The sequence below is a fragment of the Nicotiana sylvestris genome, chromosome 1 (genome assembly GCF_000393655.2).
Source record: "Nicotiana sylvestris chromosome 1, ASM39365v2, whole genome shotgun sequence".
Taxonomy (NCBI): domain Eukaryota; kingdom Viridiplantae; phylum Streptophyta; class Magnoliopsida; order Solanales; family Solanaceae; genus Nicotiana; species Nicotiana sylvestris.
The window spans coordinates 90,776,423-90,848,511 of NC_091057.1; the positions used below are offsets into that span (position 1 = coordinate 90,776,423).

At 35.3% G+C, this 72,089-nt stretch overlaps 2 protein-coding genes and 2 long non-coding RNA genes across 7 annotated transcripts in view; 2 read left to right on the plus strand and 2 right to left on the minus strand.

Moving 5' to 3' along the window:
- Positions 1-15,686: 15,686 nt before the first annotated feature.
- Positions 15,687-40,810, minus strand: LOC104240551 (callose synthase 2). Of its 2 annotated transcripts, none has more exons than XM_009795413.2 (44): positions 40,578-40,810; positions 40,207-40,290; positions 39,746-39,982; positions 39,018-39,118; positions 38,301-38,422; positions 38,109-38,202; positions 37,802-37,912; positions 37,602-37,718; positions 37,408-37,500; positions 37,228-37,319; positions 36,581-36,707; positions 35,679-35,816; positions 35,519-35,595; positions 35,361-35,445; positions 28,195-28,317; positions 27,971-28,088; positions 26,624-26,958; positions 26,449-26,501; positions 26,287-26,347; positions 25,029-25,110; positions 24,875-24,924; positions 24,699-24,785; positions 24,179-24,313; positions 24,006-24,100; positions 23,732-23,816; positions 23,476-23,636; positions 23,244-23,367; positions 23,063-23,160; positions 22,861-22,984; positions 21,536-21,687; positions 20,663-20,772; positions 20,433-20,558; positions 20,267-20,335; positions 19,994-20,183; positions 19,753-19,906; positions 19,178-19,297; positions 18,982-19,097; positions 18,753-18,836; positions 18,267-18,379; positions 17,959-18,188; positions 17,066-17,863; positions 16,930-16,980; positions 16,276-16,461; positions 15,687-16,195 (listed from the first exon to the last, which is right to left on the minus strand). In XM_009795413.2, the coding sequence occupies exons 3-44, from the start codon at positions 39,930-39,932 to the stop codon at positions 15,947-15,949; spliced, it is 5,823 nt and encodes a 1,940-aa protein (XP_009793715.1). In that variant the 5' UTR covers positions 39,933-39,982; positions 40,207-40,290; positions 40,578-40,810; the 3' UTR covers positions 15,687-15,946. The 2 variants fall into 2 exon arrangements, with proteins under 2 accessions (XP_009793715.1, XP_009793716.1); XM_009795414.2 differs by lacking the exon at positions 40,578-40,810 and adding an exon at positions 40,411-40,568.
- A 13,879-nt stretch (positions 40,811-54,689) lies between these two features.
- On the plus strand, positions 54,690-56,740 carry LOC104240550 (uncharacterized). The gene is made up of 2 exons (XR_714452.2): positions 54,690-54,796; positions 56,413-56,740. It is a non-coding gene; the product is annotated as an uncharacterized lncRNA (long non-coding RNA).
- Positions 56,741-58,912: 2,172 nt separating this feature from the next.
- Positions 58,913-67,685, minus strand: LOC104240548 (citrate synthase, mitochondrial). 3 transcript variants are annotated; one of them, XM_009795409.2, is made up of 20 exons: positions 67,493-67,685; positions 67,097-67,171; positions 66,938-67,000; positions 65,418-65,459; positions 65,010-65,075; positions 64,859-64,924; positions 64,633-64,746; positions 64,183-64,246; positions 63,898-63,980; positions 63,179-63,228; positions 63,025-63,102; positions 62,699-62,827; positions 62,519-62,561; positions 62,241-62,327; positions 60,864-60,965; positions 60,187-60,294; positions 60,037-60,087; positions 59,479-59,552; positions 59,340-59,391; positions 58,913-59,237 (listed from the first exon to the last, which is right to left on the minus strand). In XM_009795409.2, the coding sequence occupies exons 2-20, from the start codon at positions 67,145-67,147 to the stop codon at positions 59,148-59,150; spliced, it is 1,413 nt and encodes a 470-aa protein (XP_009793711.1). In that variant the 5' UTR covers positions 67,148-67,171; positions 67,493-67,685; the 3' UTR covers positions 58,913-59,147. The 3 variants fall into 3 exon arrangements, with proteins under 3 accessions (XP_009793711.1, XP_009793713.1, XP_070019159.1); XM_009795411.2 differs by having other exon boundaries at positions 67,500-67,595; XM_070163058.1 differs by lacking the exon at positions 67,493-67,685 and adding an exon at positions 67,386-67,474.
- Positions 67,686-70,882: 3,197 nt separating this feature from the next.
- Positions 70,883-72,089, plus strand: part of LOC104240549 (uncharacterized) — a 1,790-nt gene continuing 583 nt past the window's right edge. The window contains exons 1-2 of the long non-coding RNA XR_714450.2: positions 70,883-71,114; positions 71,522-71,583. This is a non-coding gene — a long non-coding RNA (uncharacterized lncRNA). The remainder of the gene's footprint in view (positions 71,115-71,521; positions 71,584-72,089) is intronic.

Genomic DNA, 72,089 nt, shown 5'->3' on the forward strand with positions numbered 1-72,089 from the left:
GAACCAAACTTTGGAAATCCTTAGAGATCTCCTGAATTTTGGGTAAAGCGGGTGTTCTTGTATTTCGATGATTTCTCTGGAACTTATTCCCCTTCTTTAATGGACCCAATCTCTCAAATACAGAAGTTCTCACTGTTGATTTTTCAAGCCGATCAAAGACAGAAGGCCTATTAGAAGCGGCAGATTCATCTTCTACAGTGATATAATTGCTACTTGCCTTTCTTATTGAGATGCGCACTGGTGACGGTTGCTTGTATCCCAGACCTTCACGAGGTTGCCTCGTTGCACCTTCTGATGGGAGCTTCCCTAACTTTGACGGCTCGTTAGGATTGTATCCAGCTTTTGCAAATAGCTTGTAAGCGTTAGGATCGAAACCTTCATCTGTTCGTTTTGTAGGGAGTGCCACATTCTGCAAACGATTTTGGGCTACAAACCCTGCAAGCGGCTTTGAGGACAACTTTACTGCCTCAATTCGTTTTACCGGAAGAGTTAACTCCCTTAGCATCTTGGTTTGGAGATTATGTGATCCGCCCTCGTCTTTCTTCCTTTTAGGGACATATTGGAGCGCGGGACATACTTTCTTTCTATAAGATGCAATACCCCCTTTATGAGATTCACTCACGTTGGCGGGTACCTCCTCAGTAACAGTTTTGGCTTTATCAATAGTCACATCAGCTCTTTTAGTTATGGGTTCGTCATTCTTGCTTTTCGTACCATCATCAACTTTCAGCTCCTTCACAATGCGGTTCTTCAAGTAGAACTTTGCATCGGCAAAGTATGACTCAGCCTCAATGAATGGCTCATCATCGGCAACTACTGTCTTCTCGACTTCACCCTCGTAGTATTTTAAACATTGATGTTAGGTAGATGGAACAACTTTATTCTCATGTATCCAAGGCCTCCCAAGCAAAACATTGTATGAAGTCTTCGCGTCGATCACATGCAGCCATGTACTTGATTGCATATCTTCAATAGTGATTCCCAGCCTGATCGCGCCTATGGCTATTTGCCCCCTTGGTTAAATCCTTGGATCATCACACGACTTTCTGAGAGTTCGTTCATAGGAATACCAAGTTCTTTCACAGTATGGATTGGCAAAATGTTCACTGAGGATCCTCCATCAACCAAAATCCGATTTACCCTTTCATCGTGCATATAGCCAACCAGGTACAATGGGCGGTTATGAGGAGTGTCACCTAGCAAAAGATCATCATTTGTGAACATGACCTTTTCCTCACAAGCATTAAATTCTTGAGAAGTGGACTCGATGGGCTTTTCCGAAGATGGTGCGAACGGTAGGTCATCACTCTTTTCTTCCCCTTTGTCAACATGGCAACAAGAGGCATCAATGCCCTCATGGGAAATCTTCGTGTGAAACCAACTTGGTAAAAACTCCTCCAAGGATTTCATGGCTTTTGAGGGTGGTGCATCTCCACTTTTGCTTTCTTCAAATGCCTAACTGGATTCTTTTTTATTGTTTTTTTACCATCATCTTCCTTGTTGGTTGTTCCACTGATTCTTTTTGTGGCGCCTACAACGAGTCATCAACATCCAACCTTCATCATCATCAGGTTGGTTGACTTCAGCTTTGTCGCTCTCCAGTAATTCTTCATTTTTACTTTCTTTAAAATTACATAATTCATCCGGACTGAATGTGCCAAAGGTGATAGAGACATGGTTTGTGCTTGCTTTCTCATCTTCAAGCACGATCTTCTTTCCGCGAGCCAAGTCCATGACTTTATCCTTGAAGATAAAGCACTTCTCTAGAGGGTGGCTTACAAGTCGGTGATATTTGCAGTAGTTTGGGTCATTTGTTTTCCCAGCTTTATTTGGTCGCTTCATCTCCGGAAGCTTGATGAGATTTAACTCGAGGAGTTCTTCGAAAATGGCTGGCATATCAGAATCCAGGAATGGGTACTCTTTCTCTTGCATTTCTTTTAGAGTCAGTTTCCCACTTGGCTTATCTTGAAACGAAGTGGATTTCATACTCTGCTTCTTGCTCTCCTTCGTCATGAACTTCACAAGTGACGTATTGACATTCATAGCTTCTTTGCTTTCAGACTTGGATACGAACTTGCCCCACTTCCTGACTTCTTGCTTGTCATTCACTTTGCGAGGTTCATAGATGGGTAGCCTTTCATTTCCAGTGGAAGCCATGCTCAATTCCATGTCATGGGCACGAGTTGCAAGTTCTTCAAATGTGCTAGGCTTGATACCTTGCAAGATGTAGTGCAATCCCCAATGCATGCCTTGGATTCACATCTCTATGCCTGAAGCTTCACTAAGCCTGTCTTTGCAGTTGAGGCTTGCATTCCTCCAACGATTGATAAAGTCGATAACTGGTTTCCCCTTTTGTTGACGAGTATTTGTAAGCTCTATCATACTCACCGTGCATCTTGTGCTATAAAAGCAATTAAGGAACTCTTGTTCTAGTTGATCCCAACTGTCGATAGATCCAGCCTCGAGGTCTGTGTACCAGTCAAAAGCATTTCCTTTTAGCGAGCGAACAAACTGCTTGATGAGGTAATCTCCATAAGTCCCAGCATTGTTGCACGTCTCAACGAAGTGCACAATATGTTGCTTTGGGTTACCTTTACCATCAAACTGTTGAAACTTCGGAGGTTGATAGCCAGCAGGCATCTTCAACATATCGACCCTTGCAGTGTACGACTTTGCATATGTAAGGGAGGATTTGGCAGCAACTTCATATTTGTTCTTAATGATTCCTTCGATGAACTCCTTCAGTTGATCGATTGGAATCATCCCCTCAGATGAGACAGGGATAGCCTTAGTGGATGCTGCTTGTCTTGGGGGAGAGTCACTCTCTAGAACTTTCGGGAGCTTGCCAGGTGCATGGGTAGATTCTTCTTCCATCAAGATTCTCACCCTGTCTGTTAGCTTGTCAATTCTAGCCTCTTGATTTTTCATGCATTTGGTCAAGCCAGCGATTGCTTCCGTCAAGTTTGCCAACTGCTCCTCCATGGATGAAGTGTTTGTCACCATGGCTTGCATGATTTTCGTCGATGACAGAGAGTAGCATGGATTTTCACACAGATTGATCCTTGACTGGCTCACGCTATGTGGTGTAAGTGGGGAGGATCCATCGCTTGAAGCATCATCATCTTCCTTCACAGCAAAGTGCTTGGAGCCAGAGAGGTCAAGCAGAGCAAGAGTTTTCTTGATCTTTTCAGCAACATCGCTTCCTCCTTCAGATGCATTTGTGGAAGATCTTGCTCCTTTTGAGGATGACGATCCGAAAACAGGGGTTGATGCGGATGGCACTTGGGGTGCTTGTTGTCCTAAAGAGCTTGCTTTGCTCCTCGTAACTGGTCCGAAGCTTCCAAAGGTGACATCGAGGATGATTTCCACATCAGCATAGAACCTGGAGTTAGCAGCCCTGGTGGATGTTGATTTGGAGTTGATTTTCTTCGAAGCCATTTCAATGTTCTTGAACTTTGGTGATTGAAAAGTTGAGATGAGAGGTAGAGATTGTCCCACTAGGCGTGCCAGAATTTGTAGACAATAAATTTGGGTCAAGAAAATAAAATCAAGACCGAAAAAATATCGCAACAATCGTAGTATTTTATTTCGAATATTTGATTGTTACAATCTCTATGAATCCTCTGATTCTACTTTTCTATAGTAAATAAATTCAAGGGCCTTTGAGCTTGATCTTGAATATGTATTTGTTGCCTCGAACGATGATCTTGTTCTTGAGCTTGAACTTGATTACTTGAACTTGACCTTGATTTGTTCTTCGTTCTTGAACTTGCACTTGATTTTTTGAACTTGAACTTGAAGCCTGAAACTTGTGGAGGAATTTGCAGCGTTTGATCCACGAGCTCTTTCTTGCTTCTTGTTATAACTTCTGGTCCCTTCTCTGAGTTATGAAGACCCCTATTTATAGTTGTGGAAGGGAGGAGTTGTGATAAGAACAAACTTTTTCCGACCAATCAAATTAAATTGTGACATGGCCGCATTTGATTGGCCAGAACATGTCACTTGCACACGTGGCGCGATTTCATTGGCCTTTTAGCGTGACTGGACATGCCTTGTCATTTTGACACATGGCATGGTCCTATTGGCTCTTCCGTTTGACTTGGCGCGCCACGTCATTTGATACGTTGCACCAAACTGGGCCTCTAGGAAGATGACATCTTGGGCTTAATGAAGTGGGCTCATCACTTTAGCCCAATTAAATGGGCTAGCCCAATGGATTAAGACTTATTTATTAAATCCATATATATTGGACTTATATAATTAATTCAATTATATTAGCCCATATATTTATTTGGACCAATATATCTTGAATTTAAAATTTAGTCCAAATTATTTTATGAATTTAATTTTAATAAAATTTATATGCCTACAAGTTCAAATAAGGAAGTACTTAATAAATAAAAATCAATTAATTTAATGTTCTAAATATTAAGAAAATAATTAAATTATAATTACAATTCTATCTAATGTGAAATTAATTTTTAAAGGGCAAAAAGGGCGAACGACATTTCGCTAAGGGTATTCGTGCTTTTAATATTAAATATAGTATAGAAGATTAGGCGTCTTTTGTCTTACTTAACTTTTTCTAGAATAAAGGTTTTATACACACAAGACTTTTGTACAAGAATTATCTTTTAATTCTTTCGTCGAATTTTGAAATAATATAGCATTGGTAGAACATAAAATTATTGGAAGTAATTAAGACATAAGGATGGGGTTTGATGATCATTACGATAGAGTAAATATTTGCATGTTAAAAAGACTAAGTGCTACGAGGTAAGAGTGGAGTAGAATACACATTATGGATAAAAGTTTCTCATTTGGTGTAAAATATTTTTCTTAGGAAAATTTTCAACAAACTTTGCAGCTAAATATGGAAAATAATTATTTCCAAAATCAACAAGGGAAACATATACTTTGAAAGAATATATTATATGATGTCTTACTCCACTAATTTTTTCTCGTGAAAATTAAGAGAACGATAAAATGTTGAATTTGAAAATTTGAAGTGAAAGCTCCAGAGAAAAATAGTGTTTCTTTACTAAAAGAGTTGGACATGAAGAAGAAAAAAAAAAGGTTTTACCAAATACCATGCAGTATGCAGGTTTAAAACTATAATCAAACAAACAATAAATGATATTTGGCATACAATACTGAAATTAAGTAGAATAGATAACAACGCTCACCAGGTAACAAAGACTTAGAAAACTTTATACGAAGCATTCTCTTAATTCACGAGGGAGTAGACAAAAAACTTTTAAAAGAGAAGCAAAAAAAAAATAGAAAGGACTAAAAGTAGCAAGACTATCAACAAGATACCCAGTATAATCCCACAAGTAGAGTCTAGAAAGAATAGTGTGTACGTAGCCTTATCATACCTTGTGTAGGCAGAAAAAATATTTTCAATGTCACATCTCCTTTTTCCCAAAGGGATAGGGAGTTTTTCCAATTAAAGTGACATTAAGCGAAATGAGTTTATTAATTTCAGAGTCGCCACTTGAGATAATTATGGTGTCCCAAGTCACTGGTTTATTTTAAATCCCAAATTGAGAAAATTTGACTCTGTTTTAAAGTCTGCGAAAATCAGAAGACTGGGTAAGGAATTTTGTTAACCCGGGAGAAGGTGTTAGGAATTTTCGAATTCCGTGGTTTTAGCATGGTCGTTCAACTATCAATAATTGGTCTAATTATCTGATTTAATACATATTTAAACCTATTGTGCATTTTTATCTTCTAATTGCTTTTAATTATTCAATTAATCGCTTTTAGTATTTATGAAATTTATTTGAACAAATCGCGATGTCGCGTACTTGTTTGTTTTTGTACATATTGTGAATCGCGTCACGTGAAACGCACTCGTGATCTACAACATGTTGATTTTTATTGTTATTTGAAGTTTTGGCGTCACGTGAAATGCACACTCGAATTGAAGATTACATATCATGACTATGCTACGGAAATCGTACACATAATCACGATATTTTATTATTAATCGCGCCTAAAGCGAGCTACGATGTTCAAAATTATTGTTCTAAACTACTTTGAGATTTGTTGTGAGGCTAAAGTTATGAAATTTTTTTGTGGGAGAGGTGATGTGATTTAATTCGCATTTGATCCCTATAGCAATTAAAGAAATAGACATCTTATGTATTTACAAGAATTGGATAATCTTATGCGTAACTTTAAGTTTTGGTTTAAAACGAGAAATATGTACTCAATTTTCATGACTTCACAATAATGAGACAAACCAAATCAATTAGGAAACGAAGCAAAGAATCGATGTCATAACCATAAAACATTCACAAAAATAGAATAGAGCATGCAACTAAAATAAAAAGCAGTAAATAAGAAAGTGGACCTTTATTTCATGAACAAAGCTGAAAATTTGCAACTCAATTGGAATAACAAAGCAATAATTATTGGATTTAGATATGGGTGTAAGAATTGACATGGGCCATTAGATTGAAGGAGAATAGATGGCTAAGATTAAATCTTGCATTTAAGTGGAGAGTGGGCTAATGAGTTGGGAAGAATGAGCTTTTGTCTTGTTGGGCCATTAAAATCTGAAAATGAGCTCCCAATTGGCCCAAATTCAATTCTTTCTCATTAAACAAAAAATAAAAATAAAAATACTACCAAAATATACTTATTAATCTTAGTTAATAAGAATAAACTATCAAAGTGAACTATATATTAAAATGAAAATATTTTGGTATGTTTTAAATGTTATAAATATTATAAAGTACTAATATATATATATATATATAAGAATATAAACATTATAAAACTATTTTTGTGTTTTTAAACTTATGTTTTAAAATTAAAATTAAAAGTTGACTGAAATCCTATTAAAATGAAAATAAGTAAATATTTTTAAAATACTACATTTAAAAGTTGTGCGGGTTAAAAATTACGTGCCTACAACTGCCCCTCTTTGCTTAGAAACATGAAGAGTTTTTGGAGCAAAGAACAATAAGCAATGTAATTGATTTATGGCCTGACGCTTATTCAAAACGAAATAAAGATGGACAAAAGATTGTACCGAGCCCTGGTATCTAAGTTGCCTACATATCCTTGGCTATAAAGGAATTAGGCCACGTGTAGTTCAGAAGTGAATGAAGTGATGGGTGTGATAAGATGAGGAGAGAGTGGAGTGAGGTACCATTCCATCGAGGTTTCAGTCCGTAGTCCTGTTATTACATCAAAATCAAAATCAAAATCAAAAGAAACTAAATAGGCCTATCAGTTATGAGTTACAAGATTCTTATCTATAAGTCTTCTGAAACTTGATCTTGAGTCTTGATTGGTTCTTCGTGCTGACTATGATATGAACCTTGATGCTTGCTAGCTATAGGTTAGTTCATCTTCTATGGCTTCTTCTGATCGAAACGGTAAATGCAATGCTCGTGACTTCAGTCATGTCTTGAGCAGTCCATATCCTTTTCATCTGCTTCTGTATTTTGGATTCACCTTTTCTTTCTTCATTTTGGATTGAGACTTTTTCTTTTGGTCATTTCGAACCTTGTTTCTCGAGGTAAATACCTGCTCAGACACCAAAACAAGCAAACGAACAAAAATTTTCTACCCCAGTTTTCACTAAGAAAAATTCGTGAGTTATTTGTAGCAAACACTCTAAACTACTTCATTATTGAAAGCCATAAAAAGTCGGAAATGTACCCTGAAAAGATCATGATGAGTTTTTTTTTGTTTTTTTATGGTGTTCCTTTATTGTCAAAAAGATGTCTCAACTAAGGATTGGTGTACTTTATGTTGGGAAAATATGGCCCGGGAATGATATACCATATATTGGCAATGATATCAGGGAGTGGTGTACCATGCATTTAAGATCAGATCAACTAGGGAGTGGATACCCTATGTTGGAAAGGGGACTAGGTATGGATACCCTATGTCTAAAATAAAATCAACTAGGGAGTGGAAACTCTATGTTGGAAAAGGATAAAGAGTGGAGACTCTTTGTCTAACATAAAATCAACTAGGGAATGGAAACCCTATGTTAGAAAATGAGACTAGGAAGTGGAGACCCTACGTCTAAAATAAAATCAACTAGGGAGTGGAGACACTATGTTGGAAAATGCAGCTAGGGAAAGATGTATCCTATGCTAACATACGACTGATTTTTTGATTTTTTATTTTTATTTTTAAAGCAAAAACATTTTTTAAAATAATAAAATAAATTTCCCCAACGCTTATTTTCTGAGGGCATGAACAAATGATTTTTTTTTCAAACCAGACTTCTTCTTCTTCTTTTTTAATTATCCTAAGAAAAAATTCATCAGACTAGGTTTCTTATCTTAGGAGAAAGATTCATCAGACTAAGATGTTTATCCTAGGAGAAAGATTCATCAAACTAGTTTTTTTTTATTATCTTAGGAGAAAGATTCACTAGACTAAAACGTTTATCCTAGGAGAAAATTCATCTGACTAGGGCTTCTTATCTTAGGAGAAAAATTCATCAGACTAAGACTTCTAATCCTAGGAGAAAATTCATCAGACTAGGTTCTTATCTTAGGAGAAAGATTTATCAGACTAAGACGTTTATCCTAGCAGAAGATTCATCAGACTAGATTGTTTTATCTTAGGAGAAAGATTCATTAGACTAAGATTTCTTATCCTAGGAGAAAGTTCATCAGACTAGGTTGTTTATCTTAAGAGAAAGATTCACCAGACTAAGACTTTTTATCTTAGGAGAAAATTCGTCAGACTAAGATTTCTATCCTATGAGAAAATTCACCAGACTAGGTTTTCTAATTTATCATTTTAGGAAAAAGATTCATCAGACTAAGACTTCTATCCTAGGAGAAAATTCATCAGACTAGGTTTTATATATCTTAGGAGAAAGATTTATGAGACTAAGATTTTTATTGTGAGGAAAATCATTAGACTAGAACTTTTTATCCTAGGAGGAAAAATGTGAAGAGCAATCGCAAAATTTTATGCACACTAGAAAGACAGATAAAGGCAAAGATTTGATAAACTTTCCTTTGTCGACCCTTCTCTTCTTTTCATTTATCTCTTTTTTTCTTTTTTTTTCTTTTTTTTAACCACTTTCCTTGCACTGCTTTGTTCCTGTTTCAAACAAAGAAAAATTTGTCAGTTTTGAAAGTAATGGTCGGTTAGTAGTCTTGAGTCTTGGGCAGCTTGGCTTTGTGATCATCCAACTTTTGAAAGACCGACTGCATTGATAATTGATTGCACTATTGGGGAGACTCTGTTGTTGCTTTCAAGGGACCCTTACTTTCTGTATCAACTCTGATTGTTTTGCTCCCAATGCCATTTGTGATTTGTGGCTCAATCAGCCTAATCCCGACTGGAGATCTTTTCTTAGGTGACATTTTCTGATACCTAGAATGACTTCCTGCTTTTGAGCAATTTGTCTGTCAGAGAGAATCACAAGTTATCTTTGCTTATCCTAAGTAGGATGACAAGAGTCTTTTGGGGGGAGCCTTTGCATGAATTCTCAAGGCATGTTGACAGTAACAACTGAGTGTGCTGTCTAAATTTACTTTGTGCAACTAAAAAGCTGGTAACAAATTTCGAAATCTTTTCTTGCTTGTTTTCACAAGGACGGACTCAGAGTGAAGGACACAATGATGCAAAGAAATAATATTAACAAGAAATTCCCTTGACGGAAAGGATAGAAGGAAGAGTTTTTTTTTTCAATAACTAGACTTAATGATCATGACATGCATTTTGGACTCAACAACCTAATATATTTGTCACTACCCAAATTTCATTAAAAGTCGTGATGGCGCCAGACACCACTGTCAGGCAAGCCAACATTAAATAATCAATTTAGTTCTCGTTATAATATTTTTGAAATCATAATTTTTCTTCAATTTAATAGTAAAAGATGGACTCAGAATAAATAGTAATGTTTTTAACAATTTCAATACTGAATAACTCATAATCATCTCAAAATCCGGTGTCACAAGTGCATGAGCGTTTACTAAGGAATAAAATAAAATACAATAACTGTCCGGAATACAATTTGGACAGAAAGGGAAATACCAATACTCTAAAGGAGACTCTGCTGGCTGCGGATCGCACATAAGATGCAGATCGTCTAAGTTCCCGTGTCAACCACGATGTTGCGTCCACAAGGCCACTAAATGTATATATGCATGTACAACAAAATGTACAACAAGTGTAATATAAGTACAAAAATAACGCGTACCCAGTAAGTATCCAGTCTAATCTTGAAGAAGTAGTGACGAGGGGTCGACTTCGGCACTTACTAGTAGTCCAACAATATCAAGTACAGTAAAGAAGTTAATAAATATGAAACCGAGTAAATATATGAAATAAACATGTATATAATACGTGGTATAATTTCCCTCTTTACAATTTTACTCAAGCTCTCAACCAGCAAGTTTCCTCTGTAACCGTAGCTTATATATATATATATATATATATATATATATATATATATATATATATATATATATATATATATATAATGGATTTCACCAAAGAGGTTATCATAATTCAAATCAGGGAAAAACCTCGGATACACTGGCTTCTTGCCAAATATTACGCGCGATTCCATGAGGATAATATATATAGGAAATGCCGAGGCATATGGCCCGATCCAACATAAAAGTAAATTATGCACTGTAGAGGGTCGAACGGCGCAAACCATAGATGCATCTATTAACGTGCCGAGGCGAATGGCCTGCTCCCATGAGAGTGTGGTACATAAATCCTGCCCAGGCGAACGGCCCGATCCCACAAGAGTAGTAGAAGAAAATATCTCGCTCGCGAATTATACGTGCGATGCGGTAAAAAATAAATTTAAGGAATCACCTCGCTCGCGGATCATACTTGCGACGCGGTTAGATATAAATTTAACATTAAAATCATATCTCTTTCTTGATTCTTTTCAAAATAAGGGAAATTCAGCTTGTAGCTTTTTAAGGAAATTACCCCGCTCGCGAAACATACATGCGACGTGGTTACACATAGATTTCTTAAGCTATTTTAATATTCCTTCAATTCTTTTCAAAAATACGAAGTTCAAATGAAAATTTTTAAGATCTCAAATTCCTCAATTTTAACTCTTTTTAAGACATTTACTAAGAAAACTCAATCTCGCTTTTTCTCAAGGCAAACAATAAACATAAATCAACAACAATATCAACAAGACATGGTGTAAACCTAAAACTACCCGAACATAGGCATAGCTAGTAGCTACGTACGGACTCTCGTCGCCTCATGCGTACGTAGCACCCACAAATAGAGGCACATATTAATTTAGTTCACCTATGGGGTTAATTCCCTCTTACAAGGTTAGAAAAGAGACTTACCTCGCTTCGAAATTCCATACCCGGCTCCCAAGCCTTTCAAACAACTCGACTGATGCCCAACGCTCCAAAACTCGCTTTCGCTTTATTAACATTCACAAGCTTTTAATCCTCCTCTGACATCGTCGATGTTGTATTGGAACTGTTTGACAAAAGTCTGAGCCATGTCATCCTAGACATGCCAGTGACAGGTGTCTTGATCCATAAACCATTCAGAGGCTACCCCTGTCAGGTTTTCCCCGAAATAAGCCATTACTAGTTCTTTTTCTTCAGCACCTCTTAGCTGATTGCAATACCTTTTCAAGTGGGCTATGGGGTCGTCGTGTCCATTATACTTTTTAAATTTGGGAGTCTTGAAACCAAGTGGCAAACAAACATCGGGGAACATACATAAATCCTTGAAGGCAATACTCTTCTGACCTGCCAACCCTTTCATGTTTTTCAACTGTTGTTCTAAGCTTTTTATTCTTTGGGTCATTTCTTCATGTGCCACCTCTCAGGCATGCTTCTTAATCTTTGCAGGAAGATCAAATAGGTACGAGTGGTACTCAGGAGAGTGATATTGTTTTTGCTGGGTAGCAAATTTTGACTCATGACTTTTCTTATGTACCATTGTGGGCTATAGGAGGGTGAGGACGGGCATAATAGTAGTGGTTGTCTGATTGGTTGTCAATGGCACACTTTGGGAGAACGCAACAGAAGTTCCAGCTGTAGTCGTACAATTGGGATAATGATTGAACCCAGGTGGATATGATTGATCAGACAATGAGACCAGAATGGTAGTAGTCGAGATGGATGTGAACTCTGGGAAACCATGAATAGAAAAGGGCGGTCCTTGGCCATTGGCCAATGCATGACATATTTCAGTCATTTGTTGTTTCAGTATTCTATTATCCTCAACCACAGTAGCCTCTTGTTGAACCCTCTGACCGTCTCACCTTGCCTAGTTCGGAAAAATCAGGAACGGAGTAAATAAACTAACTCTTTTTTTTGTTTACTTTTTATAAAACTCAGACAATGAAAGCTTTTAGAAAAAGAAAATATATTTTTTTGAATTTCATTTTTTTTTTTGGAATTTTCGAAAGAACGGCTTTAAAAGAAGAAAGAAAATATTTTTTGATTTTTGAATTTTTATTTTGAATTTATGAAAGAAATACTTCTAAATAAAAAAGAAAATATTTTTGAATCTTGAATTTTCTTTTCAATTTTTGAAAGAGGAATGAAAACATTTTGGATTTTCAGAGGAAATTAAAAGAAAATATTTTTATATTTTTAAAATTGGGGTCTAAAAGAAATAATTTCTAAAGAAGGAAGTAAAAGAAAATATTTTTTGGATTTTTTGAAATTGTGGGCCGGAATCGATAAAGTTTGTTTACCTACGTATCTCACATCCGGTGAGAATTAGACGCTCATAGTTTGACCAGTTTTGACGAAACAGGGAAACATGACTTTTTGAAAACATTAACTTATTTTCTTTTCTCTTTTTTTCTAAAAAAATTTTTGGCAGAGTGTCGGATTTTAAATACCTACTTCTCAATCTTGTTTTTATTTTTATTTTCTTTTTCTATTCTAGAAGCCAATCAACATGCAAGCCGAAATAAACAAATATGCAAGTAGAACGTAAGATGCATCAGGATGGTCTTTCTAATTTGGGTATACTTGTTCTAGACGGACCCAACCATTGTGTTGAGTCCCCAAAGTCAAATGCACGTGATGCAAACAAACGTACCTACTAGGGATCCGGCATGAGGCTATGTCATTCTAAGTTTAAAACCTGAGTGTATTGTTCTAGACCTGGCTTACCCGAGCGGACAACTCGAGCCAAGGGGGGCATCGTGCCGGGAATATAGAAGTTTCACCGACTTTATAACTTGTCAGAACCTCGTTCTAAATTAGGGTATGATTCTAACAGAAAAGAGGTCACGTGAAGCACACGCTTCCTAAAAGATTTAGAAGACTCAGAGAGAAGAGGGTTTCGTAACAATTTTATAAACAGTTCAAACAATATCAAAGCGGTAAAAAGCAATATTTAGCACATTAGGCTCAAACACGTAAAAAAACAGATAATAAACAAAAGCCAAGTACAACAGTTATTCTAAGCTCGAATTCTAAACCCCGAACCAGAAGTTCTAGGTTCTGTTCCCCAGCAGAGTCACCAGAGTTGTCACACCTCCTTTTTCCCGAAGGGATAGGGAGTTTTTCCACTTAAAGTAACATTAATCGAAATGGGATTATTTATTCAATTTCAAAGTCACCACTTGAGATAATTATGGTGTCCCAAGTCACCGCTTTATTTTAAATCCCCAAATCGAGAAAATTTGACTCTGTTTAAAGTGTGCAAAAATCAAAAGCCCGGGTAAGGAATTCTATTAACTCGGGAGAAAGTGTTAGGCATTTCCCGATTCTGTGGTTTTAGCACTGTCACTCAACTATCAATAATTGGCTTAATTATCTGATTCAATACATATTTAAACCTATTGTGCATTTTTATCTTCTAACCGCTTTTAATTATTCAATTAACCGCTTTTAGTATTTATGAAATTTATTTGAACAAATCGCGATGTCGCGCACTTATTTGTTTTTGTACATATTGTGAATCGCGTCACGTGAAACGCACCCGCAATATACAACTTATTATTATTTGAAGTTTTGATCGAGTCACGTGAAACACACACTCGAATTGGGGATTACGTATTATGATTATGTCACGGGAACCGTACCCATAGTCACGATGCTTTATTATAAATCGCACTTAAAGCGAGCTACGATGTTCAAAATTATTTTTCTAAACTACTTTGAGATTTGGTGTGAGGCTAAAGTTATGGAAAATTATTGTGGGAGGGGTGATATAATTTAATTGACATTTGATCACTATAGCAATTAAAGAAATGGACATCTTATGTATTTACAAGAATTGGATAATCTTATTCGTAACTTTAAGTTTTGATTTAAAACGAGAAACATATACTCAATTTCCATGACTTCACAATAACGAGACAAACCAAATCAATTAGGAAACGAATCACAGAATTGATGTCATAGCCATAAAACATTTACAAAAATAGAATAGAGCATCCAACTAATATAAAAACCAGTAAATAAGAAAGTGGACCTTTATTTAATGAACAAAGTTAGAAAATTTGCTAACTCAATCATCAATCAGAATAACAAAGCAACAATTATTGGACTGAAATGCTGAAATCGCAAATCGGAACCTCCTATATATTTTTCAAATAAAATCTGAAATATTGCCCGCCAAATCCTTAGCCACGAACAGGGACCTAGAATTGAACCTCGACGGACGGAACTATAGAATCTGATCCTTTTTGAGACTTGGTGGTAGGGAATAGTCCACAGTTTGTTGGACTTTTGTTATGTCGTTCCTTTCCTCTCTATCACGCCCCCCCCCCCACCCACCCACCCCCCAAAAAAAAAAAAACGTAATTCGAATTTGCAAGGGACATATATCACCTAGGATTTAGCCGAGGAAATAGATGGAGGGAAAATTAGTGGTGCCTAAAATCTGACAAGCAAGTATATGTGGGGGAAAATGAGAAGAAGATGACAAATGAAAAATGATACTAATAATTTTGGTGAAGAAGTATTCAGATGCCAAACGTGTTACTTTTTCTCGTTCCCCCCTCTTTGCCGTTCCTCTTTCTCTTTTTGTGCAGGTTGTGGTTGAGATTTTTTAAGAATCAGCAGATTTCGTTAAGGCGGAGAGGCGGCTCAGAGGGTTGTTCGGCAGCAATGAAGGGAGATGGAGAAGAAAGGCTGGCCATTTTTAGCTTTTGGGGTGAGCTCTAAAATTAAAAGGTAGGTTAAGGTTGGGTTATAATTGGGTTTAAATATGGGCGACATGGGTCATTAGATTGGAGGAGAATATATGGTTAAGATTAAATCTTGCATTGAGACGAAGAGTGGCCTAATGAATTGGTAAGAATTGACCTTTGTCTTGTTGGGTCATTAAAATCTCAAAATGAACTCTCAATTGGCCCAAATTCAATTATTTCTTATTAAACAAAATATAAAAAATAAAAATACTACTAAAATATACTAATTAATCTTAGCTAATAAGACTAAACTATCAAAGTGAACTATATATTAAAATGAAAATATTTTAAATATTTTTTAAATGTTATAAATATTATAAAATACTAATAAGTTAATATATATAAATAAGAAAAGAAACATTATAAAACTATATTTGTGTTTTTAAACTTATGTTTTAAAATTAAAACTAAAAGTTGACTGAAATCCTATTAAAATGAAAATAAGTAAATATTTTTAAAATACTACTTTTAAAAGTTGTGCGGATCAAAAATTACATGCTTACATTCGATATACCCGGTTCAAAGCAAGAAATGAAAGTCTACAACTAAGTTCCATAAACTAGCTTCAACATATCATGTACAAGTCTACAACTCATTTGTAGGAACTATATACACACAAGCTAACTGAAACTTTATACATAAACTAAGTTCCTTATATATTTACAATAAGATATACATTAACTAAGTTACTTATGTTATTTACAAGATATTCTTCTGTCCATATATCATCCCATAGCCTCAAGATGTCCAACGATCTCAGCGGTCTGGAAATGAGTATTATAGCAGTGAGAACTACTCCTTGTTGCTAGAGGAACGATCCTTCTTCGGTCCACCAAGAATACGAGAAATCTGCAGACCTCTACTGAATGCTTGGTTGAACAACATTCGAGTTTGGAATTCCGAAACAAATGGAAACCAAGCCAAGAATGCAACTGGTGTGAACAAGAGCAAACCCATAATAATTTCATAACCACGAGCAAGTGTCCGAACTGATGCCCAGATGCCAGCACGTTTAACCCAAGGCCTCAAAGCTTGAGCAATCTGAAAGAAGCAGAATAAAGAATCAAAACTCCGGAAGAACAAAAGAAAGACCAAAAGGCAACAAACAAATGAGCACTCACCAAAAGCATTCCCCATCCGGTAGGCATGAAAGCAAGAATGCAAACAATAATGTCGCGAAATTTCAGGTGTAGAATAGCAATCAAAGAAATGAGGAGGGCAACAAATGAGAGGAAAATGAAGCCTTCGATCAAACGAAATGCGAGCTGAAAATCAGCACTGAATTTCCTCCTTCCGACAGACACAACCTGCAAAGAATGAAGAAAAGCAAGACGAAAGATTAATCAGCATATGCACTCAAAGCGCAACTAGCAAATTTGGATCAACTGGGACAGGAAAAGCAGGTATACTCATTTTACATGTTGGGTCAACGGAATGAGTCAAGAACAAAGATTCACCTACTTTTTCTTTTTTTATAGAATTATTATCTTAAATAGGAAAGCACTTTTCTTTGTTAGGAAGTGTTTTTATCCGAAATTAAAAGACACAATGTTCAAGGCAATCATTTAAATGATCTATAAAGGAAGAAACTCCACTGATGCAAACAGAAACTAACAAATGCCGGAAAAACGTGAATTGTCAGAATATCTTAATCCTGTAAAAAACTTTAGTGGTAACTACAATTTCGTGAGATAAGATTTTGTATCTGTAAAACTTGTGAGATTTGGGAACTTAACAATGAATATAGAAAGCAACTGAAACTTCTGGGAACTCACCTTCATCACTGCTAATATCAAGAAAATGACGATCCATGAGACACCATAAACCTGATTATGCAGCAAGAAACAAACAGGAGTTACTTGATTACTTCAGCAGAATTTCTGCAAATAGCTATGCAAACTAAGGACATACCAGAAAACTTGTTTCATTGTTCAAAATTGTGAGGTGATATACAAGTCCATACTGATATATAAAAAAGCGCATTGATAACAATATCTCGACTACAGTGCCAAGAATTCCTGTATGATAAAGATGTTCTTGTTCTTTTTCCCACCAAGATTCCCAACTTTTTTCTGGAGATACACCAATACCACCACGATTGCTTATCCATTTATTCCAATCTGTCCAGTCATCCACAATCTTTTGCCACTCGAATCCAGAGGGATTGAACAGGAAGGGGGCAAAGAGCCATGTAACAACCAGGAACCATATAGATACAGTTATAAGAACATATGCCACAACATCTCTGTATGATCTACCAAATATATGGTAGACAAGAAGTAGAATCATCAGTTCAATTCCCTTCACAAAATGGCTTCGGGAGTACAAACGATAGTTTTCAGCAAATTTGGCATGAAATACAACAAAGCCACGACCAGTGCCTCTGTATTGAGCACCCCCATGAAGCAATGTTCTCCCATAATAGTGGGTCCTTGTTCCAAGAGAAAATGTGAAGAAAACAGGAGCAAGTTGTAGTTGCATCAGCACAAAATCAGTTAAGGCATTGCGGAAGCCCCTCTCAAGGCCTATTTCCATCATCATCGGCAACGCCATCAATAGGCCAATTTGCACAAAAGACTGAGAGGCAAGAGCAACTTGAAGAGGCTTATTATTTCGAATAGCAGGGTGCGAACTCAATCCTTCTTCAATCCCACTGACGACAAGATACAGCCGACCATAAAGAAATACATATACAATAATGACGGTTATCTGCCAAAGCAGACATTCATTTAGATAGGACTTTAAAGAGAATAAACCCGGTTAGGATCATGAAAGACTAAACTGGAGAAGCAGTTGGGAAATACCAAGGTAGTAAAGTAGAACCCTATAGTGGTGAAGAAGCATGATAGCATACGGAAGAAATCAAATCGATGTCCAAGCCTGTAAACATCACGACTCATTGTCTGCTCACCATTTCCATTAGCTATTTTTGCCTCAAACAAAGAAATTTGGTTAAGGCCAACATCCCTTCCTTTACCAACTTGGATGTACTCATGGTGAGTAACATTGCCCCCACGTAGGGTAGAATTAAAACCTGAGAGATGCATCAAATTTTGCAAGAGTAAGAAAAGCTACAGGATTTACATGTTAAAGTTTATGGATTTTTACATACCAGCAAATATGTCTTCACTTAGGTTGATGATTTTGGAAGCCTTGCTCACACCACCTCTTGTTAAATGAAACAATCTATCGAATACATCAGGATGACCATAGTGGAAACGTACCCTGAGATAAAGTATCGAAAATAGACGAAGCTTCATATCAGTAAAACCTTTTTGACCTTTTTGGCCTAGGCAGCCAGGCCTAGACATGAAAAGGAGTTCAAGTGCTGAATAACAGACATTCAGCCTCTAGCTACACAAGGGAGGATGGACGGAACTTGGTTAGAGTGAGGAGAAATGAAGATTAACTGGGACGTGCGGAAGAGATTTCAGTGCATTAGCGAAGAAACTCCTGTCATAGATAGGCTACTTACAGAACAAAAAACAAAAAAGAAGATGGAGAAGGGGGGAATAATAGCATATAACAGTTCCAGTTGGCACTCAAAATGAAAGACTCGGAACTTCATGTCCTATACAAAATATTCTTGGCTACTTACTTCAATGGATTGGCCAACAATCTTTGCCCAATTGTGACAAAGCTGGTTTCCTGATTTGACATAAACCATGCTAGTGAAGAAACACTGCACAGAGAAAACACAATGACGACTGATAAGGAAACGTACATTTTACTGCAAGATAAAATTTGCATGCACAAGTAAAGTCTTTTCTCCAACACCGTCGTAGCAACAAAAGTTATTGGTTCTATAGAAGAGGCCATCTCGATACCTGCCAGTGAAAATATGCTCCCGTAGTCCCAGAATAGTCGGATTTCTCACTCCATTCTTTTTCAAAAATTCTTGCAACAAATTCCTCAGTTTGAGGGCTTCTTCCATGTAGTTATCCTTATAGTTGAAAAGGTAACAATGTGTCAAACCAAACGTACCAACTTTTTCTCATAGCAAATGAGAATCTTATCAGATACCTGGTTCATATCTATTGTTTGCAATCCTTCCCCACGAGTAAATATTATTGCGTGGTTTTGATTCTCTGGCTTTCCTTCTCCCAATATAGCAGGTCCAGGAAGTTTTATTCGATAAATAACCTAGACAAAAATTCAGAAGTTAATTGCAGACGACTAAAAAGTAATATGGACCAGCAGATGCAGATGTATCTCCAACGTAAAAGCTGGTTCGTAACTGATGAATAAAGTTTGAGAATGCTCCTACTTTTTGTAACAGAGAACAGATATATCATTATAACTTCCACAAACAATTGAGTGGATTTTCAAGTATCCAAGCACAAACTCTATTGTGTCAATTGACCAAATAATTTGCAGAGATGCAATCCAGCCAGCAGAACTAAATTATAAAAGGGAGGGCACAAACCAGGACCATAAATCCAAGGACCAAAATAAAACTAAAGATAAACTCTTGTTATGACACTCTAAAAAAAAGCCAATGCCACAGAAAAAAGAAAATGAAAACTAGAACAGGAGAAAGTGCTTATTTTAGCTGCTAGGTGATCATAATGTTCTAATTCAACACCTGCAATGGGTACCTGATCTAACTTCTGATCTGGCTCTGCTGAGTCCACAGACCTTGGTACAGCCTTCACAAGGGCTGAATAATAGACCTTATCACCAGTCCTTTTTGATTTATCTTTGCTAGTTTCTTCAATCTCATCAATGTAAGCTACTCGAAGAGAAGGGTACCTTCCAAAGAACAAAAGGAACAAACTTTAGAAATAAAAAGGTAGACACTTAAACACAAGATCACGAGTTGTGGCTTCTGAATCATACTTTGTCATTAGTCTCAAAATGTCTTGAGCACGATGATCAGCAGACCTTTTCTGAATGCCATATTGCTGGCATGACACAACATAGGTAAATTTCATGTCTGCAACTGCCTGACATTGTGCCATCAAGGACCTCTCATTTTTTAGCTGTTCGTCGGTATTAGATTCAGCAGCCTTGTAGCCTTTCATTAACTCTGCAAAAATGTAGAAACTGCACTTCATGAAAGATTCTACTCTTCAAAATGACGGGAAGAAGAACAGTAATTCTCGTAAGCACCTTCATCTTTTGCCATATCAAGAAAAGCCTGAAGTTCCAAAGCTTGCCGATAGTACATCATACCTCGTACTGATTTTTATAGTTGATCAATCGCATGAAAATTAAGAAAATTGTCAAGACAATATGCTGCTGCTAAAGGTCAAAATAAGCATAAAGATAACCATACCAGTTTTGGTCAACGTTTGGCCTCTATATGAAGCCCATAGACGAAGCTCTTCCTCCAATTTAATGTTGCCCTTAAGATCCTCTTCACTGCTACAGCTAACCCTCTCAAGGAAGTTCTCCCATTCATCTTTAAAGGTTTTTCATATTGATATAAAAACATGAAGAATGATATCGAATCATAATATGTCAAGGTAAGTCCATCATGCCTAAGTTTACTATTAGAATACTAACCTGGGTATATCTTTTGCAAATAAAATAGTATAGAAACACCATCTTCATTTGGCCTTTCCAGGGAATTTATTGAGAAAAGAACCTCCTCGTTGTAGTAAGGTGTCAAAATACTAAAAAAGAAAAAAAGACATCACCTAAAATAGTTATAGAAAAATAAATTATAAATAACTGACTTTTATAAAATGCACACAGATAAAAGATGTACATCGAAACCATACCACGGTACTCTGGAGTGAACTAGGTACTGATGATTGCAAGTTCATGGAGAATAACATACTATCTTTTTTTGACAAGTAAATAATTTATTATCCCAAGTCTATCAGATAAACAGGATCATGATCTTCAAAACTTCTTATCCTAAATGAGTACGATCCTCATAACAGCTCACTCTACTTCCTTCAGGAATGGGACAACCTCATAATCTAAGATGATACAGATGTGAAAGCCCAAGAGCATTGACAAGAGTTGTATCATAATGATAGATAAGGACAAAGCAAGAATAGTCTACCCATTTAAGAGACAATTTAGATGAGAGTTAGCTGCTTGTATGAAACTGTTCGCCAAGGTAATGAAACCAAAACCAAAGTTTATCCAAAGATATTACAGGTTATGGTGTAATATCCACAAAGTGCAAGTGCCTTTAACTATCATTATTGACCTTGATTCCATCTAGTTAAAGTCTTGAAAATATTTCTATGATTGTGATGTTTTAATTTTCTCCAGAATCTCTGATTTTCTTTTCTGCTAGAGTCTCCAATACCGACAAGCTACGCACAAATAAGTTGAGGTCTTAACTAACATCCCTGTGATGGTGTCATGATGCACTGTGATCACATATCAATTAGCAACAGATGGTTTAGTCAGAAAACTTACGAAAAGGAAAGCATATTGCGAACTTTGGGGGCTGAAGGCATGTCCATAAACAATGAATTTGAGAAGAATGAGATGCGCCGTCTAGCTTCCAAGTTGGTTGGCACATCCATAGCAGATTCCTTGACAGTAAGCAACAAGTGAAGCCTTCTGATCTGGAAAGAAGGAGAAGCTTCATATAAGTGTGGCTCAAAGAGGTAACTAATCACCTTCTTTTACCAAATATGTAGTGAAAGGTTATTAAAATGGTTTCAACAAGAAACAAGAACCTGGCACACACACACACACACACTAGTTTAAGATAGTCCTACACACACACATAGTTCATTTCATATCTCGCAGAATGGTTTGATGGCATGGCAAATATATGCATATACGCACACACACACACAAATATATATATACAAACACATATACAGTGGTTTCATTTCAAATCTCACAGGATGGCTTGATGGCAAGGTGAGGAGAATATTATTTTAAGATGGTCCTAATTTAAACTCACTACATTTTGAAACAAGGGGCACACAGAACCAAAAACAGTGTTTAAGTTCTTCCACTTGCTGATTTGAGTCAATCTTTCTCCCATTTCCTATTTTACCATACTAGTCTTTCGCACGCACATTCTACATGTAAATTTTTTGTTAATTATTTCAAAATCAAAGAATATTAAAAAATGAAAAAAAATATACCACATTTTAGAAAAAAATCTTATTTGCTTTCACGGCAGAAGGTAAAGAGTTTTGAAATTTAGAGGAGAAGTCACGGCAGAAATTTTTTATAAAGAAGTAAATATGTTAAACACCAAAAATAAGAAGCTGACATATGAGAAGTTGGTGCAAGAAGTATAGAATGTTTTATGAACACATGAGGTTTGTTGTTTTCTTAAGGTTTCTTCAGTTTTCATGGTGATGTTCTTGTGGTTTTCTAGCCAAAACTGGATTGTATTTATTTCAGCATGATTAAGGGTAGGAAATTCGCAAGATTAGGAATATGAGATCTTCTAATTGGATGTAATTTTCTAAACCAAGTAGGATTTTATTTGAATCTGCCTAATTATGAATAGGACAATTTAATCCAACTTGGAATATTGGTGAACTTCATTTTTCAAGGGTGAAAAACTCGATTAACATTTTGCTTTTGAAGCGTTATTCTAAAACACAATCATATATAGATTATGAGAATTTTGACCCGTCATCTCTTATTTGCTACGGTGTAATTATAGTCCAGTGATTGAATCTACTTTATCAGTCACTTGTCTGAAACTATACCCTGCAACAAAATTAACAGTAAATATGTTATACTCGATTTAGTTGAAGAGATATACTTACTTTTTCCTTCCATGCTTCTGTTTCTGTTACAGGAAAATTAAGAGTGCCAAAAAGCTGAAATTGTGGATTTGGAATCATTCCGCCATGCATTCCATAGGAGCCACCATGAGTGGAGTCTAACAAACTACAACAGAGTTATGAAAATGAGACAATGATAAACAATTAAATAAAGAATAAGGAAACTTGCTCCACTATGATTTACCTAGGAACAGTGTCTTCCATTATGTCGCGGGTCACAACTTCTAACATATCAAGCAAGAGAATAACTACCTGATCCTTGTCCTCTTTTTTGTTTTCTTTCTGCAGAATTTAGAGGCACTTAAGAGAGAACTGTATGACAGGCACAATTTATTAGCTGAAAATTCGTGTATGATAATTTTTACCAGAAAATCAATAAGCCGCACAAATTGTTCGTAGAGGGTAGGTAGAGCACTCATGTTAAACTCCGGAATCAAATTACCCTGATCTATGTGATCATCAACTTTTGAGAAGATTTCTTTTATCACCCTGAAAAATATTGAATCCCAATTAAATAAAAAAGAAACAGCTCAAGGTGTCAAAGCTGTTCTCTGAAAATGTTTGCCAGGTAAGTAAATGTAACTGATTGGAACTTACTGCTGTTCATGTTCACCCAAGACCAAAATTTTTATAATGCTTTTACATGAAGCATAGCACTCACGAATGGCACTCCGCATATAACTGTCCGCATTCAACCTTTTGGTCAGCTCACGATCTCTTCCATTGCTATCTTTAGCCATATCCAATGCAATGGGAAGCTAATAGCAGTCATGTGAGATAAACACCACTTAATAAGATTGTCATTAGATTTCCTTCAAGTTTAGAAAATAAAGAAGCTTATAAGAGCCCAAACCTTGCTAGCTAAGAGAAATGGAGGCCACTGTATAAGGTCCAGATCAGGGTCAGCCCAATATGGCACAAGTAATAAGTTCCTTTCCCTGTAAGGGCAGCAAGTTAGCTGCTGGAAGAATAATATTGCAAGGGAGAAGAGAGGGATAGAAAAAGGGAAGAGAAGGAAAATTGGAAAAGAAACAATAGACAAAACATGAAGCTGGCCAAGGAAGCAAGCAGCCGATCAAAGCTCTCAAGAAAAGGATTGCGTGGCACTACCACCATTACAACGGTACCTATTATTTATCAGATCCTCCTCTCTGAAACTCTCTATTATTTTGTTCCACATTTGTGCAAACCTTGCAGCCTCCTTTCCTCTGCTAGAAGTGACCTGCAAAGACAAGTCAATTAACAAAATTATAACGCTGATATTTGCGAAGTCAACGTAAGGAGATGCCTAGGACTTGACCTCATCAAATTTCTTAGATAATGTGGCTTTGAATCCCTTTTTAGGCTTTTCATCCTTTTCCACTGGGATCAAGCAGGCATTAAATGCACCTGGAAGTGACTGAAACCGCGACCTAAGCATTCCCAAAGTACGAATCTGGAAGCAGAAGGCAGGAAGAGAACTTATCACCCAAAAAAAATGCCAATTCTGGAAAATCAATGGAATTCAAGGTGGAAGGCATAATTTGCGGAAAAAGAAAATCTTACTTAATTACGTCATATGCTAGCTATCTTTGAGCAGAAGTTATCCAAGTCACAAAATATGCACTCAGAAATTCTATCAATAGCAATTACTACATACATACTTTCGGCATATCTATGCAATACCTCAAATGACGCATAGGCTTCTGGTAGATTAAAAAAAATCTAGATCTGGCATTAAGATGATACAAACTAACAAGTATGTAGCGACAATTCCACAAGTCCAAAATGAAGGTTATAAATTGGACTAATGTCAACTAGTGGGTGGAAGCTCTACCAACCTCTCCAAGACGCCGAAATGCGCCATAAATGCCTCCAAATATGGTAGAGAAAATAGCATACCAAATCTGAGTGTCCATGAAATAGACCTGGAATAGTCTTCAATTTAGATGTTGTGCAGAAAAAGTGATAACAGAGAAGCTGCAAGAATGGAAAGCATGCAAATGGATATGCATACAAGAATGACAGGTGACCATAGTGCAATCACAACACCGATATTGCTTTTCGCTGCAACCATAAGAGAACAGTATTAATTTACAAATCTTTACTTTAGTGCATAAGTGTATCCACATGTATATGTTAACACTCAATTTTAATTCTCATTCATATACCTCGAGGGAAGAACTCATGCCATTTATAAACGCTGATGTGAACCTTCATGATTTCTTTTGTTGGATCTACAAGAGGTTTTATCTGCAAAAGTAAAATGCTTCATGTTTTTTATTGTGTATTTTGAGGGCCAATATTTTGACATCTTTGTTAGTCAGAAAGTGACATAAGTAAAATAGCATGAAGATCATTAAGCAGCAGATATTTTCAACATACAAATCTATGCCACCTGTGGAGTATGAACAATGGCCTTGGACTAGATGAAAAGATTAACTAATGGCCTTGGACTAGATGAAAAGATATTCCAGTTAAAACAGTTTTCATGGAAATACAAATAGAAACAATCTACAAGAAGAATGCATGGTTAAAGTCCAGTTTGTACTACAGTTATCTTCTTAAAATTTACCTTCCAGAAAAGAAATTGACAGTTATCAAACTATAGAGATTCTATGACAAATAAAAATATAAGTATCTTCCTGGTCATCAACTTCTACTATTTTAAATAATTAAAATTGTATAAAAGTTGATATTGGCTAAAAAAGTACAAATATCATGAAGATTTCAATTTATTACATTGAAGCAGCAGCAGCAGCAGCCCAACATGACATATAAAAGAGTAAAACTGCCAGCTGTGATGGATTTTTCTTTTCTTCTTTTACTATGACACCATTTGTGTTATGCACACGAAAGTTTTACAGGATTAAAAAATTTATTTCTTGAGTATTGAAAATTATTGATTAAAATTAAAAAACATTTGAATTAATTGAGATAGAACTTTATTTTTTTATATAAAAACACACAAAAAAAAAGAAGAAATATATTTTATCGTAAATTTTTAAAATAAAAAACTAATGTTTAGTACTACATTAAGAGGATCCGTCAATACATAGATGTTTGACATCAATTATGAATTTTATCCACACAAAAAAGGGATAAACATGTGAAATTGTTCAGCCCTTCAAAGGCTAACAAATGGGTCATGTGCATGACTTTTTTCTATCCAAAAGTTTAGCACTGTTAAGATCAGGTCTTATTTCTGCATGTAAATGTTAAGAGTTAGGTATTACCTGAACCACTCCCAAAAAAAAAAAAAAAAAAAAAATACACAACCCCTAGAAAATAAATACTAGAAATTTTTCCATCTCAAATATGTGGTCTCATATAGTATTTTTGCTATCAAAGCAAATAGCAGCACAAACGGGGGTCCCGTTAATAGCAGTCAGACGAACATAATGACGGAATAGAAAGGGAATTAATTACCTCTACATAAAAACTGAATGCCAATTTTGCTGCCAAGAGAAGAACCCAAAACAGTGTGTACCTGGAAAGAACAACATTATGATCAATACTACAATCAATTAGACAGAATAGCAGAACTAAATGAAAGTTGTTTCGATCTAATATTTCAATACAGTAGATTACTTGAAAAGAGAAAATGCATCCTCGTGCATTCCTCTTCCAACATAAAGCCGAGGCTGTAATAAAGAGCATACAGAAAGTATGAGATCAAAGACCACCCAAAAGAAAGAGAATAAATCCAAAGAAGGGAAATAGACAGAATGACAAGCTAAATTAAGAGAGATCGATGTTCGCATACCTGGGACCACCACATTACCAATCTCACAATCTTGTAGTCTGACCTCTCAAGATAACGGCGGATGAAAGGAAACACAAACAGCAATGCAGATAGCATGTTTGGAGACAGATAAAAAAGAACTGCTATGATGAATAAAGAAGGCGAACTTGAACCATTGCCAAACCAATTCTTAATAGTCTGTGCAAACGCTGGAGGATTTTTCCAGCTATATGCATAAGTTACTGGCAACACTACCACCCACGCTGCTGCTGCAACAGCTTTAAGCACATATCTTAGCTTGACATAGAATGACATGCTGTGTCTTGCTTTCCAGTTCATAATTATATCCAGAACCGCTGCATACACAAGGTAGCATTGCCAACAAGATAATCATAGTTATAATGATTTTTCTGGAACATATAAGGATGGATACAGTAAATTATGTGAATAATAGGACTTAGTTCACAATAAAACCCTTAGAGGCTTCTCATCCTTCGCAAAATTTAAAGCATGTCTCTAAGTTCTTCTTCAGACACTTATCCAAGAAAAAAAAAGGGGATATCTTAGACGCTAAGGCAAATCAACTACCAACTACACGTATTCTCCTCATATAGAAGAAAATCACAGATGAGAGAAAAATCAGGACAGATGTAAACATCACTAAAATGTCACTAGTTTATTTAAGTTACTTAGTAGTTAGGAGTAAAAAAGTCCGAGATCAGTTAAACTATATACAGCCTATGTGATCAACAATTACTGTTCATTTTAGCTATTAGCTAAGAGTAAAAGCTCCAACATTACTTGCAGTTACACAAACTAATGTGACAAATAATCGGATTGGACGCTCAACTTCATGCATAGGTTGGTCCCTTTTCATGGTGACATCAACCTTGCTTTATTTCATATGTTCATTATAAGTTTCATTTTTTTTTATCGGCTCATTATAAGTTTCATTCTTCTTATGAGCTCTTTGAAAAGTCATCTCGGGTGCTAGCCTTTGGTCTCAAACAAGGGGGCGTGCTACTAATAGAAGATCCCCCACCGTTGATCAATTGGTTTAAACAAGCAGGTACTTTTTTTAACTAGTACGAAACAGTATAGACATACTGGATGTAACTGATCTTGAGAAACTTTTCGCTTAACAATATTCATCAAGATAGTTAACTGATTAAAAAAAGCTAGTTGAGTATTTCACCACACTATGTGGATGACATTTCATATTGACAGAAAAGTACAATCTTCACTTGAATGCCGTTGAAGTGATTTACTTTGACAATTTCAGAGGTCACATAGTAGGAGAGGAAATGAACTATAACAAAAAGGACAGTGAACTATATCTAGCCTATCTTTGCAAAAAAAAAACTTCACCTTGAGCAAGCTTCAGTATGGCAGCTGTTATGAAAATGCTCAACACTTTCTTGAACACATCACCTTCAAAAATAGAACCTAGTTGGCCAGATCCATTCCATGCAATAATGATCATCGCCTTCAGTAACACAAAGTAAATCAGTAACAGAAGACGCTCAACATGTGGTACAACTAATGAGAAATAAAAGAAAACATCTGGAGATAAAGGAAAAAGATAGACTAACCTGTAAGCACAAAATAAAAAAGCTCCACATCCTATCAAAACTCCTAAAGATGTGCCAATATGAGCGTGTCTCAACAAAATTGATTTTCCCCATCCACTGGTTCCTTTTAGTTGATTCATTTGCCTGAAGATGATCAATATTTAGATTAATCGTGGAACGCTGGTTATAACAGATTGAGTTGTTTCAAATAGCATCTAACAATCAATATTACAAAAGATTGTAATTAAGGGAATTATGCATGAACACTCAACAGTAAAACACTGGAAAAACAAAATAGCAAATGAAAAGTAATGAAGTTCTGTGATCTCTGTTATTCAATCTGTATTACTATAATATATTATGAAACGGTAAATTTTCTGAAACAGAAAAATAGAAACAGAAACTTCAGCAGTAACAGAATGTCAAAATAATCAAATAGAATCTGGAAAATAATTTCGGAATGAAATCGAGCCCACTGAATGCACAGTATGTCCTTAAGGAAATTATTCCCCTCAAGTACCCGAGGTGTTGGAATATTATCCTCACAGGATAGAACGACTTAACTCACTTGGTACCAAAAACTCTGATGAACTGCGAACCACTTAATGGTTGTAAATCACACTGGAATTTATTTGTGCACAAGAAGAAGAAGATCAGAAAATTTCGTAAGGAAAAGTTCTGGGATCAAGGCATATTATAGCCATTTTCTGGCAATCTAGGGAATCTGTGATATTAACCCCTTCACATAGGCCTTGAAAACGTAAATGTTCTAGTCTGCTATGAATATCTAGGAGGTTATGATAGCATGGGACCACTTATTGCCAAGTAAAGCGCTTGGAGTTCTAATTTTTCGTGAAAACAGTGACCTGAAGCCAAACCTCATGTGTAATATTAATCGCTTCAGAGATCATGTCTTTTTAGTGTAGTGCAAACTGAACTTACATTCTCCTTGAATGGCATTAGACCAGAGACCAACTGGTAATGAGGAAAAAACTGATTAAAACTATTAAAAGGGAAGTATTGGTTCGAGAAAATGATGGCTTCCTGCCTGAGAGTAGGCTGTAAAGATAAATCTTCACCTTGAACATAAAAGACGTAGAAGTAAACTAATTTCATGAGGTACAGGTGACCAAATAGCTAGACAATGAACAGGCTATTCATTCAGATACTACATTCAGGAAGGTCTTTCTTGAATGCTGTTTATGGTGATAAACAGAAACCCTTTCAACATCCTTAAGTATATATGCGCGGTAGATTCACTGATAGCAATTCGGTAATTTTATGCATAAGATTAAGGTGTCAAACCCATCATACTGTTGCATGCGATCAAGTAAACTAGATAAACCTATAGAGCATCGATTTTGATCTATCAAACATGAAATCAACTACAAAAAATTTCTCTTAGAGGTGGTGCGTGAACTATAAGGAACTTTAGCTGATAAATATGGATGACCATCTAAACCTCTGTTTGGCAAAAGATATGCTTCTTGATCTTCATGTGTAAGAACATTTGAATAGTGGTCTTCATTTATTGTCTGGGTTATGGCAATAGAAATTTGGCATGAATTCAGGTTTGAGATTGTTGGGATTGAAAGTTTGGTGAAGAATGGGAAATGGAGGGAAGAAATGTGAAGGGAAAGTGAGCTCCCTTATGCTTTGAAAAAAGAAATTGTTCCTCATTGGTGGTGGAAAGAAGAGGGGATGTGCTTATATTGAGAAAGCACTCCCCTTGGTGTTAAATGGGTTGGAAAAAGGTAAGCCTCGCACCGCCGCCGTCGCTCGCTCGGCTTCGACTTCGGATTTGGTCAAAGATTGATTAATCTTTTTGGACAAAATTTCTTTTAATTTGTGAGAAAGCACAGGAAAAAATATTATTGATATTATTATCATATATTAAACATGATACAATGAGCCATATATATATACATAACATGTCCTACTTCTAATACATATGGGATTAGGGTTATTTACTACTATTTACATAACTATTCTAACACTCCCCTTCAAGCTGGTGCATATAAATTATATGTACCGAGCTTGTACATATGTAGTTAATACGAGGACCAGCGAGGGACTTAGTGAAAATATCTGCAAGCTGATCATTCGACTTCACAAACTTTGTAGCGATATCTCCCGAGAGCATCTTTTCTCTGACAAAGTGATCAATCTCAATGTGTTTAGTTCTCTCATGGAACACTGGATTTGACGCAATCCCATCTGACTAATCTCACCAAATTTCAACTCCTTGAGCAACTGTTTGATCCAAATTAGCTCACATGTCGCCATAGTCATTGCTCGATATTCTGCTTCTGTATTAGACCGAGCAACCACATTCTGTTTCTTGCTCTTCCAAGACACCAAATTTCCTCCTACTAAGACACAATATCCAGACGTCTATCAGAAGGTGATCCTGCCCAATCAGCATCTGAGTATCCAACGATCTGCTCATGGCCTCGATCCTCAAACAATAAACCTTTGTCTGGAGCTAATTTTATATATCGAAGAATGCGAACAACTGCATCTCAATGACTATCACACGGAGAATCCATAAACTGACTCACAACACTCACAGGAAAGGAAATGTCAAGTCTTGTCACTGTAAGGTAATTTAATTTACCAACCAACCGCCTATATCTTGCAGGATCACTAAGAGGCTCCCCCTGTCCTGACAGAAGTTTAGAATTCGGATCCATCAGAGTGTCAACAGGTCTACAACCTGTCATTCCTGTCTCCTCAAGAATATCTAAGGCATACTTCCGTTGTGAGATCACAATACCTGAACTAGACTGAGCGACCTCAATACCCAGAAAATACTTTAGTTTGCCCGGGTCCTTAGACTGAAAGTGTTGAGAGAGATGTTGCTTCAATTTAGTAATACCATCCTGATCATTGCTGGTAATAACAATATCATCAACATAAACCACCAGATAAATATAGAGACTCGAAGCAGAGAGCCAATAAAACACAGAGTGATCAGCTTCACTCCGAGTCATGCCAAACTCCTGGATAACTGTGCTGAACTTACCAAACCAGGCTCGAAGAGACTGCTTTAGACCATAAAGTGACCGGCGCAAGCGACATACAAGGCCACGAGACTCCCCCTGAGCAACAAACCCAGGTGGTTGCTCCATATAAACTCCATCCTCAAGGTCACCGTGTAAAAAGGCATTCTTAATGTCCAGCAGATAGAGAGGCCAATGGCGAACAGCAGCCATGGATAGAAAAAGGCGGACTGATGCTACCTTAGCCAAGGGAGAGAAGGTATCACTGTAATCGAGCCCAAATATCTGAGTATATCCCTTGGAAACAAAACGGGCCTTAAGGCGATCAATTTTGCCATCCGGACCAACTTTGACTGCATATACCTAGCGACAACTAACAGTAAATTTACCTGAAAGAAGAGGAACAAGCTCCCAAGTACCACTCGTATGTAAAGCAGACAACTCGTCAGTCATAGCCTGTCGCCATCCTGGATGAGACAATGCTTCACCTGGAGACTTAGGGATGGACAGAGGACAAAGAAGATATAAAAGCATAATAGGGTGATGACAAACGATGATAGCTTAAACCGATAGAATGGGGATTAGGATTAAGGGTGGTCTGTATACCTTTCCGAAGTGCAATCAGCTGGGCCTGATGCTGGGTGCGGACGACGATGATATGTCAAGAGTGGTATTCCTGTGGCCGGGAGTCTAGGAGGAGCCACACTAGACTCCCCAACGGTTGGAATGGGTAAGACTTTTGTGACGGAAGGTGAAGGAGGAGCTATAGTAAACTCCTTAAAGGTCGGTATAGGTAAGACCTCAAATATATCAAGGTGGTCAGAATGGTCAGAAGAGGTAAAGAAAGGTTTAGACTCAAAAAATGTGACACCAGATGACATAAAGTACGTATGAAGATCAGGTGAGTAATAACGATATCCCTTCTGAACACAAGAATAACCAAGGAAGACACACTTGAGAGCACGAGGAGCTAACTTATCTTTCTCAGGGGCTAAGTTATGAATGAAACAAGTGCTCCCAAAAACACGAGGGGGAACAGAGTATAAGGGTGAGTGGGAAACAATACTGCATATGGAATCTGATTCTGGATGGGAGATGAGGGCATCCGATTAACCAAATAACAAGCTGTGAGAACTGCATCGCCCCAAAAACGCAACGGAACATGAGATTCAATGAGAAGTGTGCGAGCAGTCTCAATGATGTGCCTATTCTTTCTCTCTGCAACCCCATTTTGCTGAGGGGTATGCGGTCTGATGAATAATTTCTTGAGAAGTCATAAACTGTTGAAATTGAGAGGATAAATATTCTAAGGCATTATTAAAAAAATCCAAGTACATCTTGAATGATCATCAAAGAAACTAACAAAATAACGAAATCCCAAGGTTGAAGTGACTCTACTAGGACCCCATATATCAGAATGAACTAAAGAAAAAACAGACTCTGCATGACTCTCAATACTACGAGGAAAGGAGGCTCGGGTATGTTTCCCGAGCTGACATGACCCACACTCTAATGTAGATAAACTAGACAAACTAGGCACCATCTTCTGAAGCTTGGATAATTTTGGATGTCCTAAACGTCTCTGAATTAGGTCAGGAGGATCTGTAACTAGATATGCCTTGGAGGAATTGAGTGAGTTAAGGTAGTAAAGGCCTTCGGATTCAAGTCCTGTTCCAATCATCTACGTCCTGCATGATAAAAGAATCATCAATAAAATATATACCACAATGGAGGGCACGAGTCAAACGACTAACAGATGCAAGATTAAAAGGATAGCCAGGGACATAAAGAACGGAATCTAGAGTGACAGAGGGTAGGGGATTCGCTTGTCCAACTCCTTTTGCTTTAGTTTGAGACCCATTGGCTAAAGTAACAGTGGGAAGAGACTGTGAATACGCAATATTTGACAAAAGTGATTTATTACCAGAGATATGATCAGAAGCGGCTGAGTCCACAACCCATTGTCCAAGAGTACTAGACTGGGAAACACAAGCAAAAGAATTACCAGCAACAGAAGTATCAGTCTGAGCAACGGAGGCTACTTGTGGAGATGTGTGCTTACTTGCTCGATACTGAAGGAACTTAGTATACTCCCCTTCAGATAAAGAAAATCTCTGGTTACCTGTAGTCTCGGTTTGAGCAACATAAGCATTTTTGGGTGGGCGACCATGTAAAGAATAGCACACGTCACGAGTGTGTCCAAGTTTATGACAATAAGAGCACTTGGGTCTAGATCTTCCAAAACGACCTCCTCCTCGTCTATTTTCCATAGTATGAGATGCCCGATTGTCCACTGTCTGGGATGCGAAAATAGATGAGTCAAGTGTCTGTGATGAGATCACTGGATGACTTGGTGCTGCAGCAAGGCGAAGTAATCGAGAGAATAATTCATCAACTGTGGGGATAATCGGACTAGCCAAAATCTGATCGCGCGTACTGAGTCAAGATACATTAGGAAGCCCAGCAAGAGTAAGAACTAGAAACATCTTTTGTCGCTGCTCTTGCTGCTTTTCAACACTAGCAGAAACTGGCATCAACTTCTCAAATTCCTCCATGACTGCCTGTACTTGTCCCAAGAAAGTAGACATATTTAATTCATGTTTCTTTAAATTTGTCATCCGCGATATCACATCATAGAAATGAGATATGTCATTAGTGTACAAAGTGCGAGCCTTTTCCCAAACCAAATAACATGTCTGGAATGGACGAAACAAGGGCATCAACTTAGAATCAATAGATCGCCACAGAATACTACATAATTGAGCATCGATCTTCTCCCAATGTGCTTTGGCCTTGTCATCTCCTTCGCTAGACTTCTTGATTAAATGATCTTGAACACCTTGACCTTTACACCACAGCTCGACAGACGAAGCCCAAGCTAAGTAGTTTGAACTTCCCATTAAAGGTTCGGAGGTAATCATAACACCGAAACTGCCAGAACCTGGGTTTTTAGACCCGAAAGCATCAACTCCCAAAGACATCGTTGGATTGAAGAGAGGTCTATAAAATTATCACCAAATAACAGAAAGAATCAATTGAAAACTCGCTGAAACAGACGAAGGAGACACTGATTACTGTATCTGCCGGAAAAAATCAGTGTAGTCGCCGGAATAACTCAATGGTCAGAATTTAAAAATAAAATTATGGGTAGGCTCGACATTTGAGGGCGATCTAACTGCTCTGAAGGAATTTCATCAAAAAGTGCCCGGAAAGTGCTCCACGCGCAGGCACGTGGAGTAGATCTCGCCGGAAAAAAATTTCTCTGATCGGCGCGTGGAGGCGCGTGAGATGTTTGTCGGCAGAGGTGTTTGTTGGGGTTTGGTCGCCGGGGGTTGGGGGACCTTGTGGTGGTGTTGGTTTTTGCACAACACCGATGTAAATTGGTTTGAATAAAAACAGCCCTTAAAAGGTTGCCGAAATTGAAGCACGGCGACTTTTTTTCGGCTGGGTTTTCTTTCCCGGATGTTTTCTCACTGCTGCTCTGATACCATGTGAGAAAGCAAGGGAGAAAATATTATTGATATTATTCTCATATATTAAACATGATACAATGAGCCATATATATATATATATATATATATATATACATAACATGTCCTACTCCTAATACATATAGGATTAGGGTTATTTACATAACTATTCTAACATAATTATTTAATTAATTAACGATCAACCCGGAATAACCCAGGACCCGCGACGCGACCCGATCCGTTTCTTTCCCGGATTATTCTAAATTTATTTTCCCGAAATATTTTAAACGGGAATCGTTCCCGCCTGTTCCAACAACCATGGCTGTTTCTGAAAGGTTGCAAACTTTTCAGAAACAGTGTCAGATGTTACAATGTGCCCCCTTCTTGAGGTTTTAAAATATCAAACATAATATTCATCAGATTCCCCATACTCATCTTGATTAGATTAATTAGCGCATTTCTTTCTCTTGCAATTTCATGTTTTCAACTTTAGCTATACTGAGTAGGTCTTAATATCTGAACATATTTGTCAAAATTATGCTTGTGCTCGGGATTGAGAGGGGTACAATTTAGTAAAAGTGATTCTTTAGGGAAACATTGAGGAAAATCTAATGTAATAGAAAATCAACACAGGGCGAACATGTCGACAATATATGATATTGGTGAAGAGTGTTATATGAGGGATGGCAAAATAATAGTAGGTGATATTACTTACGTCAGCCCGTCGTTGTTCAGCAGAAAGATGGAAGAAATCGGCATCAGCACGCATTGGCCATCCCAGCCGGAAACAATTTACTGACCTATAACGCCATGCTAATCATCAGTATACGTTACACAAGAGAACAGATATTCAGATAAAGTAAGAGAATATACCAAAAGTACTCATTTAAGTCATCGTAGTTTCTCCACTGAGAATGTTTTGACTTTCCTCCTTTGCTCCTTTTAGCTTCCTGTTTGTTCAGGCAGAAAATAAAGTCAAGGTGCATCCCGAAAGAGGAATCTTGCATTTTGGCCAACAGTCCACGTGAAATACCTCTACTATAGTGTTATAGATGGGAGTCACTACTTTTCTCAAGAAAGCCTCCTCTTCACCACCATAAGCAGGTTTTATAGTTTCGCCTGTCATGGGACTAACACTTCCAGCCAGCATACCATAAAGTTCAAATGCCATCTGAATCAAGATTTGCAACTAGTAAATGTACTGGAAAACCTAAAAAATAAAAAAGCACTAGATAGGATAACCAGGTCCCAAACTAAACAACAACAACAACAACAACAACAACAACAACATCCCAGTGTTCTTCTAAGAAACTAAACTGCCTGATATCAGTGTCATGCATAACTGCCTGATATCTTCTTAGAAAGAATGAAAAATACACCAATGAAGAGAAGTCTCCAGACATGAAAGATAAAAATATGATGACTGATTTCTAATCCTATGCTATTTCTAGAGAGCCTCTAGCCAAAACGAGAATACACTAGATATAGGTCTCTCTAAATCCCATTGACATGCCTGACATGGCAAGGTTTTAAATACATATTTGTAAGAAATAAGATAACTTTCAACTAACAAAAATTTTAAAAACAAAAAGTAAGCTGAGTGAACTCACAATTTTTAATTTTTGAACATTCAATGTCAAGTTCAATAACGATACGAGTGTCAGTCCTCAAAATGTTACTTTTCAAACTTAGATGAGTAACCCAATGAGGTCTTTATATTAGACACTTTGCAACCTTAGATATTCTATCGAGGTAGAGTTGATGAATACCTAGATACTTAACAGATGATCCAAAAGAAATTATGGTTCAATGTCTCGGGGAATTAATAAAATGATGTGACAGATAAATCAAGTTCTAGAACCTAACAACAAAATAAAAGAAACCGACACAACGAGGTACAGACACACTTAAAAGATACAAAAAATCACTCCATACATGATGATAAATATAGCACAGGCACTCAGGCATGAATCTTAAATTTGCAGCTTCCCCCCATATAAGAAGATAAAGACCCATGTATAGTAATTTTCGTTGTTGCACTTCTTGCTGGATAGTTGGCAGCCTGCAACCAAAAACTAGTAGAATTAGCGGAACTAATAAATTGGACAAAATTTAGAAGTTATAGGCAGAGCTTTTTTTGAAATGGTTTGTCATAGGCAGAGCTACAGTTTGGAGGATATTTATCATAGCAGTCCTAGTTGAGAGTGGACCGTAAAAAAAAATTCAGATTTCCATAAGAATACTAAGTATGCATTAACGTATACTACCACGTCAACACCCGAGAAATCTAGTACCATAAAAATATTCTTTACAAAATAGTATTGATCTTAATTTCTTCTTTTTCACATCAATTAAACAGCAAAGTTGGCCTTGTCCATTGCCTAGAGTTGACCATCTCCCATTGGTTTTTTCTTACCTTTTCATGTCCTTTTCACATCCTTTTCCTTTTCTCTTGCCATATTGCATTTAGAACTGCCCAGTGGACAATAATACTTATAATTGCATGGCTATCAGTTAACAAAGCTGCTAGTACTAATAAACACCTCAATATCAACTAATTCATAAAAAGAAGATTAACTCACCACAGACTGCTCTTCCGACCAAGATACTTGCACCATTTTTTGTAGTTTTTGAATAGCTTCTTCATAACATCAGTAAGTGCCAGATCATCCAACTAGTATGAGTGATGTACATATCATCGTCAGAGACAAAAACGAAGAGATAGAGAGTGCTATTTCAAATGGAATATCCAAAAAAACAACCTTTGGTTGTTGATCAAGCTTTGGAAATTGTCGGATGTGAACATTCGCCAACAACAGAATCAGATGCTCCCGCTGATTCGCCACATTATCTTTCTGTATGTCAATCCCAATTATAATTAACATTGAGTAACAGAAGCTCATAAGGATTTACATAACTCAGTGATGTATGTACCCAGAATATTGCAGTAGTGTACCTGAAAACCAAACATAGCTTGAAGCCAGTCTAAAATGTCTTCATCAACTTTCTTCTTATGGCTTTTTGGCCATGGAAGACCTCTTGTATTACGAAGTGCAGTAACAGAAGCTTGAATCTATGAAAAGCAAAAGATCGAGCACATATAGAATCTTCATCAAGTTAAAGCCTGTCAAACAAGAAAAGAGACTAGAACTCAACCTCAGGATATCTCATAATTGCTTGATTTGAACTATCAGGGTCAAGTGGAAGTATATTATAAGGGACAAGTATCTCAGTTTTCTCGGCAACCTTTGTATGAGCTTCCAAAATCTACATGTGAAATGCATATAAAATAGAGGATGAGCCAAGATGGTAGATAAAAGCTGAAGCATATACATAAAACATCAGATCCGCAACACATCTACTTCCAACAATAATATCTCATATTGTCAAGAAGTTACTGGGAGCCCTAGATACCGATAACAACTTGAATAGATGGGAAAGACAGATTTTTTTTTTAGTCTACCTCATCAGCCACTTCTACAGCTTCTGTCAGGTTAACAGCTTTCAAGACCTCAAAAAGCACAGCAGCTGTTTGGTATGCTTTTGTAAGGCGTGCACTATAAGAAGGCCCAAAGAGAAACAGCTAAAAAGAATCAGCGTGAAGAAAACCTAACAGCAAAGTAGAGGATGCAGTCTTAGTATGCCTTAGATATACCGATCAGCTTTATCAGCAGCATTCTGCAAAGCTTGAATATATTTCCGATAGTAATGCTGGTAGAAACTCTGCATTTCACGAGCATCACTTTTTGTCCTTCCAGCCAGGGTTGTTTCATTTTCCTGCATAAATGTGATAAACAATAAAGCTCCTCAAGGTACATATTAATGTTTTAAAACCCCTAAATGTGATAAAGGTGCACTAAACTGCAAGCATGCAGCTCTACTTTTTGGCTCTGAGCAAACTGTAGTCTTCATCTTGATGTCAGAGCAGCAGTAATGAACTTCATCATAGCTTTCAAAATCTCTTCTCCCTCATTGTCACCCCTTCTCAATCTTCTCTTCATCTACCTAATCCTCCGACTATACCTAATGTTTAAGGTTTTGTACCTATTGAACTTACCTACATCAAATAACCCACATGGAAAAGGGTATTTGATCATCCGGAAAAGCCAAAAAAGATTCCCCCGTGCCATGCCCACAGGCCACAACCAACAATGCTGAGTGCAAGTTAGGGTTATACTACTATGCTTATGTGCTACTGAAATTGCAAATGGAAACTGCTATCTCCCACTTATTCCCCCCATATAGCAAGAAGAATAAAATTGCTCAGAAATCTAAATCATAGTAATATGATTTGACTAATACCAGCACATAAAAAATGTTACGTTGAAATATCATGACATGCACATCAATAGTGGCGGTATAAACAGTTTACCCTTTCTAACCGTTGAAGAAGGGCAGTTTTGAACTGGCGAACTCCACGTCCACTTGATGTTGGATCTAACCGATGAGCCTTTTCAAAGGCATAAAATCGACCTGATTTTAGTGCAGGAGACAAGCTACGTCAGATAGTTGCACAATCTGCAGGATACCATTTCCTCCACCACTACTAAAGATTAAAAAAGGAGGAAACGTTGGTTGCATTGGAGAGTAAATGTATCATGAAGATGCTCATTATTGTGCAGCAAAGTTATGCTAATTGAACAAAACAGATAACTAAATTGTTGTGTTGACCATTCATTTGATCATGCAGCAAGGAAATCGAGAATCCCAATATTTATCATGATAATTAGCTTCAACTGTAGTAGTTCTCAAATTCAATTTTAAGTCCACGAGAACAATGCTACCTTAATATATCGAAACAATTTGTTCAGCCTAAATGTGACTAGTACCATAGTTCGTCCAGTGGTTCACAAAAGGAGTAGAGTAGAAAGCACCATATATATTGTACAAACACAACACCGAAAACCTCTCAATGATTCAATTTTCCATGATTCACACTGCCATATAAATACTTGCCATGGAGCCCATATATACTTTTCAAACTACATTCTAACATATATAAGCAACTAAACCTTGACAAATAAACTTTTATAAATGATAAATATGAGCAAACATCCAAGTTCGTGTACTCCAGCACAAACTTTGACATGTATCACTTACATAGATAAGCTACCCTCGGATTGCTAGGCTCGACCTCGTTGGCGACGCGGAGAATTGGTGCAATTTCACTCAGAGATGACGGCACTAATTCACTGTCCATCATTGACTCCCCTAGATTACCAGCTGTCTGCGTCCGCAGAATACGCCTCTGTGGTTGCAGATCAGATCCTTTTCTCTGGTATGCCATTTTTCCTTTTGAGCCCTCAAAGCTCAGTTTTGCAGCTTTCTCTAACTTGCCTGTCAAAAAAGATATGCAAAAGACTATGCTGAGCAGCAACCAACCCTACACGCCAGAAAAATACTGACCCCTTAACAGAAAAAACCCTTATCTAATTGAGAAAACAGAGCATGAGAAACAAACACACCTAATTGAGTATACTATTTTTCTTGTCAGGCATTCAATAAATGAGAAAATAGTCAAATTTCAGAAAAACAAAATATCAAGGAACATATAAACCCACCTTAAGCACACTACAGCGCTGGTTCTTGATAAACCAAATTCATAGAGTCACCACCGTTATCCTTTTCAGAGTTTTCCTTGCTCTCTTCATATATCAAAGCAAACCCAAATTTCCAAGAAATCAGCAGAGTAAGAAAAGAAAGACCAAATTCAAGAACCAAAAATACAAAATTCCCTTTTTTCTCCTTGATCATAAAGAATCAACCTTTAAATTTCTCGGACCGTTTGCTAACTTCTCGATAATCATAAAAAGTGGACCTCTTTTGTGATCAAAACAACAAATTACTAAATTTACTATTAGTTCTCACACTTTCTTGAACAATTCTTTTAACACTTTGAAGAAAAGGGTGTGCAAAGAAGATGAAAATTTACCGGATTTTAAGCAGAGTAAACAGGAGAGTGAAATTCTTGAACTTTTTAGTGCTTTAGCATAGCACCAATAGATGACAAAGAAAGTTCTACACGAATAATTACTTTACTTTTTATGTTGTGGTGAGTGTTAAGTTAAAGTAGTAGAAGACAGAGTAAGAGAGTGACAGATTGAATGAAAGGGAGAGAGAGTGGAAGTGGAAGATGATGTTTCGAGCTGCCTAACTGACACTGTATAACATAGGAGAAACAAAAGGAAAAACATCAACGCCGGTTAAAACAAAATAAGACGACATTGATTGATCGTAGTGGCTTACGATTACCTAAATGCCCTTTATTATGATTTCGTGGATTTAACGCAGCTTTCTTTTCTCCTCATCCCCTTCCCTATACTCTCTTTTTTTTTCTTCTCATCCGCTACTTGTATTGGAGTCCGACTATATTCGGATTCGCGCCGCGTAGGGTCCTTTTCCAGGGGAAGCGCTCTCTATCAAAGATTTTTTCATACTCAGAACTCGAACTCGAGACCTCTAGTTAAGGAAAGAACAATCTCATCCACTGCACCACATCCTTCGGTGGTCCCTTCCCTACACTCTCATTTTGGCTATTGTACTAAATTAGCTACTTATTCACTATGTTCTTTAAATATTCTCAAAGGTTTTTTGAATTTTGTCACCGACTAATTAGCTACACTAAGTATGTAATTTCTTTCTCAAAGTAGCATACATAACCTTACAGTAGCTCCTATAGTATTAGGGTTTTTTTAAGGCGAGAAACTAAAAAAATATTATAAGCTCGTTCTTTTCTTTTTACTTTCAAATACTTTTATCGTAATCATTAATATTTCTTAATTAAATTTACAAGCAACGAACTGTGCTATGAAGGCATGCTTTAATTTATAATATAGAGGTTAAGATGGAATATAATAACAATAATATTTATTATTATTTTTAACCGTGGTGTAATTAAATTTTAGAGACTATCATAAGTTATATGAAAAATTAAATTATTCACAAAGGGTAAATTAGTAACTTGAGCTTAGAATGTGATTTTAAAAGCTTACCAACTCACGAGGGGCGGATGAATAGGTAAAATGACGGGCACATGGTTTCTCGGCAAAATTAAATATTTTATGTATATATTTTTTAAAATTAGTATAATATTAACTGATGGCACACATGCTCTAAGAAGGTCGAACGGGGCTCTTAGTTGAAAGTTGCGTTATTATCTAGAGGAATAACAATCAATTCCACTTAATATATTTTTTCTTCCTTTTTTTTAGTTGTGCACCATGTACTAAAAATCCTAGATAACAGAATCCCCACCTGACTCATAAATTTCCTAGGAAGAGTCCGGTCCCAGAATCCCAGTACTCTTTTTAGTACAAAAGGAAATTAGATAATTAGAGACTTTTTAAAAGGGAGTGTATATCTCAAATTTTATTTATTTCCAAATCACTTACAGATGAAAAGGATTAATAAAAAAGCAACAACGATAATTTAACATATATATAATTAATTAAAGACAGAGATGGAACGATGATAATATGCACGCAGGAAAATGAGGGTATTGTAAAACTTAAATCCAATCACTATCCTACCAGCCTATCAATATGGCCAGTTAAACTTTGGAAGTTGCCATTTCTAATATATGAAAATAAGGACATAACTTTATGATTCGTAATAGAACACATCAATAAAATGGTGTCAGTGATTATAGTTAAGGAATTTGAAGAAAAATTGTAATTTAGCAACAAAAAAAAATTAAAAAGTTTTGAGACAAACTCGTCTTTGGCCACTTCTCTTTTTCTTTTGGACCTCTCTAACGAGGTAGGTTTGTCTTAAATTATATATTGCAACAGTACTCTTTTAGGTATGACTTATTCTACCAAGTATTTTGTATTTGTTAAAGTAGATGCCGTTTGGCAATTTATTAACCCCTTTTAAATACTACAAATGTGTCACTTGTAACCATGACTATTTGATTCTTGCTGCGTCAATTAGATGTATTATAAATGAAATTCTTTATCTGGAATAACTTCATAGAACCTACCAGGTAAATTTCATCATTAAATGTCAACGAAAGTCTCTTTTGGAAAAGGGAAAAGGAACAAAATATGTAGTCCATACAATATATGCTTAAAAAAATTCAATACGTCAACTCTAAAAGAAGAAAAAGAGAGAGAGAGACACACTAAGAATTATTTTATTTCGAAAAAATATGACTTAGAAAACTATTACTCCGCGTACTTGCGCCTCAATTTTTTCACTATTTACTAGAAGTGTTTCGAGTTTCAACACTATATATACAACAATAATGATAATGACATACTCAATTTATTCTCATAGGTGGAGTTTGAAGGTAGTATGTATGCATATCTTACTCCTACTTTATGTCCAGCTCAAAAAGCGTTTAAAAACTTACAAGTTCGTTCATTTTTTGTTAAATTTTTTATTTCAGTCATGCATGTAAAATTGTAGTCTTTCCTCTGGAAAAAAAAATAGAATAAAATAGACAAAATCCATTGATCGGAAACTTTATCTTGATGGCCGGTAACTCGTTTTTGGGAATATAATCTTTACAAAGAACACAATGAGAGGTCATCGCGTTGGATTCGCAATAGCTAAGTTTAGATTGCGGCAATTTTTGGGAGGATATGGAAAAAGGTATCTATAGTTTAAAGATTAAATGGATTTCAGTGTTTCATATTTTTGAAGTTTGATTCAGAAACTAGAAATCCTTTTAGTAGTCTTTTGCGCTGTCACTAAGATGTACTTAGAGGGTGTTTGGCTAAGCTTATATAAGCTGGTCAAACTGGCTTATAAGCACTTTTTGGCTTATCTACGCGTTTGGTAAAATTAAAGAGCTTATAATTTAAGTGCCTATAAGCCAAAAATAAGTCAAAAGCCATAAGTTGGTCTCCCCCAACTTATCAAATTTCAGCTTATAAGCACTTTAGGTTTGACCAAAATATTTACTATTCTATCCCTAAAATACTTCTTTTTAAAACAAAACTCTTCATATACCCAGTTCTTCAGCTGCTTATTATTAATTTCAGCACTTTTATCCAACACGTAACTGCTTATTTTTTAAATTAACTTCAGCACTTAAAAGTGTTTTTCAGCACCTAATGTTTATCAGCTACTTTAAATCAGCTAATCCAAACAGGCTCTTAAGAGATAAGATATGAGCTGATGTGGTAAAAAACCTAATGAACTCTCCTAACTGATCGATGAACATGGCAAATGACCTGATGAAGAGGTGATTTCACAGACAGACCTCTGACAAAATTGATCATAACCTAGGGGAATGTTTGAGCTAGAGCTCATCCGCCATTGTTGTGTGCCATGAAGCTCAAAGAAAGAAAAGAGAAGGTTCCAGATCTTTTGGAATGAGAGCAAACATTCTCATTGAACTGAATTAGGAAAATGATAGTGCACCTATACATATATACAAACTACTCACTGACACTAACTAACGGATGTAACTAACTAATTGCAAAACTAGCCACTTACAAAACTAGCACTAACATCCTAACTAACCAACTGTAAACAATGTGGCTACTAGTTAAATAACCACATTCAAATTCTAATTTAACCCCCCCCCCCCCCAAGTTGGAAGGGAGGTACTCATTTTCAACTTGTGAAGCAGTGATGAATGTTTGATTCCTGTCAAGGATTTGTTGAGTATATCTACGAGCTCGTTGTCTGTATGAACATAGTGTAGAGAGATCAATCCTTCAATTACCTTGTCCCTTACAAAATGGCAGTCGACCTTTATGTGTTTTGTTCATTCATGAAACACTGGATTTCTGGCGATGTGCAGGACTGCTTGATTGTCACAATATACTGGAATGGGAAGACTCAAGGGTACAGTTAGTTCCTCCAAAAGCTTAGACAACCAAACAAGCTCTGCAACTACCTTTCTTGCAGACCTATACTCTGCCTCTGCAGAGCTCAGTGACACAGTGGACTGTTTCTTCGATTTCCAACTAATTGGACTGTCTCCAAGCAATACAATATAATCGCTAACTGATTTTCTAGTCTTAGGGAAAGCTGCCCAATCTGAATCACAGAAAGCTCTTAATCTATAATCTCCACTGTTCGACAGAAAAATCCCTATACCAGGATCACCTTTCAAATATCTGAGTACATGCATGGCAGCTTTGAGGTGAGAATCTCGAGGGTTTTGCCTGTACTGGCTCAGATGTTGGACACTGTAGGCAATATCAAGTCGTGTGTTGGTGAGAAAGTTCAGTTTTCCCACCAGCTTTCTGTATTGAGTGGGGTCTGTGAGTAGGGTACCTTCAGTGGCTTCAACTTTGTTGAGGGATCAAGTGGAGAGGCCATGGTAGTGCAGCGTGAGCATTCAAACTCCTTTATCAGATCATTTGTGAACTTTCTTTGTGTGATTATTGCTCCATCATGCTTGTACAGTATCTCCAAACCTAGGAAATAATGCAGTCTTCCCAAATCCTTTATTTTGAAAGTCTCATGTAGGAAAGACTCCAATGCCTTGATTTTCCCTAAATCTGTTCATGTTAAGAGGACATCATCCACATATACTGCTACAAAATAACTGATTTACCCCTCTTCTTGTAGAAAAGTGAATAGTCTAGCATAGAATGCACATAACCTTTAGAGCATAGGGCCTTTGTCAACTTAGCATACCACTGTCTACTTGCGTGCTTCAAACCATACAAAAATTTGTTTAGTTTACACATCAAGTTCTGGTTTTCTAGTAACAGCCCTGGTGGTACTTGCATGTATACTTCTTCATTTAGGTCTCCATGTAGAAAAGCATTGTTCACATCAAGTTGAAAGACATCCCAATTCTTCTTTACTGTAGTGCCAACTAATGCTCTCATATAGTCATCTTCACTACTGGAGAGAAAGTCTCAATGTAGTTAATTCCTGCATGTTGAGTGTAACCCTTGACAACTAGTCTAGCTTTAAATCTTTCAACACTTCCATCTGCCTTATGTTTGATTTTATATACCCATTTATAGCCTATTGCTTTCTTTCCTGCAAGTAGTGGGATAAGGTCCCAGGTATGATTAGAATAGAGGGCATCAAATTCTTGGCTCATGGCCTGTTGCCAAGCAGGCATAGCTGCTGCCTCTTCATATGACTCCGCTTCACAGTCAATAGAAAGTTTTTCAATCAAATGCTGACTGCTACCACTTAGAGCATTTAGGGATATAGGTTGCAACCAGGGTACATGTGTATGAAAGGAAAAGGACTGTGAGGGTGAGTTGTGATCAAATTATGTAGTTTGTTCTTCAGTGGTATTGTGAGTGGTATTGAGAGTGGGCACATTGCAAATGTAATCTTTCAAATAACTTGGAGGCTTCAGTGTTCTTTAGGGTCTATTTTAAGTTAGGATTGTGGTCTGTTCAGATTGTATTGATCTTGGTGAATTATCTGAAAGGGATTGTTGTTGATCCAGTGGGTGAAAACTAGGTTCAGATGATGTGTTTGAGGTTCCATTTGAAGTGGGAGAGCTTTGGTATCCTGGTGAACCAGATTCATGAGTGACAGAATTAGTATCATTGCCAAATGAAAATTTAGGTGACATTAGTTGTTGATGTGGACTCTCATTGTTGCTGGTGACAGTAGGATTAGCAATATCAAGATGACTCATACTGGGTCCTATGTGAGGAGAAGGAAAACATAAATGTTCATATTTAGATGCTAGATCATTGTAATTTCTATGCAATGCAAATGGAAAGATTGTTTCATGAAAAGTCACATCTCTAGATACATGAATCTACCTTGTGGCTAGGCTAAGGACCTTGTATCCCTTTGATCCAAAAAGGTATTCTATGAAAATATGTGGAGTTGATCTTGGTTCAAATTTATCTTTGTGAGGTTTTAGTTTTGTAGGAAAGCATAGACATCCAAAACTCCTAAGGTGTGAATAGTTTGGTTTCTTCTTGTATAGAACCTCAAAAGGACATTTCCCTTTGAGGGATAAGGATGGCAGTCTATTGATCAGGTAGGTAGAAGTTAGGATGCACTCTTCCCAGTATCTTATAGGCAGTTTGGACTGATACAACAATGTTCTTACAGTTTTAAGGAGGTACTTATGTTTTCTTTCGACTATACCATTCTATTGAGGGCTATAAGGACAAGTTTTCTGGTGTAAGATCCTTTTGGATTAGAAAAACATGGTTGTTTCAATGTTCACAAACTCCAGACCATTGTTAGTTCTGATAGTTTTTATTGAGGTATTGAAATGGTTTTGGACCATTGCACAAAAAACTTTTATGACATGTAGGGTATTGCTTTTACTAGTCAAGAGATGTGTCCAAGTACATCTACTGTAGTCATCAACTAAGGTGATGAAATATCTGTGATTGTCATGAGTTGGTGCATGATAGGGTCCCCACATATCCACATGGAGGAGTTCAAATGCTTTGGTGGTGGAAGTGGTTCTTTCTGGGAATGGAGATCTATTCTGCCTGGCCATAGGACAAATGGAACACATAAAAGGTTGTTTGTTTGCAAAGGCTATAGGTATAGAATTGATACCCTTCATCTTGATAAAAGATACATGGCCTAGCATGTTGTGCCGCAAGAGATCCACATGATTCTCACCAGGTATACATGTATCCATTTTGTCAGAAGAAGTTCTATTAGAATTCAAAGGAACTCGTACACTTTTATTACCAACATGAGGAGAAATAGATGCACTAGGTGCAGAATTACAGAGATGGTGCTGACAGTGTACATTATTAATATTATGACTACATGAGGTAGATGCACTAGGTGCAGATCCGTGTGTGAGTGGCATGATAGAAGAACTGTTCTTTCTTGAATTTGAATAGTGAAGGTAGAGGCTGTCTCTGAATTTACCAATCTCCAGAGGCCTCCTCAGTGAAAGGCCTTGTAGAAGGATACAAGAAAATTTAGTGAATATGATGATGCAATCAAGTTGAACTGTCAATGAGTGAACAGAGATCATATTGAACTTGAAACTAGGTACATATAAGACTCTTTTTAGGGTAAATTGAGGATTGAGTATGACATCTCCAACTATTGTCACTCTTACTTTATATCCATTTGGCAAAGAAACTAGGAAAGGATAAACAAGAGTTTTGATGTTACTCAAAAGGGATTTGTTATAAGTCATATGGTTAGTGGCTCATGAGTCAAGGATTCAGGAATCAACATTCTCTTTAAGACTTTCATAAGACTGTGTACTTGGATTAACAGAAGTGTTACAAGCGGTCATACCTGCAAAGTTAACAACACCACTAGTCATGTTGATATTTTTTGAGTTGTCTCCATTATTTTCACTCTTGAAGCTTTCCAAAATGCTCAGCAGTTGTCCATATTGTTCCTTGGTTAGCTACTGCATGGTTCTACCTTGCTCCTGAGAATTTCCTCTTTCATCTGTTAAAACTGCTCCATTGTCAGCTGTGTCAAATACATTTGTTGCTATTTTTCTTCCCCTACTACCATTGTTGTATTTCATATTTTGTGGATAACCATGGATTTTGTAACACTTGTCCTTGGTGTGCCCTGGTCTCTTGCAGAACTCACAGAATGGCCTAGGTCTATTTCCCATATAATCTCTTCCATAGCTATTGTTCCCACCAAAGGAATTACTCATGTGTTGATTATAGTTCGTCCTAAAACTGTTATTTCTTGGGCCATTGGCATTCAGTGATGTAAACTCAATCACCAACTGTTGATTGTGTGGCCTAACTTCTTTTTGCTTCTCTTCTTGTATGAGGATAGAAAATGCATGTGCAATGCTTGGAAGAGGATTCATCATCAGTATACTCCCTCTCTCGACAGTATATATCTCATTTAGCACCATCAAAAACTGTATCAGTCTTCTGTCTTGCTCAGCTTTCTGTATACCAGCCTTAGCACCACATATGCATTAACAATTGCACTGTGCATGTGCATTTAATACGTTTAATTCTTCCCATATTTTCTTCATCTTAGTATAATAGCTTGTTATATCCAGAGTTCCTTGACTTAGATCATTGATTTCTTTCTGGAGTTGATAGAGTTTTGCACCATTTGTTTGATCATATCTATCTTCTAATTTCTGCCACAACTCTTTTGCATCACTTACATATTATAAACTGTCCGCTAAATCTTTTTAAAGAGAATTCAGAATCTACGAGGTCACCATATCATCACATCGTTCCCACTGATCAAAAGTTGCATGTCCAATTACAGGTTTCTGACACTTCCCTGTTATGAAGCCAACCTTATTCTTCACTGAGAGGGCTCTAACTACACCTCTCTTCCATGAACTATATCTTGTGTCATCAAACGGTACAGAAACTTACATAGAACCCGCACTCTCCGACGAATGCATGTATAGGGGACTTGAAGTATCTAAAGTATCTTTGTTTACAATATCTCCAGCCATTACTTAAACTACAGATCTCGATTGATTTAAATCGTGAATCGAAGACAGGAAACGAGAATTCAACAGAGAAACTTCGAGAACACTTAAAGTTGCTATGATTTGTTGCAATCAAACGAGATCACAACAAAAAGTGCAATTTTGAACAGGATTTCACAAGAGAAAAATAGTAATTGACAATTTCGAGAAAGACCTAAAACTTCGATTGTAAATTGAAGATAAAACAAGACAGGAGACCGCAAGTTACCTCAGTAGATGAAGCCTTGCTCTGATACCATGACAAAATTGAGCATAATCGAGGGGAATGTTTGAGCTAGAGCTCATCCGCCATGGCTGTGTGCCATGAAGCTCAGAGAAAGAAAAGAGAAGGTTCCAGATCTTTTGGAATGAGAGCAAACATTCTCATTGAACTGAATTAAGAAAATGATAGTGCACCTATACATATATACAAACTACTCACTGACACTAGCTAACGGAGGTAACTAACTACTTGCAAAACTAGCCACTTACAAAACTAGCACTAACAGCCTAACTAACTAATTGTAAACAATGTGGCTACTAGTTAAATAACTACATTCAAATTCTAATCTTAACAACCTCACAGATCTAGAGTGCAGTTACCGGGTTCCCGGGAACCCAGTAGCTTTTGCGTAGACCCTATATTTCTATTAAAAATCCACTAAATATTTATAAATATCTAACTGTGAACCCAGTTATTATTGTATATTAATTTGAGAATATGGCAGGAACTCATATACTTTAAATCCTGGATCCGCCTCTGACAACCTCACGATTAATTATGTTATTAACAAGATGATTACGACAAAGTGCTTTCGTACGTCATGACTATTTATTTGCTCTTTTATTTCCCACTTAGTGTCCATTATTCGTATTGAAGTTCGATTAAATTCGAATTTGCGCTGAGAAGTCTCATATTGGGAGTAAAGCGGTCTCTAACAAAGACAACTCCATATCCATAGTTAGAACCCGAGACCTCTGGTTAATAATGAAGAAGTACTTACCACTCCACCATAACCTCGTCGGTGACTACTTTATTTGCTATTCACATCGTATATATTCTGTTTGGCTATTTCTCTGTGCGCACGCTTAAAATTAAAATTATTCATCACTGCTCTTTTTTTCGGTTTCCGGTTTGAAAACGGAAAACACATAATGAAGAAATATTACATTAATCAGAGATATCTTATATTTATTTATTTTTGAGCATTTATCACACATAAACTATTTTAAGGAATATGATACTAACGTGAATAAGTTATAGAATCAATCTGTAGAACTAAAAGGGACGTTGGCCTTGATATGGAATTAATTAATTCTTAAAAGTACGTGTTTGTGGATCCATATGCTTGAAGCGAATAATTTGTATTAAGCTTTTCATAAAACAATTTAGGCAGATATATATTCTTGTCAAAGGAACTTGTTTTATCCTAGTAATCTGGTTGTCGATAAAGGAAGTTAATTAGTTTAACTTTTATACCAAGATGACATTGTGAAAGAACTTTTACATTATTATATTAATTACCTAAAAGTCAACAACATGTAATTGACTATAATAAGTTGAATATTCTTTAGTTGAATTAGTAAATACGTAAAATAAGATAGATAACATACTACTACAATAGATTAACTCAAATTAATTTATACCGTCAGGAAATATAATTAAATTAAATTGAAAGAAATCGTGGGAGAACTTCCATTGTTAATAAAAGCCATCTTTTAAAGCAAAGTTTGTTTTGTAGCAAAAACCTTCTGCCATTTGACTAGTGATAATTAGATATTCCATGTGTCGAGAGCTTGTTCGATAAAGAGTTAAAACAATGAGCTATGCGATTATTTTTGAGTTTTAAAGCAATTGCGTTACTAACTGTAGGCTTGAGTCAGTCTTATCGAGAACCTACAACGTTAATTGAGCGGCGTCAGATAAGTTTAAACTCGAGACTTTTTCCATTAATGGATATTGTTAGTTCTGGTCAAAGAATAAATGGCGAAGATACAATATTACTGAAGGTGGTCACGCGAACATCCTTTGACAAAAAATCATGTTGTGTATGTAGGTTAAATGCTGTTTTCTTTTAAAATTTATGATCTAAAACAAACAATATAAATTTGTATGGCTAGAAATCATCTCATTAAGAGTAAAAATAAAAAATTTAAAAGTTAAATTGTTACTAAATATAAAAAGGTATCATTCTTTTTGTGATCGACTAAAAAGGAAAGAGTGTTACGTAAATTGGGACTGGGGAGTACTCTATATATAGTGAATTAGAACACTTTTCACATAATATTAGGGGTAGTCTAGTGGTCAAAGGTGTTCAAAATTAGGTAGGGGATGAAAGTTAATTCTTGTATCCTTCATTTTATGCAATGTCTTGCATTAATTTAAAAACAAAACAGCCCAAACTAAAAACTAGTATGTAGTTTTTGGTTCGACTCTTTTGTTGCCGTTAATGATCAATTTATAAACTCATAAATAAAATCCCTTTGTCTATGTGCACGAAAGTCAGAATACTAATTATTAAGATCCTTTCTTTGCACTCGGTTATTGCTAGGATATGACATTGAATTGAAGGCGTAAAACTAATGATTTTTTTTTTGGGGGGGATTACTACTTGAACATCAAAACTATTTTGAAGGAGGATATTTGTGCTCATTTTTTATTCTATTATTATGGATTATCTTAAATATTCATCATTTGTTATTCAAAATCTACCTCCTAAATCTCAAGTATATCGTTACAACCTACAGGATACATCACAAAATTTTTGGTTTGTGATTTGAAGGGGGGAAAAAACAAGAGTATACACTAGTTTGCAGGCAACAAACTAGTAGTTTTTTTGTTTCTCTTTGTTTACAGTTACAGATTTATTAATAAACTCTTAAATAAAGCCCTTTGTCTATGTGCACAAAAAGTAAGAATACGAATCTATCTATCTATATATCTATACTATATTAAAAGCACGAAGGCCCTTAGCGAAATGTCGTTCGTTTTTTTTACCCTTTAAAATTAGTATTCACACCGAACAAAATAGTCATTTAATTATTTTCCTAATATTTCGAAATAGTCATCTAATTACTGCTGTACTATATAGGAATGCTCATTTATTATATCCATAAATTATTCCCCTAATTAATTACTTCCCGCAATTTAGGGAAAAAAAATCATACAAATACACAAGGAAATACTTTCATTTAACTCATACACATTAGGAGAGCTTTTCGTTAAACTCCATTTACATTCTATCTCCTTTTAAGTTTAGGGGTCTTTTTTAGTTAATAAAATTTGGCCTAATTCACACAAACAAGGAAAGTTTCGTAGGAAAGTTCACACACTAGGAAAGTTATGACAAACTAATTTTTATAGTATATAACGGTTCTAGGTTCTCTTTCTTTGAGAATAGTTTTGTATTAGTGCTTGAATTTTGTGTGAATATATTTATATTAATAATTGAATTTTGTGTGAATATATTTATAAACTTTATATTAGTAATTGATTTTTCATTCAAGTATTTGATTAGAACTTTGAACATATACCAAAGCAATTTGCATTATACCTAGTCTTTCACTTGTATACAATATTTATTGGCATCTGTTACATGAATAATGTATTATATAACCTATCATGTGAAAGTTTTCTTTCAACAATGGTTTTAGTTTAAAGTATAAGGTAATTGAATTTATATGCTCTTTATTTTACAAAATTTTGTTAACTTTTATATAATTCTTTGTTTCTTACTTTGAATTTGGATTGGTTGATTTCATATCAGACATCTTACAAACTTCGGTTAATTTAATAGTCATTTAATTATTTTTTAATATTAAGAATAAACATCTAATTATTTTTTCTAATATTTTAGACTTTAGATTCAATTTATGTATTAAAATTCTTTCTTATTTGAACTGCATAATCTAATATTTTTGTTTAAAAAGAAATAACACATGAAAATCACATTAGATATTTTGCTCATTTTCAATTTCTTTTAGGTTTAGGAGTCCTTTATTTTTCTAAAAGAATTAATAAAGGTTATGTGTTAGGTCAACTGAAATTCATGAATAAATAGTACGTTATCTTGCATAGATCAAGAGAGCACGTCCATGAATGACAATTTTGACCCCATTTTTAAAAATATTGATATATGGTAAGTAGGATAAATAAGTAAATATTGGACGGAGTTTATAATTTACAGCTTTTGGCAAATTAACTTTTTAGCAATTTAATTTAATATTTTTAAAAATAAATTAATCAACAAAAAACTTTCATATTTATCTATTTCTTATATTTATTTATAATTATATTATTTTAAGAACAAGAAACCTATACATAATAAATTAATTAACTTTTTGCGCTTTGACAATATGCTTCATGTCAGACAAAATTGTAATTATAATTTATATAACTAATTAGATTTCTTCTTTAAAAGGTATTTTAATGCTAACTAATATCTAAGAACTTAAAGTCAACTAAAAATGGCTACTCCAAATCTTGGTAAATTAGCAAAATCTTGGCATTGCTTGAATTTTTTAAATTAACAACTTGCCAAGAAGTTTGTATCATGTGAGAACCTTAAGTTGGCAAGTATTATTCATGAACTAACATTTTATTCTTCAATAAAAGCAATTACAACATACATAATTACGTAATTACTCAATGATTGAATGTTAAGATTTTAAGGTGGTGTTTCTTTAAAAATGAAAGGAAAGAATTCAGAAACCACAATCACTTAATTAGGATGCATATATATGTGAGTATACTCACATAATGTGAAAAATTATTGATGGAGAATATAGAGATGAAAATTTTCATAATAAAAATCTAAGATTTAATATAGGAATTAGCACCCCCTCCCCTGCAAAAAAAATTGTTTTTGGTAAATGATCTCTTTATTTCTTTTAAACCTCTTCACTATTTGTATATGACTGATATTTTTTATTTTTATGTGACAATGTCTTCCCTTATAAATTAGGTATGTAGGATTAATATTTCTCAATTTTAGGAACATACACTTTTATTTAAAATAACTCAAATATAATTTTTAATATAATATTAATATGATTAATTATTAAAAATAACCCACTTAGATAGGATACACGCGCAATGCGCGTATCGCACGCGCAACGCGCGTATCGCACTTAGCGAAATGTCGTTCACCTTTTTTACCCTTTAAAAATAGAGTTCACACTGGATAAAATAGTAATTTAAAATTTTTCCTAATATGAAAGAATTATCATTTAATTATTTTCCTAATATATGGGACATTGAAATAACCTATAATTCTAATCATTAAATTTTACCATATTTAAATTATGTAGAGAATCCTGATACTTAGGATTCTAAAAGTAATTAAATTTTTATTTTATTTAGATTACGTATTATTTTTCAATCATTCAAAACTTAGAAATTAAGAATTCATATTTGTACTACCTTTTTCCGTCAGATAATGTAGTAATCCGAAATATTTTATACACCTATTAATTAGGAGATTGGAGAACTAATTTAATTTGTAGATATTGGGGTCAAATATTAAGTTGTGGAAGGAAATTTTGTTCCTATATGAGATATGATACTAAATAAGTGGTTAGTGGTTAAAAATTTTAAACTACACTTATATAGTTGACTTTGGTTATTTATTAAATAAATCGGAGTGGGCTAAGCCCATTATCTTATGGCTGCCACATTTTTAGTGACCTAAAGAGTAGAAAATTTGGGTAATTAGTTCCTTGCTCTTGATGAAAAAAAAGAAAAAGAGAAGCAAGCTGATCTTCTGAGGATTCGTTGGCGGCGGCGATAAAAACTATCATCGTGTGAGCTTCAGGTATTTCGAGATTCGTCCAATATCATAGAGTAAATGACTAGATTTCGACATAGCATGTGCTTAGATATTCTGTAAATTGTGAAATCACAGCGGCAAAGTTAAAATATGGACACAACTAGAAACATATGTATTTTTGAGAGAAAGATGTGTAATGATGACCGTATGATGTTGTTGGAAAATAATAATAATGATGTAATGGTTATTAGCTTGTAAAGGATAGATGTGAGATATGGAAACTATAAAAAAAATGTACTGCTTGTGAAATTGAACATATTTAAAAAAGCTACAGTTGTGGACTTTTTTATCATTTAGTACATAGAGTATAACTTTCAATCATGATGTAATGATGAGGGTAATGAGAAAGTGAAAAAATCATATGGTAGTATAAGTTATGGTATAGTTTTCTGAAGCTACTACGGTTTCGGCACTTTCGAAATACTACTGTCAGCATATGTTTGTGTACAATTATTTATTAGTTGGATTGGGGGTTGGCTTTGATTTTGACTCTGTCGTAAGATTATGAAAAATTATTCATCTAGACTATTTAGGACATATTATTCAATATTTTGGATAGATTGAGGCCATTGGAGGCCGTTTGGTTGGTGTCTTAGACGTTGCAAGGTTGGAGAACTTCTCGTTAGCGAGGTAAGTGAGACTTTAAGCTTTGATACTTACTTTTCTAAGACCCATTTTGGAAGTGTGTTTTCTCTGCCTGGTCCATGTGTTGGGACAAGCGTGCGCTTGGTAGAGTCGATGGTCTTGGACTAGCCGCAAACATATTATTTTATGAAAGAAATAAAAAATTATTTTATAAGTTGTTTGATAGTGTGATACGGCTGTGCGCCATGAGGTTGAGTTTTATAGTTTGATACGGCTGTGCGCCATAACATCGAGTTTGATACGCTGTGTGCCATGATGTTGAGTTTGATATGGTTGTGCGCCATGATATTGAGTTTGATACGGCTGTGCGCCATGATGTTGAGTTTAATACGGTTGTGCTCCATGATATTGAGTTTGATACAGTTGTGCGCTATGATGTTGAGTTTGATACAGCTGTGCGCCATGATGTTGAGTTTGATACGGCTGTGCGCCATGATGTTGAGATGACTGTGCGCCATGATGTTGAGTTTGATACGACTGTGCTCCATGATGTTGAGTTTAATACGGCTGTGCGCCATGATATTGAGTTTGATAGGGTTGTGCTCCATGATGTTGAGTTTGATACGGGTGTGCGCCATGATGTTGAGTTTGATACGGCTGTGCGCCATGATGTTGGGGCATTGTGTATGCCTTTGTACATCACCCGAGCATTGTGTATGCTCTATTACATATTTGAGGCATTGTGGTGTTGTCGTGGACTCCTTGTGTGTTGGTAAATTTCTTTCACTGCAATTATGATAAGTCCTTAGTGGGTATCCTTGTTGGTTAATTCTTAATAACTCTGTTGATACACATATATTAAGTTATTGTATAATTATCATATTTACTATATCATTCGGGTTGTAGTGTGTTTGTATTTTCTAACACTTGTTCCAGAGGTATTTAAAGTGGCGAGTCGAGGATCTTACTGGGTTATATTTACGTATAACTCACTCCTTACCTGCATCTCTATGCAGATACCGTTGCGGGAGATAGAGCTAGTGGCCGACGAGTTTGTTCGAGTGGATCTTATTGCTGAGGTGAGCCACCACATTGTTCGTGGAGGCTTTCGTTTCAGACTTGCTTAGTTCGTGTTAGTTACTTCTTCTTTTTTTGTCGGTTTGCATACCCGTCAATAAAACACATATTACTCTGTTAGATGCTCCATGGTCTTAGTGTGTGATTTGAGCTAGAGTTTTATTATTTGAGTGATTGTTGGTTTTTCTATCAATTGACTAAAGTATTGAGCGATAATCATTATCTCTTTAATTATTAATAATACTTTAGGCCTGTACTTTTTTCTCAGTGTTTGTGTAAATGGTTAAACGTTAGAGAAAGAGGTTCGCCTGGCAGGTAGTGTTAGCTGGGTACCAGTCACGTCTAGGGGGTAGTTTGGGATGTGACAGATAAGCACTACTTTGAAGCTACTAAAAATAGGCACACATAAACTATATATAACAAAAAATAAACTACTCATTATATTTGGCAAAATTAATAAAAAACATCGAATTATTAATAAAAATTAAAGAACAATAATTGTATTTTTTCTGCTAATTGAATTTTCTCTTGAAATTTTAAATGATATTAGTTATTTTTCGACAAGCTTGTCTAAGTATTTTTTCACATGTCCTACGTAAATGTAGGACTCAATTATAAGATTGAGTTTGAAATGTTTGCTTTAGTTTTTTACAACTTTTTGGGCTATTTTTCTTCTAATATCTTTTATAATATGACATATTTTAAGTATCTGGATTTTAATATACATTTGCAGAGTAAAATCGAGGGTTTAAATTTTCATCATACATTAATAAATTTTATAATATTAATAAATAAATTGAAATGAATAATCAAATAAAAAGAAGATTAATTTATCTCATTTCTAAAGATCAATATTCAGCTTAGATAAATAAATATGCAAGATGAATCATGGAACATGTTAGATTTCGAGCATGAGATGAAAGGGTTGTAATCCCAGTTTAATCATTTTTTAAATACAAATACTTTTATTTTTAGTCATATAAAGAATTTTGTGTTACTAAATTATTATATTTAATATGGAAGACCTTTGAGGGCAATTTGGAACACTACATAGATGATATTAGATTTTATCATGTGAATTGTGTTTTTTTATAAAAAATAAAAATAAGAGAGGTAAGCGTAATTCTCAAACTGCAGTAGAAATTTGTGTTATAAAGAGAATCTTGGAGGGAAGTTTTCGAAATTATCCCAAATTATAATTATAGCTAAATATTAACAGCTTTAAATAAAAAAAATATTGTTTTAATGTTTAAAATATATAATTAAATAATTGAATTAGCTAAGTAACAAAAGGATGCAATTCATTTTCCCCCCAAAATTAACATATAATTAAAAGTATTTTGGAAAAGCTCATAGAATACATATATTTATTCCATAAGAAGTGCATTAACGGTGAAAGAATAATAAATAGAGTAAAATTAGTTATTGTGTAATATTAAAAGTCAAATCAGTAAAATATAAGCTTGAAACAATAAAAATGAAACAGTAGAAGACAAATTATATTTTATATGTTATGAAACACTTGATTAAGGTGGATGTCAATAACTCCTAAGGGAGTAACGCCCACTACTGTTCTCTATTAATCTCTCATTAATTCTTACCATTATGGTTGTAACTCCAATATTACCATGATCAATAATTAATACCATGTTCATGGCATCCCTTTGTATTACCTAGATATCATCCTATAAATAGAGGGTTTGGGCATCACATTGTACACACTTAAATACGTGGAAGAAATAAGAATCTCTCATATCTTTCTCTCTATGTTTCTTAGCTTGTTTTTCTTGTTCTATATTGTTACTTTGAGTTTAGTTTCTTAACACTATATGAGATGTCATTAATTATTTTCCTTTTTTTTGTTTGTAAACATTCCTAATAAATTGAACTCCCTATACTTTTTTAATGTTTTAGTTATTTGTTGTAAAATATTAATTTAATATTAATTGTTCTTAGACTTTAGCCACGTGTACCATTTTTTAAGAGCCATAAGGCAAACATGTCATTCCCCAATCTAAAGAAAACCAAGAGATTATATTTCGAAATTTGTGTTAGTTGCCGAATCTTTAATGAATTGTGGTAAGTATTTTTGTATTACCTTTTTATTTTCGATATTAGATACAAAAATAATAGCAATTTTTATAAAATATTTCACATAATTTTAAGATCTTTTATAATGCATAATTTCTTCTTTTGTTGAACTAGCTAAAGTGAAATTAACATTCTATCAATTTTAGGAACTCATTTTTTATTTTGTATTTCATTCACTTTGTTTAATGTTGCTTATTTTAATATTTTAAGAAGGTATATTTATTGATATAGGAAACATTTGCAAAACGCATACCCTAAGACTAGTCTTGATTAAATACCTGGTCTATAATTTTGACAAAAGAACCACAATTGGGAAAGAGTAATACCAAAGTTATGGAATCGCAAAAATCAAACAAAAGTAAAAAATCGAATCATATTGAATTTATATCGATAAGGTATTGGTATAACATTTTTAAAACCGAAACTGAAAATACACAACCAAAATCTTTCAAAACCGTACTAAGCCAATCGATGAACACTCCTAATGCGACCTACCTTGGCTCCAAGAAAAAACTGCTTTCTCAAGCAATTATTCATAAAGATTTTACATTGTGCTTTTATGCTCGCAGAGATTTCAAACAAATCATGCTTTCTTGCAATGGTTCTCAAGCCACTCCATTGTGACACTCTTTGGCCTCTCTAGTGGCAATCCAAGAGCTCGGTCCCAAATTAGCTGTAAAGATCAAAAAGAAGTATCAGTAAAATTTCAAGGGAAGTCAACGGAGGACTAGAGAAGGCACCCCAAAAAAAAAAAAGTAACTGCCGTAGAAAGTACCTGAGAGCAAATGCCAAGAGCTCTTGATACACCAAAGAGGACCGTATAATATCTGTACAAAAAATGAAAGGAATAAGACATCAGTATCCAGAGCCATTTACAACCACTCAATTATGTGAGCAATATGAATCTGTAATACCTTGCTTCAGTTAAACCATAATAGTTCAACAACACACCACTGTGGGCATCAACATTTGGCCAAGGGTTTTTAACCTGCAAAAGAATCCAGTCAATAAACAAAAGCATTCTGCCTATGGTTAAGACACATGAAATGACAAATCTGATTACGTGATTTTATTGAAGTTTCATATGAAACAGGAAGGCAGAGGAAAAATCTGATAAAAGATACAAAGCTTCTGAGTGAAACAATGACTAGTGAGATAAAGGGAAATTCTTACATACAATGGATAAAGATACTGCTACCTCACTCAATCCCATTTTCAGACACGCGAAAGAAGTTATCATTACCTAACAACCTAAATATTTAAATTCCTCCAAAATATTAGTCCATATTTAAGTTCTTCCAAAATTTTACGTCAATCACCTTACTGGTGCTTTTGGGTTATTATCAAAACTTGAATGCTCTTCCTTCCCCGAACCAAAAAAAAAACAAAGAAAAAGCAGTGTACAACCAATCATGCTAAACTACAATTAAAGGCTGAAGCAATTTCAGTAACAATGTAGATGAAAGATTTACTTTGCCAAGTTCTGTAAGAATTGGAGGAACAACTTCGTAGAGTTTTGCAACCTGCAAGAATGAAAGCCAAAAGAACACAATGGGAAGATCAAACACATTGAATTGAAGAGCAATTCATTAATTTACAGCTTCAGGTTTCTAAGTACTAACCAGTTGAAACAATGGATCTTCAGGCAAATGCTTCAAAGCGAACTCTCTCTGGCATGTGTATCTTGGATCAGTCTTGCGCAGAACTCCATGTCCGAAACCAGGGACAACCTGCAATTTGAGAATGATAGAGCATGTCAAACTCAACAATATGAGTTCAGGACTATAAAGTTTGCCGTCATCTACCTAACCAACATCCCAACCCTTTCAATAAAACAAGGGAGAAAGAGAGAGAGAGCGCACCCCCCCCCCACACCCACATACCTCTGTGTGTGTGTGTGTGTATATATATATATAATATATATATATATATATATATATAGAGAGAGAGAGAGAGAGAGAACACCTTTTGAAAGCTCAACACATTAAAGATCCGATGAATCAAAGCTAAAAGGAAAGTTTTGTTTGGGACAAGGCCAACTACCAAATCTCGTTTGAAAAGTAAAGTTCAGTAACCATGATTAGAAGAGCAGTCAATGAGAAAAATAGAATATGATAAACATTTATTTTTGAATACTGTATGACATAAAAAAATATGCTGAAGGGAGAATTAACTTTTTTGAACCTCAATAACATGTGAAGGCAGTCAAACTTTTGATCTAAGGTGAGCTCCAATCAGTGAGTTGAAAAATAAAACTAGCTCAGTCTATAGTAGTATTATGCAGAGGTTCATATACTACCTTGCCACTTTTCAATGTTTTCCAGACGTAGTCTTTCAACTGCTCTTTGGAAATGTTCTCCCCACACTCCTCTACAACAGATTTGATCCATAGCAAAACTTCCTGATGGCAAAGCAGAAAGTGGCAGCTGGGTCAAGATTGTAATCATCCAACAGATGCAGAATGCAGGTAAAATAAATCACACACACTATAAAAACATAGCTAAGCAAACCGCTGCTTACTGGAATTCTCTGAATTTAATAGAACTAGACAAAAAGGCATACCATCTGGAGATAGTGAAATTTTAAGTGATTGAGTAACATAGTTAAAAAACAGTCTTTAAATGGGAGGGGATAATAAAGCATACTTATTAAATATGGGACAATATGATGAACAGTTGGAATTTATTTGGAGTGAAGAAATTTACTGAACAGCTGGCCAGATAACCAGAGACCAGTCCATCAATTATAGAGTCTATTTTGGCTTTTCTGTTAATATTATAGTTTGAAAAATATAAATTGAGACATACAGTGTAGCTCCAACCATTGCATGCCAGTTATGAAGAATATCAGTTAGAGAAAAGAGCTTGTTCATCTAGTAACTAGAATCTTTGTTTTCCTCCTCATTGGAATTTAACGTCATATTTTTCCATCTTAAACCACACACCACTTACTAGTTAGGAATAAGCTTTAAATATTACTATTTTTCTAATTATTATTACTATAATATATATATATATGTATATATAAAACTTATTTTCACTACTATGTCATTGGTCGTCTATTGATGCAGGGCTTTACCTTCTACCTTCTACCTTCTAGTTGTACTATACCAGCCATCTATTTCGTATTTCGTATTTTGTATTTCGTATTTCGTATTTCGTATTACGTATGCTGTATTTCATATTTCATGTCTCTTGTATATTGTGGTTATTTTTATCACATATTTTTATGGTACTAATATATCATCTCCTATTGCTTTTTTGAGCCGAGGGTCTCCTGGAAACAGTCTCTCTACCCTTCGGGGTAGGGGTAAGGTCTGCGTACATATTACCCTCCCCAGACCCCACTTGTGGGATTACACTGGGTCGTTGTTGTTGTTGTTGTTGTATTTTCACTACTATTATTCTATTTTGGCAATGATGATGATATGAGTTTGAGCTTAAAGAAAGAAGTGAGGATTCATATCGCTGCCCCAACTTTGTTTGGAACTGAGGCGTAGTAGTAGTAGTAGTAGTTGCTGTTGTTAAACCACACCCCACTTCATTTTGTTGAGCAATGGGGATAATTATTAGATACGCGTATGGCAATAGCCATAGCAAATTTCAGCCAGAGAAAAACCTAGTGTGCATTCACAGCAGTATTGAAAGAAACAACAGTTATAAAGCAGACAAAGCACCTGATTGGCTAAACCATGAAGTGGTCCAGCTAAACCATTCAAAGCAGCAGCGAAGGAGAGGTAAGGGTCTGACAAAGCACTAGCAACCTGAATTTAAGTGCAATTAGTGCTACTGAAAAAGTTGATAAAAAGAATGCTGACTTATGAAACTTCATTGCTTCGTAACGAGGCTTAACATATTGTATATGTATAATCCCATTTGACAAAAAATCCCATATCAAGACTTAAACCACTAGTAAACAGTTAGTTTGTCCATAAACACGGAATGAAGTACGCACCAAGTGACCTGTGTGAGCACTGACGTTACCACCTTCATGATCACTGCAACACAAATGAAATCAGTGCCAACTGATACATAGACATAGACGCAACCAGAAATCCTGATTCCCAGGATAGACTTTAAATACTCTTATGCAAGCATCATAAAGTAGTTATCATAATCCAGATATCAAATTAACCTGTGTATCGTGACATAGAGCCTCATAAGCTCATGCATGTCAGAGCTACTGAAACCAAGCATGTGAGCAAAATTTGCACCATAATCCAGTGAGTCATCCTTAGGTATAGTGTTGCCGTTCTTGTACATCCTTCACAGTGTAAACAAAGGGTCAGTTTGCACATAATTTCACGGGCTAACTTTTCGTGTAAACATTAAAACCTCAGAACCAAGAGCTATTAAGCTGAGAGAAAACAGATTAGAAAGTCATCTCCTTCTAAGTGCAACACAAATGAGGGACAAAAGAGAATAGAAAAATGAAAACTGGTTGCCATACAATAATCTGACCTGCGATAAACATAAGCAGCAACAAGTGGAACTTGAGCAATCAAACTCATGGAATCCTCATATGTCGGTTCCCATAACCTAAAGATACAATAGTGTTAGTGTTTTCATGGAAAACGAATAATCAGCTTCAAGAGATGGCTTTGACGAGGCTCACTTTGATTTGTGAATCCCTTTCTCATATGCCTTTTGAAATTCACTTTGAACCTGCAGAGAGAACAGAAATGAGGGTTGAAATCTCCTAATAAGACTGCAACAAACGAAACCACCACTTTCACGAGTTAATCACAGATGAGGTTCCTTCTTTCATCTTTTAATTCCAAGGTATTCAAAGATCCACAAACAATAAGAACAGTAGAATACGAATTTCCACGACTCAGAGCTGCTTCATGATGCTACATATCTTTGATACACTAAACATAAAGTAGAAAAAAGATAAATTCTTCGCTCTTCACAGGTGGAAGAATACCAAAGGAAGAAAGGACAAGCTGTCCTTGATTACACGACAAGTTAGCGAGAACCTAAGAACAGATGAAGAGTCTTTACGGATTCCAAGTTCACAGAACCAATCGGCGCAGGCATCAAGTTAAAGTTTTTCTTCCAAATATTTGAAGAGGAGGTTAACCAACTTCACACTCCCTATATCACAGTATTTGGCTGAGAAGCACCCAAATAGTCTGTTCTGAAGATCAACAACGTCAAGCTCAAATTAAATCAGGATCAGTGCACATGCATGATATCACCAAATTACGGACAAGCAACGAAATAATTGGTATCAGCAACGTCAGACTCAAATCAAAGGATCTACGTGCATACATGATAATTAGGAAATTACTGAAAGCGGAAACAAAGAGAATAAAATGGTTCAAATTTCACCTGAAGAGCCATGACTCCAGTAGCAAACTGAGTCATTGGATGAGCTGTGACTGGTAAGGCATCAATAGTTTTGTATACATGATCTGCAGCAATAAAGTTACTGATACAACTTCAGAAAAACAAAAACATCAAGTGGTGCTGATGAATGAATATTATGCAACTGATTGATAATAAAAAGGTTCAAATTTAAGGATTTATAACTCTATCGTAGAAGCTCACAAACTAACAGCAACAGCATTCAATAAAGGGATGAACAGGAAAAATACAATAGACAAGCTAAAGTACCGGGGACAGTAGCACGACTTCGCAATTCCTGAGACAATGAATCCACTTGCTCTTTTGATGGCACCTTCACAAGAGTAAGAAAAAGAAATAATTATAGTCTTGAAATCTAAGCATTTTTATAGAAAATCCAAGCATTTATAACCACCTCAAGGCCACCAATAACAATTTCTCTAGGACGAATCACATTCAGTTGTGCACACTACTTGCAGTATCCTATGCTTAGAGAAGGTCCGGATTGGTATAAATGAGAAAAGAAATCTAACTACCTGCAGAAAAAGGGCATCTAATCCAAACCCAGGGCTTAAGAGCCCTTCAACAGAGAATCTTTGAACTGCCCTTACTAATTCATACTCGAACTCAGTGACAATAATAGCCATATTGAAGCAATTATAGTGAATTCTATTTCAAATTCCACTGGTGATATGATAAATTAAGCACTTAAGAGCTCACCTTTCCTGTTAAAAGAAGCCAGAGAAGACCTTCAGGCAAGGGCTCTCCCCCAGGCTTTGCTGCAGGTAATACCTTTTGGCATTCAGGTATAGACAAGCCCCGAAAGCGAATTCCCTGAGAGAATAGAGCAAAGGTAATGAGTGGGGCAGAAGCAATCAACCGAAATCAATATGTTTTTGCGATTTACTTGCATTCACCATCGGATAAATATTAGGTAGAATGTAACCTCATCGGGGTCAAGTAATGAGGTTTCCCACAGTAATCCTGTCATTCCTCTCATTCCACCAAGAACCTATCAAATTGAACAACAAATGTCAATTCAGACTTATATCATTCATTTTATTCCAAACTTATAATTAACTTAAACAGCTATTTACCATATCAACTGTGATGTTTCCCAATTGAACCTTTCCATGCTCTGACTTGAGCTTCTTTAGGCGATCCTGTAATGAAAACGAACATAATTACAAGAATTAGAGAATCAGGAAATCATAAACATGGATATATCATATACATATATCACATGATAGACCTCACAACTTTATGAAAGCCCCTGTTAGTGCATACAAACATGACCTCTTCTTTTTCTCTATGTAAAGTAATTTTCATTGGTCAAAGGGAGAAAGAACCATGTTATAGAGAAAACATTGTCCCGTATAATTGAGAAAAAACATAACCAATAAATTAATTTCATAAAGAAAATGTGAAGTAAATAGTGCCTCAGTATATATGAAACTTAAACTCTGCAATCAAAGGTAACTAAAAGAAAATGAATCTAGATATACCTGTTGTTCTGGAATCAATTCTTGCAGCTCAGAACGCAGATCCTATGTCAAATAAATTTATTAATATGACCATTATGCAGACATTAAGAACCAAGTGCGAGAAGAAGTAATTAAAAGATGAAGGGTAAAACATTTTGCATTTATCATTTCAAGTTCACCACAGTACTTCTAATTAGATAGAATTTATATACTCTTCTGCCTCATTAATTTGTCCTCTAGCGTGGAAAGACAAAATAGCAAACAATGGCAGCAGAGGTTCAGGCGGAAATTTACTGGACATTACAAATCAAAGTCGGAAAGAAAGAAGGTAAGCAATCAACCATACAATGGCTATTAGCCCAGGTTTTAAACACTAATGACTCTCCTTCTCGTCTATTTCTCCTCTGTGGCATAACAATAAATACTAGCAATCTGATAGCACAATATATAGTAACAGTAATGCACATAGAGATATAAGCTTTAGTGGACTAGTCAATTTGCAACAATAATATCAGGTGACTTCCAAAGTTCCGAGACAAAAAAATTGCTACACTTGGAGGGCCTATAACTACATTACAATTTATAACCACTCATGAGCCGTCGCCTTCAAGAGTTCGAAGAAAAGTAGTTGGCCAAACATATAATTTAGCTTATTACATCAAATGCAACTTCTAAATTAATTTGCTTACACAACTACTCAAGTGGCAGACTAACTTGACCCAAGCAGGCCATTCACTCCAAACACTAAGAAGAACCAGTAATTTCATTATCTTGGTAGTCAATTTGTTCACAATATATCAGATCCTAACGCCTTCATAGTGTTTCTGCAGTGTCTTCATTGCAAAATCTCTATTTCCATAAAGGATGTTATATAAGCTAGAAGCCCATGTGCTTAAATGGAAAGGAGGGAAATAAATTTAAAAACACTATCACAAACTCAAACCAGCTTCTCATCCTGAGGTAATGGTCATCAAAATCCAGAAATTTTAAAACAAAAGGGAAAAAGCAGTTAGTTAACTTATGATATATTTCCTCAGATTAAATGATCGATATATTTCCTCAGATATTATGACACTAATTCTTAAAATACATTGTGTACGTAATTTAACATCAAGAACAGAAAGGAAAAGGAAATGAAAGATGATGCACCTGCAATAGACAGCTCAATATTTACCATAAGGCATCACCTAAAATGGCAATCTCAGTTTTTCCCAAACCATTCTCCCACCATCTCTTATTACAAGTGATAAGTATTCTACTTAATTTTCTCTGGTTCCCTCTCAATGTCCTCAATTCCAAGTATGTACATCATATATTCATACAAATGTCAACTAATAATGTCTTTTGGATATGAAGATGCCCCAACACAACAATGATTGGTTATGTTTTATTTAATTATGAGAACTTTTATATAGCCGATGCCAGCTAGCCACGGATTGAAGTGCAGGCAAATGATTGGTTGATCCACAAGCTTATTAATCACGGAGAAATATGTGTATACAAGGAGATGCATATATTGACAGAGAGACGTTAGAACTTACAAGACCAGAAGAGGTTTGGACTTGAAGCCAGCGCACAGAGTTGCTAAGATTTGTCTGTTGGACCTATAATTCAATAATTAATTGGATGTTAAGTCAGGAATATACGCACTTCAGCAAAAGGAATTAAAAAGGTAAATTAAAATCATTAACTGAACTTACCGCTCGAGAACGCAGCTTTGACAGCAGAGAAACGCCGCGATAGAACACCATGGCTCGCAAAAATCAACAAATTAACTGCAAATAAAGTTTAATTAGTGCTATAAAAAAGTCATATTATGACCACAATTCCTAATTATTTATCACCCAAAAAAAAAGAGTAAAACGAAACAAAATCGCCAATTTTCAAAAAATATCGCGTGAAAATTCGACACACACTTGCATTTCCAAAACGAGGACATAGAAGAGGAATTGTTCCATAAAAATCAGCCAAAGGTCGAAAATTAATCACCAATGAATTCAAATAAGATCGTGAAAGCAGATTAAATCACTGATAAAATCATCAAAATCATTGAATAACAGATTCTGGAAATGAAGATTAAGAAAAGGGAGGGTTACCTTTTACCTAGGGAGAAATAGAGAGAGGAAATAGATCCCAAGGTGGGAAGTGGATGGAAAAAGAACTCTGCTGCTAGAAAAGTGGAGTGCTGTATGGTTGGCGAAAGGTTCTTTATTTTTATTTTGTTTGCTAAAAAAGGAAGAGAAAATAATATTCAACCGAGGTAGGCTTTGACTTCAAATATTGAAGGCGTGAAAAGGCAAATAATACTAAGCTGAAGAGAACTATCATTTTAGTATTATCTTAAAATCAAAATTAAAGCGTATAAAGGTAATAGTAACGCAATAAAATGGAAGCTTGAATTTAAGCAACAATTAGATTCTTTTTGAGTGTACAAATTTTGTCATTGGAATTTTATATATCAAGCAGCTTATTTAAGAATACTTAGTTGATCGAGAAGCAAATACAAAGCCAGAATTTTAAATTTATAGGTTTTAGATTCTAGTTCTTTGAAATTATTGAGTTCTAACTTAATAATTTATATATGTCAAATAAATGTCTTAGGACAAATATTAAGTTTGGATCAAAATTAATCTCTAGCAAAAAAAAAAGGAATTTGTAAGGAAAAAATTGCATTTACAAAAACCAATTTTACTAATTCTTGTTCAATTTCCTTTTTTCAGCCAAACAAATCGTCTGATATTTAAAAAAATTGGTGAATAATGCAAAACCAATGTGTTTTTTAGGCTGCGGGCTAGCCGCCAGAGTAGCATTCCATTATGACTTTTTAATGCTCCTTCGGGACAACCGACGAAAAATATGGCTTTTCAATGATCAAATTCTCAGTTTTGGATACTCTCCGGTCCATAATAAATAATCAATTTGCTTTTGGTATATTCATTAAAAAAATACTAAATTCTAGATAAAAATAATTAGTTTAACTAAATTACCATTAATTAAATATTGCAGCATAGTTATAGTAACAATTACTTCTCTTTTCAAATGTGAGGAGTAAATGAATTTTTAGGGATACGTACATAAGAGTAATGTTGAAAAAATAAATTAAATTTTTTATTGATTATATAAATAGATACTTATTTTAGATTAAAATAAAAAAATTAAATTAGTCCCTTATTATGGATCGGAGGGAGTAGTTTACCACCAAGCTTTGCTTGTGTCAAACATTCAAAAGACACAAGCAAACTTTTGAACGAAGAAAGTTTCCTTCAAAAGTTTGGGCGTGTCCCCCAAAGGGCCTGATTTTGGCGGAATGTTTCGTTTTAACTCATCTTAGAAAAATATTTCATCTTTTAACTTGATGGACATAATTTTTCAATTTTTTTAAGTTTAAAATTCTTATCTGGCGGTGAAAAATAAAAGTTAATGATTGATTATTGTTAGAATATTCAGCTAAGACCAGTCCTTTGCGGGGTCATTTCTGTGAATCTTCCGTTCCTTTTCTGCTAAACCTTCTTCTATCTCTTTACTTCAACTCACTTTTCCCTCTTCCGTTGTTTCATAGTAGGGCGAATAGTATCTTTAGTCCCTGTATTACTAGCTTATTTTGCTTTTGATCCTTATGTTATTAGATTAACCATAATTACCCGCTAATTGTACATTGTTTGGCAGGGAAATTAAAAACGCTTATTAAAAGAACATTTATTTTAAAGAGTTGATGTAAGTGGACAAAATTCTAGGATTAAATAAGTGATTTTGAATAGTAGCAAATATAATTTTTCTATTATGATGAGGAAGCATATGTTTTGTAGGTTATATTTGGAAGTAAAAGCAAAAAAAAAAAAATTTTCAAGACAATAGAAATTTTACTAAGAATATAAATATAACTGTATTCGCTTCATTTTTTCTACGGCGTCTCTTCTCCTATTTCTTGCACGCGATCTTTAGAATAATAAAGTGGCACATCACTCAAAAAATGTAAATCATTTATTTATACAACATGTAAATTGAATTTTTATATGTTTCTATTCATAATTTAACACTGAAAATTACTTTTTGGATAGATTTGACAAAAAATATTCTAATACTAAAAAAGGTATTTTTTAAATTAATTGACCAAATACAAACTACTACATTCATAAAATAATTTCTCTAGAAATCCACTTTGACAAAAAATACTTTTATATTAGAAAGTTTTATATTAATATTTTGTTGATTCATGTATCCTATAAATAAATAGAGATAGGCTTGTTAATTCTGAGAAAACATTTCACATTGCTGAAATAGTTTTTTAGGATAGTGCCTAGCACGACTCAAGCAAATCCGTGTGTTTTCGCTTACAAATAATATTATTGCAGTATTATTATCGTTATTTTTCGGTGTCATTTTCCCACAATCTAAGAAACTATGGCAAGTAATACTACTACGAATTTTTTTGATGTTGCTACCAATTTTGGTATTGTCTCTGCTGCTATTGTTCTAGATGTCTCACCAGATATCCATGGTGTTGCAAATACATTATTGCATCCGCAACTTTGGCATACACTAATGTCAAAACACATGTATGTAAATAGACATGGTTATATATCCAATGCTAAAATTAAAACCTTCAACAAAAATGCACCTCAATGCAAGAGAAGAGTTGGGATAAATGATAATCTCACTAAGTTAAAATTAAATTTGACTAAAGCGGATAATATAGTTGTTGTGGTCATTTTCCAAATAAATAATGTGGCCACTGTGAGAGATTGGGTGATAGACTCTGGTGCTATTAAGCACATTTGTGCAAACAAAAATGAATTTTTATCTTACACACAAGTTGAGGAAGGAGAAGAAACTATTTATCTTGGTGACTCAAGAACAACTCGTGTTCTTAGGAAAGGAAAAATTCTTCTCAAACTCACACCTGGTAAAACTCTAGCATTGAGTGATGTATTGCATGTTCATAATATCCAAACCAATATGGTTTTTGTGGGGTTATTAGAAAAAGTTAGAGTGAAGGTTTCATTTGAAAATAATGAGGTCGTATTGACCAAAAATGATATTTTTACGGGCAATGAATATTGTAACCATGGTTTATTTGTGCTTAATATTTTCGATACTAGCAATAAAAATGCATCTTCTTCTGCTTATATGGTTGAGTCAATTTCTTTGTGGCATTCTAGATTAGGACATGTTAAAGTCGCGTATATAAAAAAATGCAGTCGCTAGGATTAATATCTGATTTAGACTCAAATAATATTAACAAGTGTGAAATATGTGTTGAAGCTAAAAGTACTAGAAAGATTTGCTTTTCTGTATATAGAGAAACTAAACTATTATCCTTGATTCATAGGCGACTTAAAGCAGACTATGACTAGAGGTGATAAAAGATACCCCTGACTAATTGAGGGCATATTAGTCATGAGCAAATTAAAAGAAAAAAAAAAAAGAAACGACACTTAAGATAAAGGAATCGTAACCCAACCAACAAGAGATTTAGAGACATTATATTCTCTACAAACACAATGATCGAAAAATTAGGGATTGGGAACGAAGCACATATCTTCGACGCAAACTAACACCATGAGGAAAGAATTTTTTTTTGAGAGAGATAGGTGAGGCAGACGAAGAGCAAACATAGAAGCTGTTAGCTTCTCACAACTGGAAGCCAATTAAAGTGACTGTAGATTTGAGAAATCCACAAGGTCATTCTTGAGTTACCTTCTGTGTAGAAGAACGAAGGTAATATGAAATATCTATTTCCTTGGTAAATTTCTTTGAGATTCTCTTCCTTGACCCAATACTTATCCTATTACTAATTATTATTTTACTAAGGGTAGAAACAAGGAAAAAGGAATTTAAGGTATTTTCAAGATAACACGGTTATGAATTTTCTATTGGATGAATGAAGATTCTATAAGTCCATTAGCAAGCACTTTGGTGTAGAAATTATGAATGCTTGTGAAACACCAAGTGAAGACAAGGGTATTGTTAGCTATTTTGGTCTAACAAATCAGTTTCTTTTGGGTCCTCTACATATAATACTATTAGTCCAAATATAAGAACAATACCCTTGTCTTCACAGGATTGATTCGGCTTTACAGGTAGTTCAAAATGTTGATTTGTCTATTGGTTATGTAATAATATAGGTAGTGGAAGAAATCGAACGAAGTGCTCGAGGTGACGCGTTTGGTATTTCGATACGAGTACTGTGAGTAGTAATCTTACCATAATTTGTGTTTTCATAACCTGCATGGTTTATATATGATTTTCAAAATAAATGTATTACCGATGCTTTGAAATTGCATGTGAGACAAGTCCTTTACTTGATATAATACCGAACAGTTTACTTGAGATGTTTACCGATTAATCTAAATATTTTCACCGTTACTAGATATGTTTTACCGTTACTTGAGATGTTGCAGTTATTTGAAGTATTAATTGTTACTAGACATGTTTTACTGTTACTTGAGACATGATTACTATTACCGAAATAAAATTACAAGATTTGATAAGGAATGATATGCCCTTTATTATTTTGAAAATGCTTTTGTACGAGTATTTACTATTTACAAGAAAGAGTATAAATGGGAGGAGACTTTGAAGGATCTCGTAGCTAACAGCGGGTTCGTAAGACCTGGTGCACCTTGTATTTACAGATTACCGATTACAGTTACACCCCTCGCTAGTGTGAAGGTATAACTAGTATACAGTTAT

What these genes read in the sequence shown, in the direction of transcription:
- LOC104240551 (XM_009795413.2), bottom strand. Translation starts at nt 39,932, where the DNA reads ATGGCATACCAGAGAAAAGGATCTGATCTGCAACCACAGAGGCGTATT. An exon ending in CATACTGAAGCTTGCTCAAG is followed by an intron (nt 26,959 to 27,970) that starts GTGAAGTTTTTT and finishes TTGTGTATGCAG; the next exon opens with CGGTTCTGGATATAATTATG. An exon ending in ACAATGAAACAAGTTTTCTG is followed by an intron (nt 16,981 to 17,065) that starts GTATGTCCTTAG and finishes CTGCATAATCAG; the next exon opens with GTTTATGGTGTCTCATGGAT.
- LOC104240548 (XM_009795409.2), bottom strand. Translation starts at nt 67,147, where the DNA reads ATGGTGTTCTATCGCGGCGTTTCTCTGCTGTCAAAGCTGCGTTCTCGA. An exon ending in CTCTATGTCACGATACACAG is followed by an intron (nt 62,562 to 62,698) that starts GTTAATTTGATA and finishes TTTGTGTTGCAG; the next exon opens with TGATCATGAAGGTGGTAACG. An exon ending in AAACATTGAAAAGTGGCAAG is followed by an intron (nt 60,295 to 60,863) that starts GTAGTATATGAA and finishes CTCAAATTGCAG; the next exon opens with GTTGTCCCTGGTTTCGGACA.